The sequence below is a fragment of the Trachypithecus francoisi genome, unplaced genomic scaffold, assembly GCF_009764315.1.
Source record: "Trachypithecus francoisi isolate TF-2019V2 unplaced genomic scaffold, Tfra_2.0 Lachesis_group12, whole genome shotgun sequence".
In the NCBI taxonomy this organism is placed as follows: domain Eukaryota; kingdom Metazoa; phylum Chordata; class Mammalia; order Primates; family Cercopithecidae; genus Trachypithecus; species Trachypithecus francoisi.
In genome coordinates this window covers 115,332,801-115,403,856 of record NW_022681457.1, presented here as the reverse complement: position 1 = coordinate 115,403,856, position 71,056 = coordinate 115,332,801, and the positions used below count along the sequence as shown (strand labels likewise).

General features: G+C 50.0%; 1 protein-coding gene and 1 long non-coding RNA gene across 2 annotated transcripts; both read right to left on the bottom strand.

The window, feature by feature from the left end:
• Positions 1-31,253: 31,253 nt before the first annotated feature.
• On the bottom strand, positions 31,254-56,593 carry LOC117093359. The gene is made up of 3 exons (XR_004441112.1): positions 56,581-56,593; positions 51,959-51,986; positions 31,254-31,544 (listed from the first exon to the last, which is right to left on the bottom strand). It is a non-coding gene; the product is annotated as an uncharacterized LOC117093359 (long non-coding RNA).
• Positions 56,594-61,807: 5,214 nt separating this feature from the next.
• LOC117093358 (nucleolar protein 56-like) lies at positions 61,808-62,521 on the bottom strand. Its single transcript, XM_033228476.1, has one exon. It carries the CDS (start codon positions 62,487-62,489, stop codon positions 61,920-61,922), a length of 570 nt encoding a protein of 189 aa, XP_033084367.1. The 5' UTR covers positions 62,490-62,521; the 3' UTR covers positions 61,808-61,919.
• Positions 62,522-71,056: the final 8,535 nt, after the last annotated feature.

Genomic DNA, 71,056 nt, shown 5'->3' with positions numbered 1-71,056 from the left:
TGGGAGGCGGAGGTTGCAGTAAGTCAAGATCACACCATTGTACTCCAGCCTGGGCGACACCATTGTACTCCAACCTGAGCCGAAACTCCGTCTCAAAAAAATAAATAAATAAAATAAAATAAAAAATAAACATATCTCCAGAAAGCAAAGTCCTCCTCCCTCCCTCTGCAGGGCAGTTCAACTGTTTCCTCAAATCCCCTGTAAACCACGAGTGCTAGTGAAGGGTCCGTCCTGGCGGAAGGAGGACAGTGCTGTGGAGGGCCAGGGTCCCAGGCCTCGAGGGGAAGCTGTGGATGTTTAACACCAGCTCAGAGTCCCCTTGAAGGAATTGTTCTGCTCCTGTGTCACCTCCTCTTGAAACCCTGGCCTGGGCCAGGTGCAGTGGCTCACGCCTCTAATCCCAGCACTTTGGGAGGCCAAGGTGGGCAGATCACCTGAGGTCAGGAGTTCGAGACCAGCCTGGCCAACATGGTGAAACCCCGTCTCTACTAAAAATACAAAAATTAGCCGAGTGTGGTGGCAGCCGCCTGTAATCCCAGCTACTTGGGAGGCGGAGGCAGGAGAATTGCTTGAACCCAGGAAGTGGAGGTTGCAGTGAGCCAAGACTGTGTGCCATTGCATTCCAGCCTGGGCAACAAGAGTGAAACTCCATCTCAAAAAAAAAAAAAAAAAAAGAAAAAGAGATTCTCAATGCAGTGGTAATTTCCGGCAATCCTAGCATCTACTCTTCACCTTTCACTGCCCAGGGAGAACCCTCTTCCCAGTAAGTAGCTAGGCTGCTAGTGGTGTTTGAGCCTTTTTTCCTGTTTTGTTTTGCTTTTTTATCTGCTGTCTCCCAGAGTTGGCTGCTTAAAGCTCCATCCATAAGAACCAGAAAAAGGGAAAAACAGAGTCTTAAATATTAAGAGGTGTGAGATGAATGAGTTTCTCGCTCTGCAAATGGCAAAGGCAATAGGCTTTTGGCTGGTGGCCCCAAAGAGCCAGCAAGACTCTCTGCCATTTACCCAGGGACGCTGCAGGAATTAGCAGACGGACAGCATCAATAGGGTAACTAGCAACCTGCTGCAGTCTTCTCCTGTCTCCTGGGGACACGAGGGTGGTGGCGCCCCACGCCCCCATAGCCAGTGAAAGCTTGTTCCAGTAGCCATGGACCTGTCAGTCATTTTTGAGGCTCAAAACTTCCAAATCCATCTTTTTGGGCCCGTCCCCAAGACAGCCACTTTCTTCTCTGCCATGGCTCCAACCCGGACAGAATCAGCTGCAGATCTGGATGGAGTCTCTGAAGCCCCTTTTAGCCACCAGCTTCTTCCAGGCCAGGCCAGAATTTCTTTTTTTGTTGCCGTTTTTCTTTGAGACAGAGTCTTGCTCTTGTTGCCCAGGCTGGAGAACAGTGGCGTGATCTCAGCTCACTGCAACCTCTGCCTCCCGGGTTCAAGCAATTCTCCTGCCTCAGCCTCCTGAGCAACTGGGATTACAGGCATGCGCCACCACGCCCAGCAAATGTTTTGTATTTTTAGTACAGGCGGGGAACAGATAGAGGAAGGCACAGCCCAGTTCAAGGAAGAGGACAAATGCATTTTCAATGATGTCAAACTGGGCAAAGCTAGTCCTACTTTCAGGTGGGCTGTCCTGGGCTTATTCTCCACTGAAACAGACCTGGGCTCCTTTTCTTCCTGTCCTCAGGCCAGAAATCCCCCAGAAATTTGTCTAAGGGAAACATCACTGGCCAAGATACAGAGGAGGGAAGAGCGCAGGAGGCGCAGTCTTCTTACCAGGACAGGTGATTTCAAAACTTCAGTCAATCTCCAAGTAAAATCCAGCCCCAGGAAGGGACTATAGCATACATTTGACTTCTGGAGGCAGTGCAGCTCTTCACGTGCTTCTCTGAGTAGGAACTGGCAGAGCTTCCCCCATACAGCCAAGTCCTGTTGCGGAGCAGTCCTCTGACCACCCTGTCTCCACCCCAACCCCTCCTTACGGAGGCAAACAGGCTACCTAACTACAGCCTCCCACTTCGTTCCATCGGCAGTCACAGGAAAACCCTCATGGCTTCTGGGCTTTGCCTCCCTGATTTGCCACCCGGCACCCAGGCCATAAGAAACCTGCTTTGAGAATCAAAAACCTGAAAATCAGAAATGCTTTTCTAATGCCGAGGCCAAATTTCCTCCACACAAAACACCACAAATGCCTCTCCAAACAAATTCGCGATTTCCCTCCAATCCCAATGGCCTTTTTCTCGGGTTGTAAATTTCCCTGAAGTTGTCAGTGAATTAAACCAGCAAAAGAAAAAAAAAGAAAGAAAGAAAAGAAAAGAAAAAAAGAAAAGGGTGGGTTACCTGCTCTGTGGGTCAAAGAAGGACCTTGTATTGATCGGATGTCAGCACTGGCCCTGCAGCTTCTCTGGGCTGGCTCCACTTGTCTGACCTGTTCCGCTCGCTGCTGCCTCTGGGCCTGGCACAGCTGCAGGGAGCTGGGCTCACTGCCAGCACCCAGGCCCCTCCATAGGTGTGCACTCACCTGGCGAGAGGTGCCGGCGCACAAGTGCCCTCCCCTCTCTGCTCCTACCATGTGACCTGCCCCCCAGCTGGACAGCCACTGGAGCATCTCTCCTGGGTGTCACTGGAATTTCAAACCTGAAGCTGGCAGAGAGAAAGGAGAAAGGGAAGAAGAGGGGAGGGGGACAGAGGAAAACTCCTGGCCCCTGCAACTAACCAACAGTCCTTCCATGATATCGTGAAGGTCAGGCCAGGTGGGGCCAGCAGCCCCGTCACGGTGATCGTCAGGGTCAAATTCCAAGGCTGCTCTTTCCCTCTGGATGGCTATTTTGGGAAAGCGGTTTTCCTCCAGCCGTCGACAGACTAGCTACCATGGACGCTGGAATCCGGAAGACCCAGAGCTCTGCCAGGGCCCAGCACAGGTAAAGGCACAGAGGACAGCCCTGGGAGCAAAGAAATAGTTCCAGCTGCTACAGGTGCCCCAGAACTCCGCTCTGAGCACACACAGGCCCACGGGTCCCTCCTGTCCCTACCCTTCCATAAGGATCACCCAGCACTTGGGGTCCTATCTGGCTTGGAAGAGGACTTGGGGCTTGAGGTATTACCCAAGGTGTTGAGGGGTACAGCTGGAGGGGCAGGTGGCATCAGGTCTAGTGGCAAGGCCACTATTTTCCTGCCATCCAGGACTGAGAGCCCTTAGCAGCCAGATTTGGCTTCTCTTCCCTTTCACTCCCTGGCCCCTGATGCCTGTCAAGCTCAAGTCAATACTGAACAACTGAGTACACAGCACAGCTTGGGTGTGAGGTCACAGACTCTGTGCCTGGGATAGGGGTGGGCCAGGCATCTGACTCTGGGTTTCAACCACTGCTCAAGTTCAATCATGTGCTTCTAAGCTGCCCAATCAAGCCAAACCTCTTGAGCCACTGAAGAACAGAAACAGCAAGGCCAAGAGGCGGGTTGTGGTGCCCTGTGGTCTTGATAACTTGGGTTTTGAATGCAGGGTGGATGTTAAGATATAAAGCCCTTCCTAGGAAACCAGAACTCATCCTCCTACGGAGGCAACAAAGCAGGGCAAGGAGCCCAGGAGAGGACCCGTGATGGAATTCAGACAGAGCCCAACCTCCTTCCTCCCAGGGTACAGCCTTGCTCACGGAGGGCGGGAGGAGAAGGCTAACTGCTGCTGACTGTGGCCAGGCAGGTCTTCAGCTACTGACCTCAGGGCTGTGTCCACCCCTCGGAGCCACACTGAGCTTGAAAGTGAACCCTCTCTCAAAGCCAGCACTTGCTCTGCTGCCCCAAGAGGGTCCCGCAGACATACAGGCCTTGCCCAAGGGGCCTGATGTGCAGGAGAGGCGCAGGGCCCAGGACAGTGACCCTGAAGGGCTCCATCCTGGGACCTGACTCCTCCTTGCTCATAAACAACCAGGCCTTTGCCTTCCTCCCACACCAGTCCCCGGGTCAAAGGCTTTAAGAAAATCCCCCGTGCACTAGCCAACTCAGACTGCCCTGGCCCTTAGATCATCCGCTAGTCACTGGGCTGAGACCCAAACGAGTCAGAGGGAAATGTCTGGCGATTTTGGGGAACTGAACTGCAAAGGTGTTCACAATCAGACCACCAGCAAGAGTACGGCACACCCCTTAAACACTTGAAGGAAGTATTTACCAAGGCTGCTAAAAATGAAGTTGAGGATTTCTGCCTCCGATTTAGTAGAAAAGAATCTTTGAAATTTACATACAAAGTCCCATGATAAGTCATTTGGGATCCCCCAGAGGAGGAAGGCTGCCTGTGGTTAGACTGGGTGAGTCAACGAAACAAACAAATGGGCCCGATGAGGTCAGCTTTTTGGAAAAGGAACAAAGAAAACTGCACCCAAGTGAGAGGCAGCTTACAATGGTGAAGCAGTGGTCACAGAAAATCCATTTCCAAAGCCTCTAATCCAGCAGTTTGGGGGATGATTTTGTCACCCAGGGGACATTTGGCAATGTCTAAAGACATTTTGGGGGCCGGGCGTGGTGGCTCATGCCTGTGATCCCAGCACTTTGGGAGGCCGAGGCGGGTGGATCACTTGAGGTCTGGAGTTCGAGACCAGCCTGGCCAATATGACAAGACCCCCATCTCTACTAAAAATACAAAAACTAACTGGGCGAGGTGGCACACACCTGTAATCTCAGCTACTTGGGAGCCTGAAGCAGGAGAATCACTTGAGCCTGGGAGGCAGAGGTTGCAGGGAGCCGAGATCGCCTCACTGCACTCCAGCCTGGGTGACAGAGCAAGACCCTGTCTCAACAAAAAAAAAAGAAGAAGAAGAAGAAAAAAACCCAGACATTTTTGATTATCACAGTTGATGGGTAGGGAGTGCTCCTGGCTTCTAGTGGGTAGAAGCCAGGAATGCCACTAAACATCCCACAGTGCACAGGGCAGCCCCCACCACAAAAAATTATCTGGCCCCAAATGTCAGCAGCACTGCCACTGAAAAACTGATCTCATCCACTGAGAAGTCTCTCTCTTCCTTGCAGGTCTTGGGCAAATGGTTGTTTTTAGTCACTGACATGACTCGTAGCCCAGAGAGCCATGATGGTGACAGCTCCTCCCTGGGCGATGCCAGCCTTCACAGGGTCAGCATCTTTGGATGGTCCTGTGGGCATAGACCCTAGTTTGGGCAAGCCATCTGGTTGCCCCTGCATGGGTGACCCTGCCCAGCTGCCCCTGCCTGCAACCGCCCCTTGCCGAGGCTTCTAGACCCTCAGAACCTCCCCTCTGTTGCTCTGGCTCTCAGAGCAGACTGGTAGGTGCTTTGCAGGTGACAATGAGCTTTCACATTCCTTGTCTCAGCTGGATACATAAAAGCCTCATCCACTGTTAAAGCAATCTTTCTGAGTTCTTGACCTGCCAGACCAGTGGAACATGCAGAGGCCCCCTGTCCCTGATGAGAGCCCAGGGGAGAGGGAGCTGTGCTTTCATCTGGGGAGCCCCCAGAGTCCAGAGCTGGGCAGAGGTGACAGCAGCCTGTCTAGGGAGCCTGGGGGAAGCTAAGGTTCTGGCTGCTCCATGGCAGGCCCTGAGGTGGAGGGTCTAGACCCTGACCAGGCACCAGTCCTGCTTAAATGAGGCTCCGGAAATGGATGCACATCACACTCCCTGGAGTATTTTCTGGGCAGACACAAAGTTCAGCAAATAGTCAACAGAAGCCATCTCCAAGAAGTGGGTGAACCGGAAGGGCACCATGCCCAGGGCTGATATGGGACATGTTTGCGGACTTGGGGAAAAAATAGGACAGAAATAGGCCAGCTCATTAACTGCATCTACATATGAATTGCTTGACTTTTTTTTTTTTTTTTTTTGAGACAGGGTCTGGCTCTGTCCCCTGAGCTGGAGCACAGTGGCATGATCACAGTTCACCAAAACCTCACCCCCCGGGCTCCAGCCATCTTCCCACCTCAGCTTCTCTAGTAGTTGGTGTGTACCACCATACCATGCCCAGTTTTTGTTTTTTTTTTTTCTGAGACGGAGTCTCACCCTGTCCCCCAGGCTGGAGTGCCGTGGTATGATCTTGGTTCACTGCAACCTCTGCCTCCCGGATCCAAGTGATTCTCCTGCCTCAGCCTCCTGAGTAGCTGGGATTACAGGTGTGCGCCACCACACCTGGCTAATTCTCTGTATTTTTAGTAGAGATGGAGTTTCACCATGTTGACCAGGCTGGTCTCAAACTCCTAACCTCAGGTGATCCACCCATCTTGGCCTCCCAAAGTGCTGGGATTACAGGCATAAGCCACCACGCCTGGCAACCTGGCTAATTTTTAAAACAATGTTTTTAGAGACGGGGTCTTACTATGTTGTCCAAGCTGGCCTCAAACCTCTGGGCTCAAGTGATTCTCCAGCCTCAGCCTCCCAAAGTGCTGGGATTACAGGTATGAGCCACCGCGTCTCGCCTATTTGAGTTTTTATGAGTATTATTACTTATTTTATAAATCTAAAAGAACACTAGGAAAAAATAAGAATAAGGGCAGAATATCCTGTATCCACACCCCCTTTCTTGGGAAACAGAGCCTTACCCGCTTGGGAAACTCCTGAACTGCAGTCTGGGTTACAACTCCATGCGTCATTCATCCTGGTCACCAGACCCTGGAAAACTGACCCCAAGTGAGACTCTGAATAAGGCGAAGGACAGAGACCATAGGAGGTAGCTCCCGGCACGAAGCAAAGGCCTGTCTCCAGCAAATCTCAGGAAATGAGAGAAACAAGTCCACGCTCGAGCCAGGAGCCCCTGCAGGAAGGAGGCTGCCCATCTGACACCCCTAGACCTCCTGCCTGCACTCCCCCTGAGTAGGTGGCACCCTGCCACTGCTGGTCCCCTCAGACCAAGGCCTTCCTTTGGGAGAGAGGGTGGATGTGGGGAAACACCAGCTCTTCAATGTACCCTGGGAAAACAGAACCTGGAACTCCCTTTTGAAGTCTGAGCAAAGAACAGGAGGATGTGACCCACCAGGCAGGCAGGAGCCGCTGACTCCAAGGCGAAAATATAAACTGCTTCCCTGTAGCTTGGATGCCATTGCAGCTGGCACACATAGAGGCTGCTAGGATCAAGACGAGGTTCTGGATCCAGTGCCTGCCTCTGAGGCTGCTGACAAGGAGGAAAGTCACTGCAAAAATGCTTGGCCCAGGCCGGGCGTGGTGGCTCATGCCTGCAATCCCAGCGCTTTGGGAGGCTGAGGCAGGCGGGATCACCTGAGGTCAGGAGTTCAAGACCAGCCTAGCCAACATGGTGAAACTCATGTCTCCCAAAATACAAAAATTAGCCAGGCATGGTGGCACACGCCTGTAATCTCAGCTACTCGGTAGGCTGAGGCAGGAGAATTGCATGAACTCCGGAGGTGGAAGTTGTAGTGAGCTGAGATCGCACCCCTGCACTTCAGCCTGGGCGACAGAGCGAGACTCCATCTCAAAAAAAAAAAAAGGGGGAAAAAGAAAAAGAAAAAAGAAAGAAAGGCTGGCGCAGTGGCTCACACCTGTAATCCCAGCACTTTGGGAGGCCGAGGCAGGTGGATCACGAGGTTAGGAGTTCGAGACCAGCCTGACCAACATGGTGAAACCACATCGCTACTAAAAATACAAAAATTAGTCCGGTGTGGTGACACGCCTGTAATCCCAGCTATTCAGGAGGCTGAGGCAGGAGAATCACTTGAACCCGGGAGGCAGAGGTTGAACCTGGGAGGCAGAGGTTGCAGTGAGCTGAGATCGCACCACTGCACTCCAGCCTGGGCAACAGAGGGAGACCCGTCTCAAAAAAAAAGCTTGGCCCCACCTGGCAGCTTTAAACTTGGAGCCTCCTGGCCACCTGACCTGCTTTCAATGCACACAAGACACAGTCTCCTGGAACAGCCCCTGCACACCCACTTTATCGCCCACTTCCCAACCCGCAGAACTGCCATCTAATTTTCCATTTACAACTGTTCCTCCACCTCAGGCTTCAGCATTGTTTCTGCGGCTTCAACTCCTTACTCCTCTCGGCCATGAGAGCTCTGTGCTCCCACCTCTGGCTCTGTCACCCACAGCCAGTGTGAATAACTCACAAGGTGTTACCAAGACCTTCCACCTCCCCAGGCTCTCTGTTGTGCAAAAGGGACTCAGACACTTAGAGACAGGGCTGGAGGTGGGTGGCCATGGGGCTGACCTAGAGGGACAGCTGATATGCTCCACCATTCTTAAGGGCATCTACTTCCCAGCTAACATGTAAAGTAAGAAATTCAGACCTGGCGCAGTGGCTCACATCTGTAATCCTAACGCTTTGGGAAGCTGAGGTGGGAGGATCTCTTGAGCCCAGGAGTTTGAGACCAGCCTGGGCAACATAGGGAGAGGCCATCTTTAAAAAAATATTTTAAAATCATCCAGGTGTGCACCTGTAGTCCCAGTTACTCAAGAGGCTGAGGAGGGAGGATCTCTTGAACCCAGAAGTTCGAGGCTGCAGTAGGCTATAATCATACCACTGTACTCCAGCTTGAGCCACAGAGCAAGACCCTGTCTCTAAAAATAAAATAAAATAAATGCAATGTCTGGGCATAACATCATATTTTGAGGACATAGTGTACATTGTAAAATGTCAAGGAAAATGGATAGGTTGATAATATTAAAAATAATCTAAAGTGTGTGTGTGTGTGCATGTGTGTGCGTGTCTTTAGCTTAAGAATATACGGTGCAGGGCTGAGCACAGTGGCTCATACCTGTAATCCCAGAACTTTGGGAGGCGGAGGCCAGCGGATTGCTTGAGCCCAGGAGTTCAAAACCAGCCGGGGCAACATGGTGAAACCCTGTCTCTAAAAAATATTTTTAAAACATTTTTTAAATATATGGTGCAAAGGCAAATAAAACCAATGTTTCCAGTGGGCTAGATGGAGCAGTCTCTTTGCTGCCTCTCTGGGTCACATGGGAGAAGGACAGTTCCCTGTAGCCCCCATCCGGGGTCCTGGTACTCTGTAAAGGCTGCCAGACCTGGGGGTGAACTGGTGATCTGGGATGCAAGGGGGCAGGCAGTGGAAGAGGCACAGGAGCCAAGCAGACACAAATTCACCACACTGAGCCATGCATTCCCGGAGCAAACCTACTTCCTTCCATCCACCAGGAAGGGACTCAACACAGAGTGTTATAAAGAGTGTCACGACCCAATGTCTGAATGTGGTGGGATAGCCCACGGCTGGCCCAAGGAACATGTGTGGACCACCAAGTGCTGTCCTCTCTCTTCCTGTCCCCACATAGAGATGATCTGCTTTCCAACCACATCTACAAGGACTCGGTGTCTTTGGACCTTGCCTGACCCCTGGTTCACGGCACAAGCTGCCCTTGGGTGAATGCCAGATGCCCTGACGTGGAAGGGGTTGGTGCCGTAGGAGACTCATCTTCAGTGGATTCTGCATTTGAGTATGGAATACATTCTCATTCTTTCTTTCTCTTTCCTTCTTTGCTTCTTTCTTTCGACAGAGGCTCGCTCTGTTGTCCAGGCTGTAATGCAATTGTGTCTGGAATCGGTGGGTTCTTGGTCTCACTGATTTCAAGAATGAAGCCGCGGACCCTCGCAGTGAGTGCTACAGTTCTTAAAGATGGTGTGTCCGGAGTTTGTTCCTTCAGACGTTCAGATGTGTCTAGAGCTTCCTCCTGGTGGGTTCGTGGTCTCGCAGTCAGGCGTGAAGCTGCAGACCTTCGTGGTGAGTGTCACAGCTCTTAAAGGCAGCACGTCTGGAGTTCTTCGCTCCTCCCGGTGGGTTCGTGGTCTCGCTGGCTTCAGAAGTGAAGCTGCAGACCTTCATGGTGAGTGTTACAGCTCCTAATGGCAGCGTGGACCCAAAGAGTGAGCAGCAGCAAGATTTACTGCAAAGAGCGAAAGAACAAACCTTCCACACCGTGGCAGAGACCACAAGCAGGTTGCAGCAAGCTGGCTCTGGCAGCCTGCCTTTATTTCCTTATCTGGCCCCACCCACGTTCTGCTGATTGGTCCATTTTACAGAGAGCCGATTGGTCTATTTTACAAAGAGCTGATTGGTCCGTTTTGACAGAGTGCTGATTGGTGTATTTACAAACCCTGAGCTAGACACAGAGCTGGTGCTTGTCCCGGGCACCCTCAGTCCTGTTGTTGGATCACAGTTGACATGATCTCAGCTCACTGCAACCTCTGCCTCCCAGGTTCAAGCGATTCTCCTGCCCCAGCCTCCCAAGTAGCTGGGATTACAGGTGTGCACCACCATGCACGGCTAATTTTTGTATTTTTGCAGAAACAGGGTTTCACCATGTTGACCAGGCTGGTCTAAACTCCTGACCTCAGGTGATCCGCCTGCCTCGGCCTCCCAAAGTACTGGGATTATAGGCGTGAGCCACCATGCCAGGACTGGAATACATTTTCTATCTGGCTTAAGCCAAAAGAATGAAGCTCTAATGGTTGAATTTCAGCCACAAACCAGCTCACTGAAGGAGACTGGGTGGAGGCAGGCAGCAGAAGGGGAGGTGTCCCTGAGCTCACAGACCAGAGCCCTCCTCACTCAGATGCTGGCTCTATGCCCCCCTGGTCTTCTGGGGCCAGCCTCTCTGCCTTGAGGCCCCACCGTTCCAGCTTCACCAAGCAACTCTTACTCATCCTTCAGGCCTTGGTTAAGCACCCTACAACCCCCCTCACTCAGCTATGGGCTCCCAGTGGCCACCCCAAGCATCACACGTCTCCCTGCATCATGGTGGCCAACTCGCTTGTACCTCCCTCTTACCAAACTGAGTGTCAGCTTTCTGTTCCTACTCCCAGCACCTAGCCCAGCAGACAGGACATAGTGAGTGCCAGTAAAGGTCTGTTGAGAAAGCACGGGAGGAGAAGTGGGCAAAAAAAGACAGCACTGTCGGCCAGCCCACGCTCAGTCAGCGGACCACACATTCCAATCCTTTGAGACCTTAACAATCAGGCTGAGCCTCAGGTGTTTAGTCTGTCATCAGCACGGAAAACACAGGTAAGGCAGCAGATGGGAAAGTGCTTAAAAACTGTAACTGGGGCTGAGCGTGGTGACTCACGCCTGTAATCCCAGCACTTTGGGAGGCCAAGGCAGGCGGGTCACAAGGTCAGGATATCGAGACCATCCTGGCTAACACAATGAAACCCTGTCTCCACTAAAAATACAAAAAATTAGCCGGGTGTGATGATGGGCGCCTATAGTCCCAGCTACTCAGGAGGCTGAGGCAGGAGAATGGCATGAACCTGGGAGGTGGAGGTTGCCGTGAGCCAAGATCACGCCACTGCACTCGAGCCTGGGCGACAGAGTGAGACTCCATCTCAAAAAACAAAAACAACTGTAACTGGGCCGGGCATGGTGGCTCACACCTGTAATCCCAGTACTTTGGGAGGCCAAGGAGGGAGGATCATGAGGTCAGGAGTTCCAGACCAGCCTGGCCAACATAGTGAAACCCTCTCTCTGCTAAAAATACAAAAAATTTGCCAGGTGTGGTGGCAGGCGCCTGTAGTCCCAGCTACTCAGGAGGTTGAGGCAGGAGAATCGCTTGTACCCAGGAAGCGGAGGTTGCACTGAGCTGATATTGTGCCATTGCACACCAGCCCAGGTGACGGTGTGAGACTCTGTCTCAAAAAAAAATAAAAATAAAAATAACTAAAACAAAACTGTAACTGCAAGAAGTCACACTTCCATTTCAGACCATCTTTGAGTACACCATTTTTTTTTTTTTTTGGAAACTGAGACTCGCTGTGTCACCCAGGCTGGAGTACAGATGCACGATCTCAGCTTACAGCAATCTTCACCTCCTGGGTTCAAGTGATTCTCCTGCCTCAGCCTCCCGAGTAGTTGGGATTACAGGCACCCACCACCATGCGCGGCTAATTTTTTGTATTTTTAGTAGAGATGAGGTTTCACCATGTTGGTCAGGCTGGTCTCGAACTCCTGACCTCAGGTGATCCACCCACCTCGGCCTACCAAAGTGCTGAGATTACAGCTGCGAGCCACCATGCCCGACCAAGTACAACTAATTCATAAGTTGACAATGATTTGGACTTTTCACAAGATTATTTGGCAAGCTGACTGCTTGCACCTAGGGATGCCATGCCCCAAAGTCACAATACCATAAATGTGGCAGGTTTGTAGGCTCAGCCAGGAGAGTCCACCATACTGTGGGACCTCAGATATCCAGAAACATGGGGCATCATCCCCTTGTGGGTCGGTGCCTCACTTCACGTTATCCCCTTGGCACCTAGCATGATGGAGAGCCAGGGCCGATACCTGGATACCCAGTGAATGAATGAAAGGATGAGAAGTAATCCAAAAACAGCAGCAATAACAATATCAACAGCGGCCCCACTATGCGTCAGGCACTGTTCTTGACCCTTTCGCTGCGTCACTCATTGCAGTGGGCTGAAAAACACCCTGGAGAGAGAGCCACTCCAAATCCCTGCAACCAGAGCGTGTGGGTCTTTGCAGAGCTGATTGAGATTTTGAGATGAGACCATCTTGGATGATCTGCGTGAGCCCTAAGACGGGTGTCCTTAGAAACAGAGGCAGAAGGAAATTTAAGACAGTCAGAAGAGGAGAAGACACACAGAGAAGGCCACTGAAAGACAGAGGCAGAGACTGGATGATGCAGCCACCAGCCCAGGAATGCTGGGGCAGTCACCAAAGCTAAAAAGAGATAAGGGAGGCTTCTTCCCTAGAGCCTCCAGTGGGAGTACGGCCCTGCTGGATTTCAGATTTCTGGCCTCCAAAACTGTGAGAGAATAATTTAAGCCATCCAGCAGCCACAGGAAATTATTATACTCCTGGGGTCATGAATGAGCTCATTCACAACTGCAATGGGGTTGTTACAGAGAGGCAGGGTAGGAAAGCAGCCTCAAGGCCGGCCACAGTAGCTCATGCCTGTAATCCCAGCACGTTGAGAGGCAGAGGTGAGCGGATCGCTTGAGCCCAGGAGTTAAAGACCAGCCTGGGCAACATGGTGAAACCCATCTCTACCAAAAAAAAAAAAAAATTAGCCAGGCATGGTGGCGCATGCCTATAGCTCCAGCTACTTGGGAGGCTGAAGTAGGAGGATGGCTTGAGTCTGGGAAGTCAACGCTACAGTGAGCCGTGATCACCCCACTGTACTCCAGCCTGAGCAACAAAGCAAGACCCTGTCTTAAAAAAAAGAAAGTCTCTGAGCAGCTCAAACTCCTGCACCCAAGTTCCTGTCCCTCCTTAGAACATACTGTCACCCTCAACGTAGTGGTCTGTTAATATCACATATTCTGTTAATCAGTACTCTTCTTGGATAAACACTCTCCCCGCTCCCAACTTCACAGCTGAAATTCAATATCAAGTAAATAGCACAACTAAAGCTAAGCTAAAGGAAAGTGATGAATCACAGCAATACTTTGTTTCCAAATGACCTCTGCCCCCTCATTCTGACATTGGGGTGAGGCCCAGCTTGCCCTTGAACTCCACTGTATTAACTCATTTTTTTTCTTTTTCTTTTCTTTTCTTTTCTTTTTTTTTGAGAGACAGTCTCAATCTGTCGCCCAGGCTGGAGTGCAGTGGCATGATCTTGGCTCATTGCAACCTCTGCCTCCCAGGTTCAAGCAATTCTGCCCCAGCCTCCCGAGTAGCTGGGATTACAGGTGCACACCACCATGCCCTGCTAATTTTTGTATTTTTAATAGAGATGGGGGTTTCACCATGTTGGCCAGGCTGGTCTCAAACTCCTGACCTCAGGTGATCCACCTACCTCGGCCTCCCAAAGTGCTGGGATTACAGGTGTGAGCCACCATGCCCGGCCTGAAGAAACCTCCCTTGTCTCTTTGTAGCTTTGGTGGCTGTCCCAGAATTCCTGGGCTGGTGGCTGCATCACTCCAGTCTCTGCCTCTTTCAGTGGCCTTCTCTGTGTGTCTGTGTCTTCTCCTCTTCTGACTGTCTTAAATTTCCTTCTGTCTCTGTTTCTAAGGTCTCCTGTCTTAGGGCTCACCCAGATCATCCAAGATGGTCTTATTTCAAAATCTTAACCTAAGTAGGAATGAGGGTTCCTGATCCCACAGTAATTTAGAAGCAGCAACTCTGAAGGCAAGGAAAGGTTTGCTGAAATCAGATTCACCGGCAAGAACAAGGAAAGACAAGTGAGAGAAAAAGAACAAGGGAAGAAATGGAAATTATGTAAAACACATTCGTGACACTTAAGAAAGCCCCGCGACCTGAGGCCAGGGTCTCCAGGAGGTTGCTCCACACAGACACAGCAATATATGTTCAAAGTCACCATTAAGCTTAGCAAGAAAAGGTAAAATTGGCTTTATTCTGTTTTAAGAAGAGGGAAGCATGAGTTATATTCTAGAAAGATTTTCAACCCAAAACAATACAATTGAAAAGTTCTGGTATAGGGAGGAACTTTTTTTTTCTTTTTTTTTGAGACGGAGTCTCGCTCTGTGGCCCAGGCTGGAGTGCAGTGGCGCAATCTCGGCTCACTGAAAGCTCTGCCTCCTGGGTTCACGCCATTCTCCTGCCTCAGCCTCCTGAGTAGCTGTGACTATAGCCGCTTGCCACCACGCCCGGCTAATTTTTTGTATTTTTAGCAGAGATGGGGTTTCACCATGTTAGCCAGGATGGTCTCGATCTCCTGACCTCATGATCCACCCCCCTCGGCCTCCCAAAGTGCTGGGATTACAGGCGTGAGCCACCGCACTGGGCCTTTTTTTTTTTGAAGCGGGGTCTCACTCTGTCACCCAGGAGGGAGTGCAGTGGCACGATCATAGCTCATTGCAGCCTCAACCTCCTGGGCTCAAGTGATCCTCTTGCCTCACCTTTTTGATTTTTTTTTGTAGAGACGGTGTTTCACCACGTTGCCCAGGCTAGTCTTGAACTCCTGGGCTCAAGCAATCCTCCCTCCTCAGCCTCCCAAAGTGCTGGGATTACAGGCATGAGGCACTGCACCCAGGCGGGATGAATCTTTAGCTGTCCAAAACACGTGCTGGGTGCAGTGGCTCACGCCTGGAATCCCACCACTTTGGGAGGCTGAGGCAGGTGGATCACTTGAGGTCAAGAGTTCAAGACCAGCCTGGCCAATATGGTGAAACCCCATCTCTACTAAAAATACAAAAATTAGCCAGGCTACTTGGGAGGCTGAGGCTGGAGAATCGCTTGAACCTGGGAAGTGGAAGTTGCAGCGAGCTGAGATCGTGCCATCGTGCTCCAGCCTGGGCGTTGCAGTGAGACTCTGTCTCAAAAAAATAATAAAAGAAAATACAAATAAAACACTGAAGGTTTCCCAGGAATCTGTGTGGTTTTTAGGCTCCTGTCCAGAGGTATCTTGTGCCCCAAGGACAAGCCGCTTCAAGAGGTGGCATTCCACTCCCTCCCATTCTCCTAATGAAGTGGGGAGGTAGGAGGGTGCAGTGGCCACTGCTTCTGGCCCCCTACCTGCCCTGAGGCACGACCAAGCCCCTTGGGGTTGCCCCACACCTGCCCTCTGCACCTCTGCACTCCTACCTGCTCTTCCCTTTGCCTGCTTGTGCCTGCAGTGGACTCCAGGATGGTCCCCACGCCCAAAGGGAATGAAGCCACCCACAATGTCTCAGGCAGAGGTGTCCCACCTGTCCTATCTGTTAACTCTGCCCTGGACACGGTGGGGACACAGCCACATTTGTGTCAACACCAGCACAGTACTGAACACACCATACAGAAGGAAGTCACTGAAGCGTGCCGGACGTATGAACACATGCGCAGACGAATTGAGGAATCAGTAAATAAGTGGATGAATTTTAAAGTTTTTACCAAATGCCTACATTCAACACTGGGCTCTCTCTTCCCTTGCTGCTCTGTCTCAAGATCCCGTGGCTCAGTTCCTCTTCTGTAAACTCCAGGGGACCATTTAACCATAGGAGCGACCCTGACTTTATTAACTCCCCAGAGGGCAGGTCCATGAAATCCAGGAGGGAAGAGAAAACATGTCAGACACGCTGCTGGCATCCTAAATGTTCTTGTAAGTTGTTGACATGACAAGAAACCATCAGGAACACTGTCACTCCCAATGTTCTTTCTATTTCTCCACCGACTTACATACAATTTCTAACAACGTTCATTTGACATATATTTAAGGACAAGCACAAATGAAGTTAGAAATTGTGGGAGACAAATGATAAGGTGGCCCCTTTGGCCACTGCCTCATGGTGTTCATGCCTTTGTGTGACCCCCTCCTTTAGTATGGACAAGACCTGTGACTGGCTTCTAGCCAACAGAATACGGCATGGATGGCAGAGGATTGCACTGCATTATATAGGATTCCCTCTCCTGCTAGCAGGCTCGTGCTGAAGACGCTTTCCCTCACTGGCTTTAAAGAAGCAAGTTACCATGCTATGGGAGAGCCTAGGGAGGGGGCCACACGCCAAAGGCCTGCGGGTGGACTCTAGGAGCTGAGAGCAGTGCCAGTCAACAGCCAGCAAGAAGCCAAGGACCCTGGTCATCCAACTGCAAAGAGATGAATTCCACCAACAACATGAGTGAGCTTGGAAGAGGACCTTTCCCCAGCTGAGTCACCAGATGAGACCCCAGCCCTGGCTCAGACCTTCATGGCAGCCTTACACAAGACCCAGCTAAACTGTGCCCAGACTCCTGACCCACAGAAACTGTGCGATAATAAATGTGTGTTTCCTAAGCTACTTTGTAGTACTCTGTTACACAGCAATAGAAAACGAATCTGATGATGATAATGAAGATGTGGCTCTGACAACAGTCCCGGACAAGTGTGCGGTTTGTGGTTCCCGTGCCTGTCACCCTGCACCTTGACAGAAGCAGAGTGATCACGTCCACAGACTCTGGGTCATACTACACATGTTCAAGCCAGGCTCTACCATGATCACACACGTATACATCAACATAACCCTGTAGGCCTCAGTTTCCTATGGGTAAGCATGGGAACAATAGCAGTCGCCTCACAGGGCTGGTGTAGGGATGAAATAAGGTAATATGTGTAAACTGCTTATTAGCACTTTACAGTAAGGGCTGGGTATACTGCGAGTGTTCAATCAATGTTGGCTATTTGTGCATTAGTTATTTACCTTCGTTGTCCTGACCAAACTGTAAAGACCATCAGGGTGGGAATGAGCTGTCTAGCTATTGTGCCTGGAGGACAGAACTTTGAACATGAGGGGTATCAGGGAGGATTTGGGAATAAGAACCAATCTTGTGTGATCCTCCTAGCGACTCTGGGAGGTAGGCAGGACAGGAATGATTTATTTTAGGATAAGGAAACGGATTGAGCTGAGGCAGGAGGACTGCTTAAGGCCAGGAATTTGAGACCAGCCTGGGTGACAGAGTGAGATGCCACCTGTTAAAAAAAAAAAAAAGAAAAAAAATTGTTTTTTTTTAGATGAAATCTCACTCTGTCGCCCCGGCTGGAGTGCAGTGGTGTGGTCTCGGTTCACTGCAACCTCTGCCTCCTGGGTTCAAGTGATTCTCCTACCTCAGCCTCCTGAATAGCTGGGATCACAGGTGCATGCCACCACGCCTGGTTAATTTTTATATTTTTAATAGAGACACGGTTTCACCATGTTGCCCAGGCTGGTCTGGAACTTCTGACCTGAAGTGATCCACCTGTGTTGGCCTCCCAAAGTTCTGGGATTACAGATGTAAGCCACAGCACCTGGCCTAAAATTATTTTATTTTCTTATTTAAAAAAAAGAAAATGGATTGAGAGGTGTTATATTCTGGTCATGCACCACTGAGATAATGAAGGGGTTAAAATGAGGACCAGCCTGGGCAACATAATGAGACACTGTCCCTACAAAAAATTTAAAAAATTAGTTGGGTGTGGTGCACATGTAAAGTCCCAGCTACTTGGAAGGCTGAGGTGGGAGGATCACTTGAGCCAGGGGAGGTCAAGGCTGCAGTGAGCCGAGATCGTACCACGGCACTCCAGTCTGGGCAACAGAGGGAGACCCTGTCTCAAAAAAAAAAAAAAAACAAGGACCAACTAACTCCCCGACCACGTTCTTTATATTTCTCCACTGCCTTAAAAACAACCTCTAACAAAGTTAATTTGACATACATTTAAGGACAAGCGCAAGTGTGAGCCTCTTGTATGGTAATTGGGCTTAACTGGAAATAATTCACTTAAACGATCATAATGAGTGCCGTGTGTGCCATCAAAGCATGTGTATCTGGCAGCATTTGGAGAAGGTATGATCCTTTACGAAGGGGAGAGAATGAGAGGCAGGGAAGTGTTGGCTGGTTTTTTAAAAATTCAGTGTGGAATGATGTGGCTTATAAGTGGCTCTAGGGGAACGAAAGTTTTGAAGTATTTTAGGGTTCAACAGCATTTGAAGGGAAAGGACAGTCCTTGTTAGGTGTCAAAGTTGAGGGGTTCTGGAGAGTTACCAGGCCCCACAGTGTAGGCTCAGAGCTGTGGGACAGCGGGCAAAGTGTTATGCCTGAGACCAAAAGGGAAGGGGCCAAACGAGAATTATACCTGGTCTGAAATACAGTTGTCTCTCCGTGTCCCAGGAGCATTGGTCCCAGGACCCCTGTGGATACCAAAATCTGAGGATGCTCAAGCCCCTTTTATACAATTGTCTTGATATTTGTATATAACCTACACACATCCTCCTCATACATCTTACTCTGTTACTTCCAGTGGTGCAATCTCAGCTCACTGCAACCTCTACCTACGAGGTTCAGGCGATTCTCCTGCCTCAGCTTCCTGAGTAGCTGGGATTACAGGCAGAGGCCACCATATTTATTTATTTAGAGATGTGGTTTTGCTCTTGTCACCCAGGCTGGAGTGCAATGGTGCGATCTCAGCTCACTGCAACCTCCACCTCCCAGGTTCAAGTGATTCTCCCGCCTAAGCCTCCTGAGTAGCTGGGATTACAGGCACCTGCCACCACACCTGGTTTTTGCATTTTTAGTAGAGATGGGGTTTCACCATGTTGGTCAGGCTGGTCTTGAACTCCTGATCTCAGGTGACCCACCCATCTTGGCCTCTCAAAGTGCTGGGATTACAGGCGTGAGCCACTGCTCTTGGCCTTTCCACATGCTTTAAATCATTTCTAGAGTACTTGTAATATCTAATACCACATAAATGCCATGTAAATAGTTATTACACTGCATGTTTTTTAAATTTGTACTATTATTTTTTTTTTAATAGACAGGGTCTTGCTATGTTGCTCAGACTGGACTCCAACTCCTGAGCTCAAGCAATCCTCCAGTCTTGGCCTCCAAAGTGCTGGGATTAGAGGCATTAGCCACCACAGCTGGCCCATTTATATTATTTTTTATTGTCTTGTTATTATTTATTTTTGCTTTCTCGAACATTTTGGACCCTAGACTGGCTGAATCAGCCGATGTGGAACCCCCAGGTAAGCAGGCTTGATTGTACTACTTTGGGCCTGTCTCACCTTCTCCCTAAAAGGCCACCGCAGCTATCCTCCAACGCCAGCAGGGTCTCCCTACCTCCCACCCAGCACTATGAGGCTGGGTGTCCAGGGCAGGGGGTGGCTGGTGGTGGCCAGGTTGTGACAAATTCAACAATTTTTTTTTCTCAGCAAATTATCAAGAACTATTTCTCTGTCTTTCAGGCTGGAGGTGAGGGATTTCTTTTTGTGTTTTGCTTTCAGACACAGTCTCACTCTGTCACCCAGGCTGGAGTGCAGTGGCATGATCTCTGCTCACTGCAACCTCTGCCTCTGGGTTCAAGCGATTCTTCTGCCTCAGCCTCACAAGTAGCTGGGATTACAGGCGCGTACCATAACGCCCAGCTAATTTTTGTATTTTTACTAGAGACAGGGGTTTCACTATGTTGTCCAGGCTGGTCTCGAACTCCTGGCCTCAAGTGATCCACCCGCCTCAGCACCCCAAAGTGCTGGGATTACAGGTGTGAGTCACCGCACCCAGCCCTGGAGGCGAGGGCTTTCTATTTGCTTTGGGGTTTGGGAAGCCAGTTCACCACCACTCTCCTTGTGGTGATCATGGACAAGGACTGATCAGTGTTGACCATGTGGCCCAGGATTTTAAACTCACTTCACCCCTCACTAGTGGTGGATTGCAGAGTAACAGGGGGTGATAGCGACAGTAGTCTTATCCACTTTCAATTCAAGTCCATTTTAATTAATCTTGTTTTGAGATGAGGTGACAGCCTTGGAGGATGTCTAATGCCAGGATTAGGAATCAATTTGGTTCAACAAGTCAACAGACACCCCCAACCCCCACCACTCTCAAGCCAGTTCTGTCTCCTCTGGTGGACCCTCCCTTGCTGTCCCCACTGTCCTATCGACTGAGTATGGAAAACACTTTCCTCATAAGGAGTTACTGATCTGGCAAGAGGAGGGTGAACTCTGTCCAGAGGAGGCATGGGAATCGGGCAGGAGCTGCTGGGACCGTGCGGGGTGAGTTGGGATGGCTGAGGGCTCCTAATGACAGTACAGAGTAAGAGCCACCGGGCGCCACAGAGGTCAGAGCAGGGCCCTGGGGTGAGCCTGGTGGGTCAAAAGCTCTGTGAGTGGGAGAGGCAGGAGTTTCTGCCAAGCTTTCCCCAGGTGCCACTGCCTGCCCCAGGTGCAGTAACCCACAGCCAGGGACACAGGAGAGGGCGTACTCAAACCGTGTCATGCCTCCGTCAGAATGGATCCCCTTATAGACCCTTATTTTTCCTTTTGGCATCAACTCAAGGCATTTTACTCTATTTAAATATTTGCAATACTAGTTAATGAAAAAAAAATGTAGGCTGGGCATGGTGGCTCACACCTGTAATCCCAGCACTTTGGGAGGCTGGGGTGGGAGGATCACTTGAGCCCAGGAGGTTGAGACCAACCTGGGAAACATGGTAAGACCCCATCTCAACAGAAAATTTAAAAATTAGCTGGGCGTGGTGATACAAGCCCGTAGTGCTAGCTACTCAGGATGCTGAGGCGGGAGGATCGCTTGAGCTCAGGAGTTCCAGGTTCCAGTGCGCTATGGTTGTGCCACTGTACTCCAGCCTGGGTGACAGAGTGAGACCTTGTCTCAAAAAAAAAAAAAAAAAAAAAAAGCAGTGGGTTTTTTAGGGAGGGGAAGAGAGCAATATTTGCAATGCAAAAATCAAACAAGAAACTCCCCAGACCTCACTAGACTACATGAGCATAGAGGAAAGTTCTGATTTAGTGAACATATAAAATATCCATGAAAGCAAAGTGCTTTATCACTGATGGTACCTAATGGTTGCCACAGCACCCTGCTCCCTGGTTTATGCACCTTATCTAATCATTTTATCCCATGCCTCTACCAAGTAGGTCCTAACATAAGGGCAATTTTTATAGATGAGGAACCAAAGCCAGGAAAGGAAGTCCTATTTCCAAATTAGCACAGCTAGTGACAGAGACGGAGCTGGAAGGCGGGTCCTTAACTCAAAACCCATATCCTTACTGGAACACTGGGGCCCTAGTGGGGTCCTGAGGTGCCTTACGAATGGAGAAAAATGATTGGCACCAGGTATATCAGTGACCTGCATGGCACTGCCTCCCAGAGCCTGCACTAAACAGTTCATTCTCACAAATATGTCAGACAGACAGCTGTAGCTGCAGTACTGATTTGTGCTGTCTGGGAAGGAAGGATCTGCCAACCAAGGCAAATTTCAGGGCTAGACAAGAAAACTTCCGTGTTTTCATGTGATATTCATTACTGAGTATCACATGAGTTGATCTTCAGTCTCACCGGCTTTCTTGCAATTTCTCCAATGCACCAAACACAGGGCCTTTGCACTTACTAACCCTTCTGCCTGAAGAGCCATCCCCCTCATCCTTCTGTAGGCTTCTCCTCAATGACTCATTGCATACAGCAAGGACTCTGTAAATATTTGTCGCATGAATGAATGAGTCCTGCCTAGTTATTTTCTTATGCATAGATCTGATCACCTCTAGCCAGAGGCAGTGTGTCCTATAACCAAGGGCAGCATCTTGTTCATCCTTGCGTCCTCCTACACCCCCCAGCCCAGGGACCAGTTACAAGGGCAGGTGTAGGGCTGGAGTGGCAAGTGGGTGACACAATCAATGGGAAGCACTGCATGGATGCTATGATGAGAAAGACCTGGGGGCCTGTCTAGGTTTAGCATTATTGATTTGCGATGCGTGCCAAGGGCAGGGGTGGGGTGTAAAAGTGCCATCCTCATGCCACCATGCCAGCTAGCCAAGGGATCCTGGAGGCCCAAGAGAAAGCTAGATTGGGAGGGGAGAGCAGGGCAGTCCTGGACAGTCTTGGCCAGCTTGGGGAAGCTCAGGAGACAGGCCACTAACCCATGTGGCAGTAGATGCCACTGGGCTCAGGATACCAACTGATGCTGCCTCCAGTTGCTCCCTCTGCTCCTGGATAGTCCTTCAAGGGGAATGTTGGCAAGTGCAGGCACCTCCCCTCTTCCTCAGCTGTGACTGCACAGCATTTGTGGCTTATGCAGGAAGATACAGGGGCTCAGGGGAGTGGCCATTTGTCCCAAAGATATCTCAGAACTGGGCAGAGGCAGAACTGGCTAACATAACTGCAGTGGGCCGTTTTGCCCCCTTAACGTGAGCTGGTATCTGCTAGAGTTTCACATGCACGTAGGCAGAGAGCCCAGCCACCCCTGGGCTCCAGGAGCCTAGTATGGATGCAACAGGAAGGCCCAGGCTCTGGAACCTTCTGCAGAGCCTAGCTCCTGTCTCCCACCTGACACAGAAACAGGCGCTGAAGCATGTGCCCTGTCGGTACTACAGGCCCCATCCACGTAACCTGAGAGAGGGGACCTCAGGAGCACTGGCACCTGCTGCTGCAGGCTAGGAGCAGGGAACTCCAGAGACCACCTCCCCGCAGTCTCCTTCCCCACTGGCGGCTCCCAGGCTGGACAGGGCTCCAGCCAGCAGGGGGCGCGCGCGTTCACCTCGGGGCCAGGTTGGCTGAAAGCCCCTCTCGCGTTCTCCTCTTCTAGAGCAAGTCTTCCAAAGCCTTGACCTCTTAGACAACGCTACTTTAGTGACAGAAGCACTTTTCCTTTCCCTTTCTTGCGAGTTTTTTTACAGCCGTGGGTGGCTAGTATCAATCCTTCCACTTTCCAGGTGAGGAGAGGAACTGGGGAGGTTGAGCATTTGCTGCCATCTCACCGTGGCCAGCAGCGCGGAAGAGCCAGGGTCCCCATTTTCCACCCGTGGACCTGTCGGCCTTCCTTGCACCACGCTGGAGATCGAGGAGGGAAGAAAGAAGTAGCCGAGCAAAACCCCAAAAAAGGAATCCTTTCTCCCCAGAGATTATGAAATCAAAGAACATTTTGTTGCTTCTTGGAAAGTCTTCCCCTTATGGAGGCTACACAATTGAACAGAGTTTTCATTATTATGACTATGATTATTAAAGTTGTTGGTCTAGTTCCCGCCTCCTTCTTTGCAAACTTTCTCACGGACTGAGAAACACAAGCGTTTACCTGGGTGCACGCTGGGACGGGGCGAGCAGGTAGTGCAGGTTTCCAGGCCTCTCCTTCCCCGGAGCTTGGCTGCAGGACTCCCGCAAAATCTCCAAATGCCCCCGATCTGCGCGGTCACCAAAAGCAGCCCGGCTCGGAACAAGCCCAGGCAAGCCCAGGCAGAGCCCGCCGCCGGGTCCTCCTTCCTGCCCGTGCCACCAGGCCCCGGGGCCGCGACGCGTCTCTCCAGCCCGGGATCCGGGGAGCTGGGCTCGTCCCAGACCGACGGGACGGCGGCATCTCCTCCACCTGAAAAGGAAAGGGGACCAGGTAGGGGCCAGGCGGAGCGCATGAGGGCGGCGCCAGCACCGCGCGATCCGAATCACGTCGGTGCGGGGGAGGGGTCCGAGCCTGGGCTCGGCCTAGGGCGCAGATGCGGTGCGCACCGCAGCGGGGCGGCGCGGGGACAGCTGCGTGGCCAGTCCCGCCGGGCACGGGGTCCTGGTCCGCATCCCCTTCACCGCCGCCGCCCGCCTGGGCTGGCGTTTCCCCAGCAAGAGCGCTTAGTTTGCGCAGCGCCCCTCGCCCACGCCGCTGCTGGGTCCCGGGGCGCGCCTACCCGGAGCCGAGGTCCCGGACTCCCCGGCCATCGCAACCCTTCCGGGGACTCCTCGCTCCTTCGCGGTGGGACCAAGGCCCGGGTGGAGCCGGGTCGGGGTGGGGGGGAACGGTAAAAAAGCAAACAAAAACCACGGGGGGCTCGCCGCGACGCCCAGTCCGAGGGCCTCTCCCCTGGAAGAGGGAAGAAACCCACGTCCTGGACGCGGGTGTGGGAAATGTCCCGGCTCTGGACCTGTTGTCTCTGCGACGTTGCCAGTCAGGAGAGCTCGGAGGGCCAATGCAGCCCCGGATTCAACAAGATGCGAAAGGACTTCTAAAGCCAGGAACCGGCACCCAGCCCCGGCCACCGCCCGCCGGCCCGGCGCCCTGCCCCCACTCACCGCGCCCCCAAGTTCCGGCGCCGCGGGCTGCAGGGGTGACTTGGCTCGGCGTGCCTCGGGGCACGGCCCTGCACGGCTCTCGGGTCCCGGGGGGCTGGGGTGGGAAGGGACACGGCCGGCGCGCGGCGCTGGGGAGCCGGGTGCGCCAGGCTGGGGACCTTGCGTAGGGCAGGGCTTGGCTCAGATGAGGGGCCGGAGCTCAGCCCCCAGCACCGGCCTTAAAGGTTCCTGGAGACGCAAAGTCCTGAGCGCGGAGCTGCCGCGGGGAGCATAGGGCAGCCCCCAGGCACGCTCCCTTCATTTCCCACAGTTTCCACGCTGCTCTGAGCGCGCGGTGGGGCGCCCTTGGGGTAGGCAGGGAGGCGCTGGCAGGGGCAGCGCTGAAGACCTCCCGCCGCCATGGAGAAGGGGCTCCCCACCCACCCTCCTGCCCCAACCATTATAGATCCCAGCCAGTGCGCCCCAGGGCCCTTCCAGGACAAACTGCCCCCAGGACAAGCTGCTCCCAGGACCACCGCACCCCGGTATCAAGCGGACAGCAGATCTCTCTGCGCCCTTTGTAGGGGTTTCTGCCCTCAGGGTTGTTACGGGACAGAAATGGTTTCATCAGAAACAAGCCCTCCTTGCACACTCACGGTTTGCAGGACTCCAAACTGGGCCCCCGAGATCTCCACCTGCGCAAAAGGAAAGGGCTGATTCTCCTTGGACTCACGAGGCAACGGCTCCCCGGGTGAGAACGGGAGACTCACTCCTCCTGCACTGGGATAAGGCGATTCTTTAGGAGGATGACAGGGAAGCGAATGCTACCCAGGTGCATAATCACATTTGGGCACTCTTGGGGGCCTGAGAGGAGGCCAGGGGTAACCTTCCCCCATTCTCACAGAGGAGGGGCGGTGAACCCATTCTCACAGGTGTCTGTGATGAGCCCATGTTTTCCAAACTCCTCTGGGATTCTAGGACAGTCCTAGAGAAGCAGTGAGCCAGCCAGCAGGTGAGAACGTCCAGGTGCAGGTGGATGGCTGCAGGTCAGGCCTACTTTTCCTACACCTGTTGCTGCAGGGCAATTCCATGCACACTCTCAGTCCAGGGTGCCTGTCACCACGGGGCAGGTAGGTGAAGGGCTTCTCAGATCCTCAGAGACTCAGAGGGATAAAAGGAGGCAGATGGGTCCTAGAGGCAGCCCATGGCAAGGGAGAGGTCTGTTTTTTTTTTTGTTTTTGTTTTTGTTTTTTTTTTTTGAGACACAGTTTCGCTTTTGCTGCCCAGGCTGGAGTGCAACGGCCCAATCTTGGCTCACTGTAACCTCCATGTCCCAGGTTCAAGTGATTCTCCTGCCTCAGCCTCCCGAAAAGCTGGGATTACAGGCACCCATCACCATGCCCAGCTAATTTTTGTAGAGACGAGGTTTCACCAAATTGGTCAGGCTGTTCTCAAACTCCTGGCCTCAGGTGATCCACCCGCCTTGGTCTCCCAAAGTGCTGGGATTACAGATGTGAACCACCACGCCTGGCCGAGGTCTGCTTTTGTGATCAGACAAAAGTGGGTTCCAACCTTGACTTACTACATGGCCTCGGGCAATGTGCCAGCATCTCCCAACCCCTCCCTGCACCCCCAAGTAATCTCATTCAATCTTCAAAAAGCCCTTTGAGATAAGTCCTAGGACTGCTGCATTTATAGGTGAGGAAATTAGGACCTGAAAGGTAAGACTGGGTTGGCCAATGAACACAGGGAGGAGAGTGGGGTGGACCCATGACCCAAGGTGGCGTCCGTTGGTTCTCCAAGCCCTCACTCCTCATGTACCTGCCACCCTGCCACAACTTTGCAAATTGCTTACCCGTGCTGAGCGTGTGTCCTCATGTACACCGACAGCATCAGGCTCCTAGTATGGATGCAATAAGTATTGTGGAATGAATGAATGAATGAATGAATGAAATGAATGCACACCTTCCTACCCGTAGGGTGATGATAAGGACTGCAAGACAGAGTGGCTGCACACAGTAGGCCCTCTCACGTGTGCAGTCGCTCTTCTAAAACATCTCTATGAAGCCCCTGTTGTGTTCCAGGCATTGAGGGAACACTGGTTCTCATTGGTTCTCTGTTCCTTGCAGACAGACCTGGGAGCATTCCCCTGGAGGTCCCCACCCTTGTGGGCTCTTTTTTTCTTGCTTTCCTTTCAGAGCCACCAAAATGCCTGGACCTGGGCAGCCAACAGTAGGATGAATCTGCTTTAGAGATACCAGACTGCCAGCTAGAGAATTGAAATAACCTGATTCTTACCCACTTTTCCATCCAGAGAGGCCACACCGAGTCTAGGCCTCATTTTTTTTTTTCTTTAAACATTTTTGTGTCGACAAAGAATGTTTTACAAAGGCCTCACTGTCTGCCAAACTCTGTCTCACTTCTCCCCAGCCCTGCCAGGCTGAGGACACCGAACCCACCTATATTTCCTCTAAAATCCACCCAGCACCAAGATAGCCACATCTCTAACCTACACCTTTAACGTACAGGCCACAGCCAAGAGGGCTTTGCAGAAAGGGAACCAAGAGGTAGCACAGACAAGCCTCCACTGTCTATCCCTGGCACAGCACGCCCACAACCCCAGAAACGGTACACAATGGTCCCTCAGGAAGCCTTTCCTTGAGTCCTGCATTTAACCACAGAGGCCCAGAGGCTCAGATGTGTTGGTGACTACCTGCTCGGCCTGCCCCAAGCTTTTTTTTTTTTTTTTTGAGATGGAGTCTCTGTCACTCAGGCTGGAGTGCAGTGGCATGATCTCAGCTCAGTACAAACTCCGCCTCCTGCGTTCAAACAATTCCCCTGCCCCAGCCTCATGAGTAGCTGGAACTACAGGCACCTGCCATCATTCCCAGCTAATTTTTATATTTCTACTAGAGATGGGGTTTCACCATGTTGGCCGGGCTGGTCTCGAACTCCTGACCACAAGTGATCCACCCGCCTCAGCCTCCCGAAGTGCTGAAATTACAGGCGTGAGCCACCATGCCCTGCTGGCCTCCCCCTCTGAGATTACCTTTTCACCTCGGATGAGAAAAATGAACTCAATAAAGTGCTTGGGAAAGAAACACCTTGATCTAAGCCAATGGGAAAGCCCAGCAAGGAACCCAAGGAGCGCAGATCTCCAGGGAGCCCATGGCTCCATCTTGTTCAAAAGTGAGAATTTAAAAAGGAGGATGAGCTTAAGATCAGCCGGGGCAACATAGTGAGACCCTATCTCTACAAAAAATTGTAAAAGTAGCCAGACATGGTGCTGCAATAGTCTCAGCTACTCAGGAGGCTGAGGCAGGAGGATCGCTTCAGCCAGGAGGATCCCTTGAGGCAGGAGTCTGAGGCTGCAATGAGTCAAGATCATACCAGTGCACTTCAGCCTGGACAATAGAGGGAGATCCTGTCTCTAAAAATTAACCAATTAATTTAAAATTTTAAAAATAAATTAATTAAAGGATGAAAATGTTCTGGCTGGGCATGATGACTCAAGCCTGTAATCCCAGCACTTACAGAGGCAGAGGTGGGTGGATCACCTGAAGTCAGGAGTTTGAGACCAGCCTGGCCAACATGTTGAAACCCCATCTCTAATAAATTTACAAAAATTAGCCTGGCATGGTGGCGCATGCCTGTAGTCCTAGCTACTTTGGGGGTTGAGGCAGGAGAATCACTTGAACCTGGAAGGTAGAGGTTGCAGTGAGCCGAGATCGTGCAACTGCACTCCAGTTTTGGTGATAGAGCAAGACTGTCTCAAAAAAAAAAAAAAAAAAAGGGATGAAAATGTTCTGGAATTAGATAGTGGTGATGGTTGTACAACTTTGTGAATATACTAAAACCTACAGAGTTGTATACTTTAAGATGGTGAAATTTATGGTATGTAGTTTTATCTCAGTTAAAAGGAAAAAAAAAAGCCATCATTCCAATTCTTCCTTACTGACTGAAATACATGGTATAAACCCCACTAGTTGCCCGAAAGCCTCAGCACTCTTGATAAACACTAACTCTGCTAACTTCGACGATCTAATTTCGGTAGGGAGTAAACAAGATCAGGCATCCTAGGACTGCAGCGGGTCTCTGCAGGGGACTGTAGTGGCCACAGCGGCCCATCATCAAGAGGCCTGGGCAACCTGTCTCTTACACCCCCTGCAGACAGAACGAGAGGGACACTGGGCCCCAGACCGCACCCTGCAGAAGGAAGGGGTCTCAGTGGAAGGGGCTTTCTTCATTGCACCCTGAGATCAGAGAATTGCTTGGTGGCGTGATGGACAGACCACCTTGTATGGGTGGGTGGGTGTGTGTGTGTGTGTGTGTGTGTGTGTGTGTGTGGCAGGGCAGGGGGTGATGCCACATGGCTGGGGGTGCTCCAAAGAGCCCACCTAGTACTTACAAGGCCCCATCTCTCAATAAGGAAGCCCAATTTGTTGTATTGGCAAAGAAATTGCCACCAGATTAAAAATAGCAAATAAACGCAAGAAGTCAAAATGCTGTATAAAGGGGGAAATTACTTTTAGGTGTTTACTTACTGTTTTGCTGACTGGACATTTTAACCAAATATAGCTTTCAGGTCCTGCTTATTTTCCAGAAGTTTATTTTCCTAAAACCATTCCTTGGCTCATGCATCAAATCAACCTTTTTTCCAAATTAAATTAAGGACAGAGAGAGGTCAATGTATTCTTAGGAGATCGACAGTCAATGGATGGAATGATATTTAATACATAAAGATGTATTATTTAGCTGTCATATCAAGTCTGTATTGTATATGTTATGCACTGTTACGTGTTTTACAGACTTTCTCTTTTGATCCCCTCCACAGCTCTGTAAAATCCCTAGTATTATGCCCATTTAGCAGATGATAAACTGAGCCTCAGACAAGCTTCAGTCCCACGACCCTGTCTAAGGTCCTACAGTGTGTGAGACATGGGATTTGGACCTCTGCTGGACCCCAAAGGCGGGGCAGTGAACACTCCCCTCTGCTCTGCGCCTCTGCAGAACACACAGGGCACCATTTCACAAAGGCAGCAGGCACAGAAAGAAATGCCTGCATTTTCATCATAATGCACGGAAACCCCCGACCTCAAGCCTAGAGAAGTGAGATGCGTCCAGGTCTGTTTGCTGCCTGCATGTTTCATAAATACATCTAACAAGTATGTCCCATTTCTCCAGCTTGAGGTCAAAACAGGCCCAGTTCTCTTACTTTTTCTTTTTTTTTTTTAAATTTCTTTGAGACAGAGCGTCACTTTGTCACCCAGGCTGGAGGGCAGCAGATCACTACAACCTCCACCTTCCGAGTTCAAGCGATTCTCCTGCTTCTGCCTCCTGAGTAGCTGGGCTTACAGGTGCCCATCACCAGACCCAGCTAATTTTTGTGGGGTTTTTTGTTTTTTTGAGACAGAGTCTCACACTGTTGCCTAGGCTGGAGTGCAGTAGTGCGATCTCGGCTCACTGCAACCTCCGCCTCCCAGGTTCAAGGGATTCTGCTGCCTCAGCCTCCCGAGTAGGTGGGATTACAGGCGCCTGCCACCATGCCTGGCTCTTTTTTTTTTTTTTTTAATTTTTAGTAGAGATGAGGTTTCACCATGTTGGCCAGGCTAATCTCGAACTGCTGACCTCAGGTGATCCACATGCCTTGGCCTCCCAAAGTGCTGGGATTACATGCGTGGGCCACTGTGTGCAGCCCCAATTTCCTTTTGATGACCAAACTGACTTTAAGCTCCACTCCTAAGGACTGTGGGAAGGGCGTTTTCCCTCTCCAAGGATCCTTGCACCTAAAGAACTCTGGGAGCACCAGCTTACCCCAAGGCTGCCAGTCAATGTCCAATAGGATAGCCACCAACTACATGTGACTATTTGAATTAATTAAAATTTAAAATTCAGTTCCTCATTGTATTCGCCCACCTGGCTAGTGGCTACTGTACTGGACAACACAGCTCTAAAACCTCTGCTGCATTAAGCCAGAACCTCAGAAAGCTGCAAGCCTGGGCTGCACCCCACAGAGACTCACTGTCACTGGTTACATGGAGGGGCCTCACAAGAAAGCCCCATAACACCACTCTCCACCTGCTGTACTTACTCTAGGGGTCTTGAACGCTGTTGATTCCATAAAGTACAGTAGGTATTGGTAGGGGTCTCCATGACAATTCACATTGGTGGTCTGGGATCCCCAAGCAAATGCAACATAGGATGCAGATTCCTTTGGTCACCAAATCATCCTTTGAACTAGTTGAAGGCTGAAGAAGGTCTTTTAATATAAAGCTGGCCAATGTGCTTTGATTATAATACGGCAGTCTGAATATGAGCACATGGAAGACAGCTGCAGTGCAGTAGTGTGACTGAGTCCTACCAAATCTTCTGAAAGGTTTGATGGATCACTTGTGCTGGACAGCTGGTGCTGAAAACCTGGCAGCTCACGATACCACTAGAACTAGTGGATGGGCGCGGCGGCTCACACCTGTAATCCCGGCACCTTGGGAAGCCGAGGCAGGTGGATTATTTAAGGTCAGGAGTTCGAGGCTAGCCTGGCTAATATAGTGAAACCCTGTCTCTACTAAAAATACAAAAAAACTTAGCAGGGCGGCTGGCGCATGCCTGTAATTCCAGCTACTCAGAAGGCTGAGGCAGGAGAATTGTTTGAACCCGGGAGGCGGAGGTTGCAGTGAGCTAAGATCACACCACTGCACTCCAGCCTGAGTGACAGAGTGAGACTCCACTTTGAAGAAAAAAAAAAAGAAAGAAAGAAAGAAAAAGAAAAAGAAAAAAAAGACTAGAACTAGATTTCGTTGGTCCCAGAGACCAGGGGCCTGGAGGCATCTCTCTGCAAACACTGGAGACAGAGGACAGGTCCCCAGGTCCTGCAGCTGCTGAAACTTATGGTAGAAGGGACAGGCCTCCACTGAGCTGCTGAGGTCTACAGAACCTGAAGGCTGCCCTGCCAGTGCCACCCAGTTTTGCTACCACAAGCCCCAATCTGAGAGATCCTTGCCTTTCTGGGCCCTGGGTCTAGAGAGGCAGCATAAAAGCTTGCTTTTGTTCTACTTATATCTTATCAAGGTCTCAAGCTGACCTCCATGTTGCTAAATCCAATGGTCAGTTTCAATAACTGTTAGATGGGCTCATCAACGTAATTTGACATAACGGGCTCCCTCCAGACCTTTAGAACTCCTTTTCTTACTCCTTTGGATCTTTAGATGCCACTCCTTCTTGGTTCTTACCTACTTCCTTGGCCATTCCTTTTCAGTCTCCTCTGCTGGTTCCTCCTTCAGCCCTTACCCTCCTTGTGTTAGAGGACCCCATGGCTTGGTCCCTGGACCCCCGTCTACCTACACTTCCTTTCCTGGTGATTTCATCGAGCCTCCTAGTTTTGAATAACATCTGTACTCTGATGCCTCCCGAGTTACTATCTGCAGCCACCACTTCTCTGATCTCCAGACTCTGATAGCCAACTGCCAATTCCAAGTCCTGTGGATGTGTGGTAGGAATCTCCAAAACAAAAGTCTTGATTGCATCCTGCCTACCCAGACTGCTCCTCTGAAGTCTTCCCCATCTCCATAAGTACCAACTCTAACCTTCCAGTGCCTGGCCAAAAACCTTGCAGGCCATTACTTGGCTCCTGACTTAGCCCACATCCAATCCATCAGCAAAGCCTGCTGCCTCCATCTGTAAGATACATTCAGCATCCAAACACTTCTCGGTTTTTTTCTCATCACATTCATTGCTTCTACTCTTGTGCAAGCTACTATTGTTCTTTTTTGACACAGGGTCTCACTCTGTTGCCCAGGCTGAAGTGCAGTGGTGCAATCTCAGCTCTGCCTCCAGAACTCAAGCTATCCCAACCTCTGCTTCCAGAGCTTAAGCAATCCTCCCATCTCAGCCTCCTGAGTAGCTAATTGCATGCCACCATGAACAGCTAATTTTTTTTTAGAGATAGGATTTCGCTATGTTTCCCAGGCTGGTCTCAAACTCCTGGATTTAAGTGATCTGCTCACCTTGGCCTCCCAAAGTGCTGGGATTACAGGTGTGAGCCATCATACCCGGCTCACGATCATTCTCTTGCCTGGATGATTGTCCTGGCCTCCTAGCTGGTTTCCTGGGGCCCTTGCTTCCCAAAGTCCATCTTCCACGTGGCATCCAGGAGCCATCTCACTCTGTTCCCACCTCCTTGCTGATATCGGAACACTCCAGGCATGGTCCTATGTCAGGACCCTTTCATTTGCTGTTCCCGGCCAGGACTGCTTCTCTCCTAGATGCCCACGTGACTTGTTCCTCCTTTCCTCCTGTTCCCTGATCAAATACCTGCCGATTGACAAGGCCTTTTCAGATCACCCCCACCTGCTCACTTGCTTTCCTGCCTGTCCACATATTTATCAGAACAGAATTCTGCCTGTCTGTTGATTATCCATCTCCCCCAGCAACCACTAGAATGGAAACTCCATGTGGGCATGGCTTAGTTTTGTCCACTGCTGGATCTCAGCATCTAAAATAGTCTACCGCCTGGTAAGTGTTGCAGAAACACTGATGAACAACAAACCAATACTGGCTACTCCACCTCTGCCTGTGCTCGTCCTATCATCCACCTGAAAGGTTCTCCCCACTCTAACTTCACCCTGCACCCTTCGACCAGTCAACGATCCCCACACCTTGGCCCACTCCAAACCCCTTAAAATCCCTGGACCCAAACTCCTTAGGAGGTAGATTTGAGGTTTCCCCCCCATCTTCTTATGTGGCTGCCCTGATTTAAACTCTTTCTCTGCTGCAGTCCCGGATGTCTCGGTATACTGGCTTGCGGCACATCAGGCAAATGAACCTGTCAGATAACAACGGCAGATCAGATGCCTGAGCATTCAGGAGCAATGGCTGTGGAGTCCCCGTGGGTTCAGACGGCCTAGTTCTTGTCTCCAAAGGCCTGGCTCTCCTCCCTCCTGGGCCCACTGCTTTGGCTTCTTGTTCCTGTGTACAAGGAATTGCAGAGAAGGCAACTCTTCCCCTCCCTGAAGCCAAAGGAATGAAACAGACTAGGGCAGGAGAGGCCGCCATCCACCATCATTAGTTGCAGCCATCAGTAACAGCAACAGGACACGGAACCTAAGGCTGTGTCCATCCTGGGCCCCCAGGGAAGCCTCAGCGGGAGTGGTACTAAGGAAGTGCTCATCTCTAACTGACAAAGGACCATGGAGGGGAATAGTAACCGTCTCCTCCCAATGCAGAAAATGTTAACATAAGCACTTCATTTCTCATGCAGATAACCACATTAGTCTATTAATAAAAAAGAAAGAGAGAGAGAAAGAAGGAAAGAAAAGATAGAGAAAAAGAAAGAGAGAGAAAGAAAGAGAGAGAGAAAGGAAGGAAGGAAGGAAGGAAGGGAGGAGGGAGGGAGGGAGGGAGGGAGGGAGGGAGGAGAACCCATGCCAGCAGGGTGTAGGAATTGGTCTATAGGAGAAAGGGTCACCCACTGAAAGGTGGGCCAAATAGAATTCCTCGCCTGGGCTTTGAGGTCCTGGGATGGAGAAGGCTGTAGAAATACTGCAATAAGTGGACCCCTCAATAAACAGAGTTCTTGTTAAAGAAGCACAGTCATTGGTGGAATGGACTGCCCATCTAAGTTCAATCTACGCTAAAGGACGGCAGAGATCAAGAGAAAGAGAAAGAAAAAGCACCCATGGCCGGGCATGTATGATGGCTCACACCTGTAATCCCAGCACTTAGGGAGGCCGAGGTGGGTGCATCACTTGAGGTCAGGAGTTTGACACCAGCCTGGCCAACATGGTGAAACCCCATCTCTATTAAAAATACAAAAATTAGCCAGGCATAGTGGCAGGCACCTGTAATCCCAGTTACTCGGGAGGCTGAGGTGAGAGAGTTGCTTGACCCGGGAGGCAGAGGTTGCAATGAGCAGAGATTGCACTCCAGCACTCCAGCCTGGGTGCTACAGTGAGACTCCGTCTCAAAAAAAAAAAAAAGAAAAGAAAGGCACCCAGATCCTAGAACATATAAATACTTCCAACGTGAGGACCGCGGGGTAGCACCCACGGGAGGTGCAGGTCATTGTCCTTAGTGGAACCCCTTCTCTACCTGGCCACACCGGCAGTAAGCCCTCGATCCTTCTGACAGACATGGCCATGTTTGTGCACATATTTGCAGTCATCACTCCTTTCACTGTAGTAAGCTGTGCACTCAGCATCACCCATGTCTTTCTATAAATAGGAAGAAAGCTCAGAGCAGCCCTCGGAAAACTGCGTGTTGACAGCACCCGGAGTCCTGGCTGGAAGAGGGAAGGGCACTCAGAGCTGCTTCGCTGGAGCTGTGTCTCTCCCACTGCCTTGAAGGTACCTCTTGGGAAGGCCGCAACTTCTGGCCTCTGGGGACCTAAAGAAGCCAACTGGCAAAGCAGTATGAAAACTAAACCAGTTCTAGGGCCAGATGCACATCAAGGCAGTTTGTGGGCCACCTGGCAGGTCTGCTGAAACACAGTGCCCTCACCAACCCTCTCTCTCTGGCAGAAACCCCCTCCTTTGAGGTAAAAGTGTTGCAGACCCCGGGAAATGCCTGAGAGACCTTGTGCCTTAGCAGAGAGAGGTGTTATGTGCACCAGATCCCCAACATGCTTTGCAAATGTTTAAGGGAGAAGACAGACATGGGTCAGACACAACACAAACAAGGCTCTCGGGCCACCAGGCTGAGTGAAGGTGCTACACAGAGACTTCTTGGCCACCTGGCGCCCCTTTGAGCCTCTGAGGGATCCTGGGAGGGTAGTGGAGTGAGGACAGCAGAGGAGCACCAAAGACAAACTCAGCCCATTTCACAATTTTATCATGAGCCAGCCCTATCTCAGCCCTCTCGTTTTGAAGAAAAGCCAAATTTGTATTTTAAAAGATTCTTATGCCTGATCCATTCCCTATTGTGAAATAAGCACATTTATTATACAGAAAGAAACCTGATGTCTCTGAGATCTTGAGCAGACTATTTACAACATTTGGGCTACAAGCCAAGGTGACCTTCAGACCACGAAGTGGCAATGGCTTGCATATGGCAAAGCAGGGTCTCTCAGAGAACATGAGACACACAGGCCACCACCACATTTTAGGGGACCTGGGATTTTGCAAAGGGAAGAAATAACAAAACAGGTTGGAAAAATACGTGCTTTAAAACATTTAAAATTTAAAAACAGAATGCTTTCACACACACACACACACGGCAACACAATATAATTGTGCCACTTACTAGTAATGATATAAACATATCTGAATGCCCCTTTGAACACAAAGCACAGCGAAATGCCCCACCTCCAGCAGACAGACCCTGAAGCAACACACCCCAAGGAAACAAGTCACAGATATATATGATTGATAGATAGATAGATAGATAGATACTATTTTTTTGAGACAGAGTCTGGCTCTGTCTCAGAAGGGTCAGGTTGCCCAGGCTGGAGTGCAGTGGCACGATCTCGGCTCTCTGCAACCTCCACCTCTTGGACTCAAGCCAGCCTCCCACCTCAGCCTCCCAAGTAGCTGGAACTACAGATGCATGTCAGCATATCCAGCTAATTTTTGTAGAAATGGAGTCTCACTATGTGGCTCAGGCTGCTCACTATGAGCTCAGAAGAGCTCAAGCAATCCACCCACCTCGGCCTCCCAAAGTATTAGGATTACAGGCATGAGTCACTGTGCCCGGCCATAAGTGACAGTATACTGACATAAGGCCTGCAATAGGAAACTGAGTCCCAGGATTGGACAGGTCAGCTAGCAACGCTTCTAAACACAAGTGATCTGGCAAGCTGGCAAAATGTCTGAGTTTCATTCTTTACCTTAGATCAAAGTTTCATTTTTGATTTGGATCAAAGAGGAAGGAGAAAAAGGCACAAACTGAACCATCAACTCGGTCACTGAAAAGTGGTACCCAAGAGATCTTAGTGCTTTGCCACCCTCTTGCTACCCCTATAGTAAAATGCTATTGATTTTTATTCTTTAAAAAAAATTACCATTATTATTATTTTATTTAAATGGGGTCTCACTATGTTGTCTAGGCTGGTCTCGAACTTCTGGCCTCAAGCAATCTTCCCACTCCAGCCTCCCAAAGTGCTGGGATTACAGACATAAGCCACCATGCCCAGCCATGATTTTTAAAGGCAGGCATACTTTATACTTTTTGTACACACTTACAGCTCTGATTCTTTTTTTAAACATATTTATTTATTTTTGTTGAGATGAGGTCTCACTGTGTTGCACAGGCTGGTCTTGAACTCCTGGGCCCAAGTGATCCTCCTGCTTCAGCCTCCCAAGTAGCTGGGATTACGGGTGAGAGCCACCATGCCTAGTTCAGGCTCTGATTCTTATGTCAGTGAATGCCCAATAAATTCTTGTTGGCTTGAACTGAATTATCAGGAAGGTGCTATCAAGAATTCTTTGAGGTGGGCACAGTTGCTGACGCTTGTAATCCCAGCAGTTTGGGGGACTGAGGCGGGCGGATCACTTGAGGCCAGGAGTTCGAGACCAGCCTGGCCAACATGGCGAAACCTGGTCTCTACTAAAAAATACAAAAATTAGCTGGGCATAGAGACGCACACCTGTAGTCTTAGCTACTCAGGAAGCTGAGGCAAGAGAATTTCTTGAACCCAGGAGGCGGAGGTTGCAGTGAGCCATGATCATACCACTGCACTCCTGGGTGACAGAGTGAGACCCTGTTTCAAAAAAAAAAAAAGAAGAAAGGAAAGGAAAGGAAAGGGAAGGGAAAGGAGAAATAGAAAAAAAAGAAAAATAATTCTTTGGCTGAGTATGATGGCTCTCAACTGTAATCCCAGCACTTTGGGAGGCCAAGGCAGACGGATTGCTTGAGCCCAGGAGTTCAAGACCACACTGAGCAGCATGGAAAAACCCCGTCTCTACAAAAAGTACAAAAAATTAGCCTGGGGCAGTGGTGGGCGCCTGTAGTCCCAGTTACTCTGAAGGCTGAGATGGGAGGATTGCTTGAGCCTGGGAGGTTGAGGCTGCAGTGAGCTGAGATCACACCACTACACTCTAGCCTGGGTGACAGAGCAAGACCCTGTCTCAAAAAATAATAACTATTATAATAATAATTATTATTATTTGGGAGATATAATTTTACATCATCAGAGGGTCAAAAAAACAAAAAACCTCTATTTTGCCTATTGGCCCCATTTGAGACCACCCTGGTGAAATTTCTCAGCTAACTTTCTCCACCTCTGTCAAGTTGACCGAGACACCACCTAAATCTCCATGAGGGACCTGGCAGCTTTCCGGCTCTGCAGCATTTTCCCGACGAGTCTGCTGCACATACGCGGATGCTGACAACACAGTCTCATGCTTGCCTGAGCCAGGGCACCGACCTAAGTGTACACCGTGTGATCTCTGTTTTACCAATGCAGAAGAGAGGTCATCTCCTGACACAAGAAAATGGGCTGTCTTCTGGATCACCGCAGCAATTCATCTCTGAGTAGCTGAAGGTCATTAGTATGCATTATACAAGTGGAACCGTTTGAGAGGAAAGAGGGAACTCACTGGACACAAAAGTGCACTGAGACTGTGAACAGCAACCCCCGAACAAGCACACAGAGATACATCCCAAAGGGAAAGGCTGGAGGGGGAAGGATGCGACCCAGCCGTGGTGGCTGATCCGTGGGGACTCCTGGCTGGGTTCGTGCTGCCAATCAGTAGCATTCCCCAGGCAAGACGTGTGCGCCAGGCCTGACTTGAAACCCAAGGATGGCTTCAAGATCTTGCAACTGGATCAGAATGCTGAGTTCATCGTTGCTGGTGGGCTGCCGCCACCTCTCCTTAGCCACCCTGTTGAAGGATGGCCGGCCTCTCCTGGGAAAATTGCTACATTTCCTCACATAACAGATGCACACATGACTAATCAGGCCTACCCTAAGAAATGACAGCCAGCAGCAGAAGCCACAGCGCACACTCTGTATTGCGAAAATGGAATGTGGGATGACCTAGGAGATGACACAGATGCCGAACGGTGAACTTTCTGTTTCTATGAGTCTAATCCTGAAAAACTTTTCTGTCTGAACCCGTGGGATCGAATAAAATGAAAATCCCATTCTGCAAACCACTTCGCCCCACGGGAAGCAGCTCGGTTTCCTTCCCGTGTTGTCGGGAGCCCTCTGATGGAGAAAGCCCAAATTACAGCGCTCATAACCTAACAGGCAGCCACGGGCTCAAGTGCCCCCCAATTTTCCAAAATTGAAAACAAGAGGAACCATTAAAGAAGCCTAATGTTTTCTCCCCCTGGCGCTTTGCCCAGTGAGAGCTGTCAATCAGAGGTGCTGCAGACCCACTCGAAGGTAGCATCCAGTGCCCGGGGCACACTGCCTGCTGCCATTGGTTTCTTCCATGGTTCTTAGGGCGCCAGGTCTCCGTCACCTCCCAGCCCCCAGTTTCCTTACCTTGTCCTTCTGCGTCTGAGTCAGGATGCCTGATGGGTTGAGCGCTGATGATCTCATCCTTGTCCCACATGTCCCAGGGAATCCCAGGTCTGCCCTGAGCTTCCTGTGTCCTTGGGAAAGTCGGTTAATCTCTGGGCCTCACTGTCCTCATCTCTGAGCTTGGAGACTTGTAACAGATGATTTCTAAGTATCTTCCAGCTTTGAATAGAGCATTTGTCTTGGGCAGCCAGGCTTAAAGTTTAAAGGCATAAAAGGAAAATGGGATCTGATCCTTAATCAGAACTGCCGAGAATGAGAAGAGCAGAGCAAACCATCAACTGCATTGGGTGAAAAGTGAAAATGGTCAGTGGGGAGGTGCCACGGTCAGGATCTGAGGCCGACGCGCTAGGATCTTGCCAGTGCCTGGACGCCTTTCTCTGCAGTCTCCGGCCTGCCTCCCTGCTGCCCCCTCTCTTCTGGAGCCTGGGGCTGCCAATTTGCCAGCGTCCCATTGACGGTTCTCGTGGCCCTCAACTTTTCCTTATAGCCTCATCCCTGCAGGAGTCGCAGGACCTCAGCTGGCCAGTTGGCTCTGCTTGGAGGGTGCAGGTCGTGTCCTTGTCAGGGAGACTGGCAGCCGCAGTGCCGTGCCTGTCCCAGGCTGAGCAAGAGGCTCCTGGTGCCGATTCTGGAGCAGCCACAGGCCTGAGCAGGTCCCCGAAAGTGATGACATCAGCACAGTACAGCACAGGCTCTGAGGGCTCCACTGCCGCTGCCATCTCCTCCTCCTCCCCCTCTCCAGTCTCCCTCTCCTCCCAGCGCAGTGCAGCCTCCAAGGGCAGCCTCCAAGGTGGAGATACTCAGGCTAACGCGTGGGGACAGGAAAAAGCAGCTACCAGGTTGGAGGTTCTCCCAGCGGAAGCAGAAGGTCTGGGACAATGAGATGCATCAGTCACTGAACCACCTCACAACTTTGAACAACCCCAGAAGAGCGGGCCGGAGAGTGCAGCGTGACATCACTTCCCCTCTTGCTGGGAGACAGGGCTTTTGCCAAGAATGGGCCCCTGGGAATTCGTCGGGCGACATTTTCGTGCCACTGGCATAAATAAAGACTTGTACCAAAGGCTGCCATTCTGGGCAGCAGGTGCTGTCTGGACCCCCTAGGGCTGCCCTCTCTGGCCCCAGGCCCCTGGCTCCTACCACCTAAGCCCATCACATCATCCAGGAGGGTCGGCAGCTGCTGGCTCCCACCCACATTCGCGGGCTCGGTTTTCCTCTGCAGGGAAGCTGGACTTCCTCCACATCCAAGTTCAACTACATGACATCAGGAACACAGCCTTTCTCTCGACACCTTCGAGCCTCTATTTGTCTCCAGTAGCTGTCCCAGAAATCATGGGTGGGAGCATTCAAAAACGTGGTCCCAGAGGTCCCCTTGCCCTGGCCCAAAAGGCTGCCTGAGCTAGGGATCCCTTCCTTACCCCCCAGTCCAAAAGGCAGCCTGGCCTTCCAAACTTGAGTCCGTGGTTCAGAGTAGGAGATCCACAGTCAGGGCCCGGGACACGGCTCCCCCTGGCTGGTCTCAAAGCCTTCCTAACCCTCCAGGGGTCGGTCCTGGTCTTCCACGAAGTTTCCCAAAAGCGCGCGCCACACTTGGTGGGCGCTCAGCCCTGAAGCGCCTATGAACACCGCCCATCCCAGGACGCAGGAAGCCAGTTGGTACGAGTACCTAGAAGCAGCACTCCCCATTTGTCATCCTTCCCACGGGGAAGGCTGCCTGCTGCTCCCAGCCCTCAACTCCAATGAAGTACAGTCGTCAAGAAAAGGTGGTCTAAATAAAGCCGGAGACTCACTCGCTGCACCAATCAGCACTGCGCGTCCGTCTGGGTCTCGGCGCCGGCTGCGCGCAGCCGCCAGGAGGTGGCCGTCGGGACGCGAGCGCCGCCCGGAGCAGTGGTGCAGGGTCTCCGCATCGCCGGCTGCTGCTGCAGCCCCGCAGCGCTCAGCACTGCTGACTTGGCCCGGGCCAGGCGGGCGGGGAGGGCGGGGGAGGGCCTGCAGCAGCTTGGGTTCTAACTGCCCCTGCGCAAGGAGACCGGGAGAAGCCGGCTGCAAGGGCTGGGCTGGCCAAGGCTGGGGCAGTTGCAAGGGATGGGAGCGCAGCGAGCTGGAGAAATACGCCTGAGTCAGGAGTATTTCCCTGGAGAGCCTGGCCCACGGCATGGTCAGGGTGTCCGAAACGTACGCCCCTCTGTGTCACCCCCTAGTCATGCACCCCCATCTAATTCTGAAACCAGCTCTAGTCTCATTTTTTCCTCTCCACGACGGTGGACTGTAATGCACCCTGCTCTGAGGCCTTGGGGGAATGGAAAGAGAGAATTCTCTTTCAAGCCCAACCTAGGCCCGGGGAGCCCCCTAGATGTTACTGTGGGGTCACAGACAAGGCCATGGGGATTTGACACGTGGGCAGGGACAAGGGCAACCGCAAAGCTAGTGGATCTGACATGGGGGTGACTGGGTGGTGTGGTGGTCATCATTTCATTGACTGCAGTGGATTTGCTGCCTGGGAAATGCAGCCCCCACCGTCCCAGGTCCGCTGTTGTCTTACTAGCTACTTAGCAGCCGACTTCCCTGTTCTGCTGCCTGAGAGATGAAGGTGTCCCAGGCTAAGATCCCTCCATCACCTGCCCATCCCTGAGGGTCTCATGTCACCTTGGCAGCTGCACCTCCTCTTCCCAAACACCCTGTGGTGGCTCTGGCCCAGACAGTGCCTGCCTGAGGGAAGGAGGCCTCCGGCCGTACGAAGACTGTAGAGGCCAGGGCAGCCGTCCCTTGTCATCTCATCCTGTGTAGTTCCTTACACGAGCCCCACTAGAGTCACCTGCTCGTCCCTGGGACCCGTTTGTGAAGTTTCTGTCTCCCTTGACCTCCCCATAGGGGACCAGAGACAGTGGGCAGGGACAGAGTGCTGGGGGCCAACCGTGGCACAGCAGGCCTCTCCCTTGGCTAATTCCAGGCAGGAAGGACACTCATTTGTCATCCAGGCTGGGAAGGGAGGCACCAGAAGAGAAGCATGTGTCGGGGCAGGCCAGGTCTGTTCTTTCCCTCTCCAGGGTGGAGAGGTCACAGACACCTCTATCCCATGGGTGAGGTCAAACAAAAAGTCCAGAGACAAACAGCTGGTCCTCGCAGCTTCCAGGGTTGGGAGTCAGAGGCTGAGGTGGGTTATGGTTTAGCCTGCTGCATGGGTGAGGCTCCATTCTTAGCATCCTACCATGCTGACTTCAGAAGACCCTGGCGCGTGGGACCCCAATGACTCGTTTGGGTGTGCTGGGCTCAAAATCATTCATGGCCAGGGACGTTAGTCTGGAAATTTTAAGTTGCTGCAGATTGATGGACAGAAGTCAAAGATGGTTTTCAATATACAGGGAATGTATTTTCAAATGGAGCAAGAGGCAGGGCTAAAAGGAGGGAACGGGACTTCGAAAGCAGCCAGTAGAAAGCCACTCCTAATTCTGGGGGAGGGGATTGTGTTCAGCCTGCAGAGTGCTTTTCTAGTCGAGGCGATGATTTGGTCTAAGACTTCGTAAAACATTTGTCTATGAGCCCAAATTCCCCCAAATGACTGCAGTGTTTGGTACGTGCACCTTGCATGCCCCAAGGAGTTTCAATGCCAGCAGCTTCCTGCCACGGTACAGGCAGGTTCTCTAAGCACGAGCCTTCAGTTCACGCTCCTGTCTATAGTGATAACCAGAGCACAGTGCAGGGACCCACAGGGCTCATGTGGCTCCGGCAGCCTCAGCTGTTCCCAAGAACCCAGTTGCTGTTTCAGGGGCTTGCCTGGATAATTTATATCTGAGAGGTTTGCTGCACATCCTTTGAGTGATTTATGGTGAGATCTAAGATTGTTTTGTAAAAAGATATCCTTTTGCTTTGGGAGGGATCACAAGGAGCTCAGCCCTCTAGTGCCCAGGACCACCTGGGCAGATGCCGCTGTTGGCGCTATATAACATCAACCCCCCATGCAGACTGATCTGAACTCTGCGTGTCAGGGAATGCCACTCCAGCAGTGCCAGCCTGGAAGCTCCTCCAGCCGGCACCTACTGAGGCAGCAAATGGCTTTGCGGAGACCCTTTGGCTGGGTGCATAGGAGTCTGGGTCCCAGAGACCATAACTCACGTGTCTCAGGCTGCTTATGTATTTCTCCAGAAAGAGCTACTGCTCCAAGTGTGCTTCCTGCTGCTTTCGTGCAGTCCCATCTAGATAAGCCCCTTATGGAGCCCCCTCCCCTTCTGCCTGGCACCCAATGCCCCCATCATTTAACACCTGCTGCCAACACAGAAGAGGTCCATCCCCTTCTTAAATGCTATAGCCTCTGCCCTGGCGGCCACTAATCATTCTATTTCGAGTTTCCCTCCAAAGCTCATCTCAGTAAATCCGGAAGAAGAAAACCTCCATCCCCAGTGAACAAGACCATGAAGGCTGCATCAGTGTTCCCAGGTTTCAAGCCAAGCTGGAGAAAGATCACAACAGAGACCAGAACCTCATTCTCCGGCCCAATTCCACATGGCTGAAAGAGCCAGTTAACCAGACGCAAACACACGCAGCAGGATGGCACACGACCGAGGCAAGGACTAAACCTCAACTCATCAGTAAGTCCACGGGGTCTCCGCCCCCGGCATGTGGGAGAGGGAAACTAGCCCAAAGTCAACATCCTGATTGTGCTTTGGATTTGCTCAGGGCTGAGCACTCCCTGGTCCGAGGTACCCAACAAGCTGACCCGAGAGTGGGCAGCATCCCCTTCCCTCCCTCCTTCCCTCCACCTCTCCTTCCTCCTCCTCCCCCTCCTCCTCCTCCTCATCCTCCTCCAGCTGACTCCTCCTGCTGCTGCCTCTGCCGCTGCTGCCTCTGCTGCTGCTGCCGCTGCTGCGGTCTGCAGTCACTTGAAGGAGAAAGATTTCGCAGTACGGCATTCTTAAAGCTGCAGTGTCCAAATTCTCCTTCAAACCCCAACTGTCACCGACATCAGCCAACTTACCGGGGTCCTTTGCAGAGGGTAGGTGGGCAAGGAGATGGGGATGGGGGGCTTGGAGAAGTCAGGCAGGTGGGACCCAGATGCTCAGACTCTGGCAAGGGTAAAGAGGAGAAGCAGGCTGTACCGTGAAAGCCTCTGCAGTTAAACCAGGTTTCTGGGACTGCAGCGGGACTGCAATGGAGTAGATTTTTTTTTTTAAATCGTAAAACCTTCACCAAAATCTCCTCCACAAACTTATACCCTTTGTAGCTTAATTAAAATACAAGGTGCAAACATAAAACCAACATGAGAAAGAAACCCAATCTTAAAAAAAAAAAAAAAAAGAATTCAGACAGCAATTTAAAAATATTGCTAAAAATTTACTCCTGTGAGCGACTGACTCAGCTCTCCCCACAGTGCTCTGCTGGTAAGCCATCGGGGAAGGACCTGGATGGAGTTCCTAGTGCCCAGAGTTTCTGCAAAGTGCAGGCAGAGGACTCCAGCTTCTTAGGGGAGAAAGCTTTTTAAAACCCAGAGGAAAGGGGATCTTTCTGCTGGCTATCCAAGGAGCGTGTCAATGAGCTGATCTAGCATCCAGAAACCAACACCCTGAAAGTTACCTCTGTCCTCTGCTCAGCCGCTGCCGTCCTGCCTGGACGCTGGCAAGTTGCAGACTGCTTCGGGAGAGGCAGGACCCGAAATAAGAAGTGTCAGCTGGGTCCCTGCACCCAAATGGTGCCGGGAGTCAACGCTGCAGGCGGCGGGGATGGTCTCCCCCACCACGCACCCGCCCCCCGCCGGTTGAATTTAAACCCCTGACACTGCAAGATGCTCACTCCTATAGAGACACCTCTCCGCGAGCCTCCTCCCTCCCCACGCTCTCGCACAACTAGGTCCAAGGCTTTGCCCCACCTCCCAGATTTGTTCACCTGAAGATGCTTTTCTTGCAAAAAACCAAACCAAAACAAAAACAAAAACAGAAGATTGAGACTCTGCAGAGTCTTTAATCCTTAATTCTGGAGAGAGTGGGACTTGTTCAGAAGTTTGAGAATTGCAGCCTGACGCCCAGGAAGTAGCAGAGGTAACGAGCCGACAGTCTGCTTTGCACCAGACAAGTCAACACCGTTGTTTTATCAAGAAGGGCAGAGGTAGACCCGGCATGAAGAGAAGAGGAAAATTCCTCTCCATCCACTGGCAAATTCTCAACAGTTTGGGACATCTCTATTTCTGTTTTCCTTCAAGAAAACCACATTTGAAATTTTTTCATGCATGTGAAATGTACAAGATTGCCACTAAGTGTCAATTTTGTCCTGACACGTCTGTGATTCTTAAAATTCCTGTTCCTGCTTCTGTGAAAGTTAATATTCTTTAAGATTAAGGTAGGAATTTAATTGAGAAAATTCCAAGAGAGAGAAGCACTTTAAATGCAGATATGGTTAAGATAGCATATTCTAATATAACCCACAAGGGGTTAGGAAGAAGAGATACACTGAGAGGTAGAAGGCGGTCAGGGATGTAGGTATTTCCAGGTTTTGAATTTATCACAAACTCAGAGCCCAAGAAAGGAAAATAAAGGAGGAAGAGTGTGTGTGTGTGTGTGTGTGTGTGTGTGTGTGTGTGTGTGTGTCTTTGAGGAGACTAAAACTCCCCTTCTAAATAAACTGTTTGGAAAGACCAATTGCATCAATTCCGCGTACATTTCATTACTGAAGTAAGACCAGGAGTGTGTGACTTGTTTCTAAACAGTGAGAGGGGAGGCTCTGCTGCCCGCATCCTGCTTGGGACACAGCCACACTGCTGCAGTGCACCACGACCAACGTGGGCAGTGTCTTGCGGCTGCCCTCACCCGCCCTCCCTCGAGGGCTTTGGCACACAGGGGAGGCTGTGCAGCCTGCGCTATGCTGGCGGCCAGAGACGAGGGCCAGCCGTGATCAGGCTGTCTTCCTTCTCCTCCTCCTGGCTACACTCAGGCTGAGGTAGGGGAAGACCACAGACTCATGGAGGGTCAGAGCATGTAACCCAGTCCTTCCATTTCACGGATGGAAGAATAGAAAGGTGAGAAACGACTGGGCCTTAGTCACGCAAGGTCACCTAGCCTGTGACATGCAGCGCCTGGATTAGAATTTGGGCCTTCAGATTCTTTGTCCTGTGATTTTCTCACTGTACCTGTCATTGCACCCTCTTGGGCAAGTGGTCTGCCTCTACCGCTTCCTCACACGACCTTGACAATTATGTCTCTGCTCTGTGACTCAGTGTCCCCTCCATAGATGATGTGATAGACGATATGCAGACCGAAGCCAAAAAATTTCAACTCTGAAACCAACCTTGACAATTACGTCTCTGCTCTGTGACTCAGTTTCCCCTCCATAGATGATGTGATAGACGATATGCAGACCGAAGCCAAAAAATTTCAACTCTGAAACCAGGAAAAATAGCAAGTCATTTTCCTGTAGCCAGAAGCAGAGAACGGGCACAGGGTTGAAGTCCAAAGCAAGCGTTTCTTTAGTCTTCTCCAATTTTGAAATCCAGAATGTCATCTGCATTCGTTTCCCTGGCTGCCCTAACAACTGACCACAAGCTTGGTGACTTAAAACAACAGAAATGTATTCTCTCATAGTTCCGGAGGTCAAAAGTCCACACTCAAGGTATGGGCAGGGTTGGTTCCTTCTGGAGGCTCCGAGGGAGAATCTGTCCCCGGCCTCTCTCCAGTTTCTGGGAGTGGCCGGCAATCCTTGGCGTTCTTGGTTTGCAGACACTTCACTCCAGTCCTGGTGTTCATCTTCCTGTGATGTCTTCTCCTCTGCGTGTCTTCTTCCCATAAAGACACTTGTCATTGGATTTAGGGCCCACCCTACTACAGGATGATCTCATCTCCAGGTCCTTAATGACATCTACAAAGACCCTTTTTCCAAATAAGGTCACATTCACAGGGTCTAGCTGGACATTTCTTTTTGGGGCCATCTTTCAATCCACGACATCAACCAGTGAAAATTTTCATATGAGAACTGTCTCATGTGGAAACAGCAGTGAAGTGTGATGGCCACCAACCCCATCTCATTTTTTTTTTTTTTTTTTGAGGCGGAGTCTCGCTCTGTCGCCCGGACTGGAGTGCAGTGGCCGGATCTCAGCTCACCGCAAGCTCCGCCTCCCGGGTTTACGCCATTCTCCTGCCTCAGCCTCCCAAGTAGCTGGGACTACAGGCGCCCGCCGCCTCGCCCGGCTAGTTTTTTTTTGTATTTTTAGTAGAGACGGGGTTTCACCGTGTTCGCCAGGATGGTCTCGATCTCCTGACCTCGTGATCCGCCCGTCTCAGCCTCCCAAAGTGCTGGGATTACAGGCTTGAGCCACCGCGCCCGGCCTTTTTTTTTTTTTTTTTTAAGACAGTCTTGCTCCATTGCCCAGGCTGGAGTGCAGTGGCACGATCTCGGCTCACTGCAAGCTCTGCCTCCCAGGTTCACGCCATTCTCCTGCCTCAGCCTCCCGAGTAGCTGGGACTACAGGTGCCCGCCACAGGCTAATTTTTTTGTATTTTTAGTACAGTCGGGGTTTCACCATGTTAGGCAGGATGGTCTCGATCTCCTGACCTAGTGATCTGCCCGCCTTGGCCTCCCAAAGTGCTGGGATTAAAGGCGTGAGCCACCGTGCCCGGCCCCTCCCTATCTTAATTTTTAGAAGGGTTATAATATGGACCCCTTTGGTTATAAGAAGTTAATAGCTACATCTGTAGAATGATTGGTCTTTTATAATTTTTTAATTTGTGTTGACATTTGATTATCGTACAACCCTCTCAAGGCTGGTGCTATCGGGATGACCCCCATTTTACAGTTGAGAAAACTGAGGCACAACGAGGTTTGGGTCACATAGCTAGTAGGTGGCAGGATTTAGGCCATCTGGCTCCAGAATGTGTGCCCTTATCCATGCTTCTGCTTAATCATGCTAGGGCTGCAGATTCTTCTCCGTCTCCACTTTATGCCATTGATTTTCTATCCAACCCAGGTCTCTGATTTGTGCCTCTTGCTGATATTTATTGGACATTTTGGATGAGTGCTCTGTGCTGATCTAACTTTGGGCATCCTCTTTTGCTGTCCTTACCAGAGATGGTCTCTACTGCCTTTGCATACACAGGGGAAACTCAGCAAACTTACTCATGTGGATCAGCACAGGAATGGAGAATGGTGGGCATGGTGGCTCATGCCTGCAATTCCATCACTTTGGGAGGCTGAGGTGGGAGGATCCCTTGAGGCCAGGAGTTAGAGACCAGCCTGGCCAACATTGCGAGACCCCCGTCTCCAAAAAAAAGAAAAAGAATGGAGGAAGCTTGTTGTTGTACCTCTAACTTGACCAGAGTGACTAATAAAATGTCTCTTGGGGCAATAATTAATGGAAATGAACATTCATTTTCAAATCAAAAAGAAAAAAGAAACTGAAGGACACTGGCAGGCTTTTGGACACTGTCAAGGTTGTAAGTCTTTGCTTTTCACCTCCCCTTTCCCAGCCATGTTTTGTCAAACCTGATGATCCTTTCCCTTTCTTCAAGAGCAAATTCTAACCTATGTTTGATTTCTTCTTAGCCCCTAAATCCTCACAGCTTTGGCATGCAAATATTCCTGTCAACTTAGGTCTTGATTTTTTAAAATGTATGCAGTCTAATTCCTGTCTGCACCTCCAATTGTGGCGATGAGAAGTTTGCACACATGGGGTAGAAGGTAGATATACAGCTACATTATTTTCCTTGGCTCCCTTTTGTGGGGTTAATATGCAACAATCCCACTGTCTCTTTTATTTTCAGTAACAGCAGGAGAAAACTAGGTTAAACCTAGGGAAAGTGTTCTGTCTGGAAGTTGTTCTAAAATATTACCTCTAGAGTTAATTGCACAGTCTTTCCCTATTTTTTTTTTTTTTTTTTGAGACGGAGTTTTGCTCTTGCTGCCCAGGCTGGAGTGCAATAGTGCGATCTCAGCTCACTGCAACCTCCTGCTCCCAGATTCAAGCGATTCTCCTGCCTCAGCCTCCTGAGTAGCTGAGATTACAGGCATGCACCACCATGCCCGGCTAGTTTTATATTTTTAGTAGAGACGGGGTTTCTCCATGTTGGTCAGGCTGGTCTCAAACTCCCGACCTCAGGTGATCCGCCTGCCTCAACCTCCCAAAGTGCTGGGATTCCAGGCATGAGCCACTGCACGGCCGTCTTTCCCTTTTAAGGATGAGGCAGAACCCCTGAATGGCCGGATATGGTGCTGCCTGGAGAAGAGGGCTGGCCGAGATAAACTCAAGACTGCCATTCTATTCAGGAGAGTCCCCGTGTCTTAAATCATAAAAAGTCCCCTGACCTCTGGATGGTAAAACATCTGGACTGGAGAAAGTTGCATGCATCATAGTGACTCTTCTTTCCGGATGAGTAAAGCCTTCTCTGATGACCTTCTCTGATGCCTGGTCCCTTCTCCACCAACACAAAACCACAGTTCACAGGGAGGGGAACAAGATGGCGGCTTTCATTACCAATAGAAGATGAAGGCTTTCCCTGCCTTGAATGTCTTGTATAGCTCATGTTGATAACTGCACTGTGTGGAGTTCGTTCTGCTCCAAGCAATGCCATGTGAGGCTACGAAGATCACAAAGTCAAACGTAGTTCATGATTCATAAAATCCTTTCCACCCAAAGCAGTCACGTTCTTTCTTCCTCTTGCTTCTGCATCCTCAGCCATGGGATGGCAACCTCCCATCCACCGAATCTGGCTCTTGGGATATTTAGTAAACCCATAAATGTTCAAATATCAGATGGGCCAGCTTATATCTGCCCTTTGGGTTTTCTCACTTGTTCATTTCCTACGTGTTTGTTGAGTGCCTACTATGTGCAGAGCAGGGGAGAGATTCAAATTCAGACCATGCTGACTGAAGTCTTTGCTGGCTTCTCCTTTTCTCTGAACCAAACTAAAGTTTTGCTTGCACTGCATAGATTGTTCCTGTGTCTTTGCTAAGATGCTGGGGGATAACTGACTTCTATGGAGATTCTTCTCAAGGGAGTCTTGTTTAACAGAAGAATGAAGACGCTAACTATAAAGGAATGAAGGGTGAATTTTCAGATCCTGGCAGCCAAATGAAAAATATTTCCATTGCATGGAAGGCTTCCTAGGATCCCCGACATGCATAGGGTGTCATGTCATGACATGAGCTATGAGGATCTCTGCACATGGAGTCTACATCCCTTGGCCTAGCTCCAAACATCCCCTTACCAGAGTCCTTCCTTCAAGACAGCACCCCAGCTCCTTCTCACCCCTATCCCTTGCTCAGCCTTTTTTCTCTTCTAAGCATGTGTGTCAGCAACTGACATTGTACTTATTTGTTTATTCTTCTTTTTTTTGAGACAGAGTCTCGCTCTGTCGTCCAGGCTGGAATGAGGCGGCATGATCTCAGCTCACTGCAATCTCCACCTTCCGGGTTCAAGCGATTTCCTGCCTCAGCCTCCAGAGTAGCTGGGATTACAGGCGTGTGCCACCATGCTTGGCTAAATTTTTGTATTTTTAGTAAAGACAGGGTTTCACCATGTTGGCCAGGCTGGTCTCGAACTCCTGACCTCAAATGATTCAACCCCTTCAGACTCCAAAAGTGCTGGGATTACAGGCATGAGCCACCACGCCCAGCCTGTTTATTCTTTATTGCTTATTATTTTTAAAATAACAGTAATTATTGCCCAGCGCAGTGGCTCATGCCTGTAATCTCAGCACCTTGGGAGGCCGAGGGGGCCGGATCACCTGAGCTTGGGAGTTTGAGACCAGCCTAACCAACATGGAGAAACTCCGTCTCTACTAAAAATTCAAAATTAGCTGGGCGTGGTGGGGCATGCCTGTAATCCCAGCTACTCAGGAGACTGAGGCAGGAGAATTGCTTGAACCCGAAGGTGGAAGTTGCAGTGAGCTGAGATTGTGCCATTGCACTCCAGCCTGGGCAACAAGAGCAAAACTCCATCTCAAACAAAACAAAACAAAAAAAAGTAATTATTTTATTATTTAGTTATTATTGTTTAAATATTTAGTTATGATTATTTAAGGAATTTATTATTATTTGCCTCCCTGCATGAGAACACAATGGTCCCTCAGGCAGAGAAGTCGGCTCTCTCTTCCCTGTGTTGTCCCAGCACTAGGACTGTGCCCAGAGTGCAGTCGGGCTCCATAAAGATTTGTAAATGAAAGAAGGCAGGCATGCGTTCCCTTTCTTCTCCTTCTGGGCCTGATGTAATTGTTCACCAATTCCAGGCAACCCTATGGTCTGCACCACTGGGGGACTTCCTTTTTTTTTTTTTTGAAACAGAGCCTCGCTCTGTGGCCCAGGCTAGAGGGCGGGGGCGCAATCTCGGCTCACTGCAACCTCTGCCTCCTGGGCTCAAGTGATACATGCGCCTCGGCCTCCCGAGTAGCTGGAATTACAGGCACCCGCCACCACACCCGGCTAATTTTTGTATTTTCGATAGAGAAAGGATTTTGCCATGTTGGCCAGGCTGGTCTCAAACGCCTGGCCTCAAGTGATCTGCCTGTTTTGGCCTCCCAAAGTGCTGGGATTACCAGTGTGAGCCACTGTGTCTGGCTTACTGGGGGACTTCAAATTCCCCCCTTAAGTGACAGTTGGCCTCCCACAGCCTGCATGACAGCTCCCCCAACAATGGCCCACAGAAGTTGCCCCTGCCATTTCCGACATGCAGGCTGGGTGGATGGGCTGACTGGGGCAGCCCACCCCTCTGCAATTCTACCCCCTTCAGAGCTGCCCCTTATCTTAGAATAAAGTGCAGACCGCCTCCCAAGGCCATGGGGCTAAGAGCTGCTGCCTGCTGTCCTCTGCCCACAGCCTCCTCTGGGCCCCCTTTCTCCTTCACTTGCTCAGCTCCAGCAAGTCCATCTTCCTTTGGGTCCTTCACAAGGTCCACCTGGCCCCTTGTCCCCTCCAGGTGTCAGCCCAGCACTCCTTCCTCAGACAGGATCATCTGATGGCTTCTCTAGAAGCCATCTCTGCTCCCCACCCCAGTTCCCAGCCAGTCCCTGTCCGTAGCATCTGCTGTGTGTATGTCTCTGGCTTCTCTAACAATGCACGTGTGCCTCTGTCAGCCACAACTCTGCAGGCCGGGCGCGGCGGCTCATGCCAGTAATCCCAGCACTTTGGAAGGCTGAGCTGGGAGGGTTGCTTGAGCTCAGGAGTTCAAAACCAGCCTGGGCAACATAGTGAGACTCCATCTCTATAAAAAATAAAATAAAATAAATTTAAAAGGCCAGGCGCAGTGGCTCATGCCTGTAATCCCTGCACTTTGGGAGGCCGAGGCAGGCAGATCACCTGAGGTCTGAAGTTCGAGACCAGCCTGACCAACATGGAGAAACCCTGTCTCTACTAAAATACAAAAAAATTAGCCAGGTGTGGTGGCACACACCTGTAATCCCAGCTACTCGGGAGGCTGAGGCAGGAGAATCGCTTGAACTGGGGTGGCAGAGGTTGTCGTGAGTCAAGATCACGCCATTGCACTCCAGCCTGGGCGACAAGAGGGAAACTCAGTCTCAAAAAAAAGAAAGAAAAAAATTAAAAAATCATCCGGGCATGGTGGTGTGTGCCTATGGTCCCAGCTACTTGGGAGCCTGAGGTGGGAGAATTGCTTGAGCCCAGGAGGTGGAGACTGCAGTGAGCCATGATTGTGCCACTACACTCCAGCCTGGGTGACAGAGCAAGAAGACCCTGTCTCAAAAAAAAAAAAAAGAAAAGAAAAAGAAAAAAACAAAAATAAAAACAGCACTTTGAGGGCAGGGCTTCTCGGCTTCCCTCATCAATAAACAACCTGTGCCCAAGAGAGCACCTGGCATCAATAAAAACAGTAATATCTGCTGGATACGGGGATGAATGACTGCTCCAGGCACTTGGCCTGTGGTTGTCTTTCCACCTCCTTCTGTGTGCATCTATCCAGGACCACTGTAACAAAGTTCCACAGACTTGGGAGCTGAAACACCAGAAACTCATCTCCTCACAGCTCTGGAGCTGGAAAGCCAAGATAAGGTGTGGGCAGGGCTGGTTTCTCCTGAGGCTTCTCCGTAGCTTGTAGATACCACCTTCTCCCTATGTCCTCACAGGGCCGTCCCTCTGCATGTGTCTGTGTCCCAGTTGCCTCTTCTTATGAGGACAGCAGTCCAACTGGATTAAGGCTTATCCTGACGACCTTATTTTCATTCAGTGACCTCTTTAAAGACCCTATCTCCAAGTAGAGTCATTTGGAGGTACTGGGGGTTAGGGCTTCAATATTGAATTATGGCCTCAATATATGAATTTTGGGGTGACACACTATATGAATTTGGGGCTTCAATATATGAATTTGGGGGGACACAATTCAGCCCCTAACAAGCCCCGTGCAATCCCTTAGGCAGGAAGGAAGGAAGCCCCTACTGCCTCTCCATCTTGGGCTGGCTGGGCCTGTACTCTTCCGCTGGCCTCGGATTTCAGGGCCCAGCTCTCAGCCTCCCTCCCACCCCTTCCTCCCAGGGACCTCAAACTCCCTGTTGCTCATGTTGTACTCATCGAGACCTCTCCTTAGATCCTGTTTATGCAGCCTGGTATCCGGTTGCTAAGCCCACCACAGGTCAATTGCTCCCATTGGTTCAGCGCTTACTAAGGGCCAAGCGCTGCCTGGCCATATTCTCAGCATTAAACATCTGTAACCCTCACGTAACCCACGAGGCAGCTCTGATTCTCTCTCCTGTTACATGGGAGGGAATCCAAGCTCAGACAGGTCAAATGACTCACCCGAGGTCATAGAGCGGAAAGCAGGGGACCTAGAGTCCACCCGGGGTTCAGTTCCAGTCACGAGCTCTGAGCACTGCTCACCCAGATTTCCAGGGCATGTCACAAATGGGGAAGGGACAACAGGCAGGCTGGCATGCTTTGAGTCTCAGCACATGAGGCAATTGGTAAACTAATGACCAAGGAAGAGACAGGAACATAACAAAGAGCAGAATACAAATATAAGAATGAAGAACATGGCAATCTGGGTCCTTTTCATATAAGGACTAAGCATTGTATGTGCCTTAATAGGCTCCATATGCATCACAGCCACAGGACTGTAGGACACTGCAGAAAGAGTCTGTTCAGTTAGGGCTGGCCGATTTAGTGAATATTATTACAGAACTCCCAATTAAATTCAAATTTCATAAACACTGATTTTTTTATTTTTAGTACAAGTATGAAATATTTGGGACATGCTTTTACTAAGAATTTATTTGTGGTTTATCTAAAATTCAATTTAGGCCGGGCACAGCCGCTCACGCCTGTAATCCTAGCACTTTGGGAGGCCGAGGCGGGTGTATCACTTGAAGTCAGGGGTTCAAGACCAACCTGGCCAATATGGTGAAACCCCATCTCAACTAAAAATATAAAAATTAGCTGGGCATGATGGTGTGTGCCTGTAATCCCAGCTACTTGGGAGGCTGAGGCAAGAGAATCGCTTGAACCTGGGAGGCAGTGGTTGCAGTGAGCCGAGATTGCACCACTGCACTCCAGCCTGGGTGACAGAACGAGACGGGCGGATCACGAGGTCAGGAGATCGAGACCATCCTGGCTAACACGGTGAAACCCCGTCTCTACTAAAAAATATAAAAAATTAGCCGGGCGAGGTGGCGGGCGCCTGTAGTCCCAGCTACTCGGGAGGCTGAGGCAGGAGAATGGCGTGAACCCGGGAGGCGGAGCTTGCAGAGCGAGACTCCGTCTCAAAAAAAAACAAAACAAAACAAAAACAAAAACAAACAAAAAAATTAACTGGGTATCTTGTATGTTAAAGGATTATTTAGGCATGGCACATTTTATTTTAGCCATTTTGGAAGGATGTCTCTCTAAAATGCATGCCATGCTCTCTTGCTTCCTTAAACCCAATGCTCACTTTACGCCTGGTTTAAGGGACCAAGAGAGCATGCCATGCATTTTAGAGAGACATCCTTCCAAAACGGGTAAAATAAAATGGGTCATGCCTAAATGATCCTTTATAACAGATGTAACCAATCAAAACTGTAAATTACAGATGCCACAAACAAAGTCTTAAACAAAATTGAAGTTTATTTCTCTTTCACATAAAAATATTCCAGAAGGTCAGAGGTCCCTGGCTGCTATGGTGGCTCTGCAGCGTCATCAGAGACCCTGACTCCTCCTACCTTTCTCTTCTACTATCCTTAACCTTAACAGTTGCCTCATGAGCCAATGCAATTGCTGGTGCTCCAACTGTCACATCAGCATCCCAAGCAAAAAGCAAGTGGTAGGGGGAAGAAGACTATAAAAAAAAAAAGCATGTGTCAGCCATCTGTCCCCTTTTTGGTAAATTCTATCTTACAACTTCTGCTTATATTTACTGGCCAGAACTTAGTCACATGGCCCCACTCAGCTGCAAGAGAAGCTTGGAAATGTAGGATTATAACTATGTACATTGCCACTTTGAATAAAATCAAGGGTCTGTTACTAATGAAGAACAGGAGAATGGATATTGGCTAGGCAAGTAGCCTCAATAAAACGCAATGTCCTCTTACCTTATAGATTAGAAAACCTGGCTCTTTCTTTTCTTTTTTCTTTTCTTTTCTTTTCTAAGACAGAGTCTCACTCTGTTACGTAGGCTACAGTGCAGTGGCCTGATCACAGCTCACTGCAACCTCCACCTCCCTTGCTTGAGTGATCCTCCCGTCTCAGCCCCAGGAGTAGCTAGGACTACAGGTATGCACCACCACACCCAGCTAATTTTTCTATTTTTGGTAGAGAAGGAGTTTCACCATGTTACTGAGGCTGGTCTTGAACTCCTGGGCTCAAGCAATCAGCCTACCTTAGCCTCTCAGAGGTTACAAGTGTGAGCTACCACACCCGGCCTGAAGCCTGGCCCTTTCTAGTGGAGAATGTTAGGGGCCCACTCTTTAAAAAACATAGGCAATTTTAATGTGCTTGCTATTTTGTTTTATTGACTTCACTCATTATAGTTCTAAGCCACCAAGGGCACAATCTAATATAACAGAAGAGTAATAAAATAAAGCAGCAGATTGATTTTTTTTATATCTAAAATCTAATTAAGAAGAATGTTTTTAAGGAGAAGAGTAAAGTCTTTGAAGAATAAATTCCTGGTCTCTGAGGATCTCCCCATTTCATCCTTAGGTTGTAATTCAAGTCGGGCTTTGTCTAGATCCTACCATGGGCCAGGCATCATGCTAGGGCATGAGGATGAAGTGATGGGTGAGGGGTACCTGTCATGCTTGCTTGCCGAGGTAATGAATATGTGCTGAGATGCTCTGAGAAGGTGTCCAGGTCCTTCGTAATTAGTTTAGGCGAGGAAAGAGACCCCCCCCGTACTGCAGTGCCTGGAAGCAGGGGCACCTCTGAGATGGTGAATATTGCTGACAAAACTCATCCAACAGAGGAGAATTCCAGTTTGTCGATTCACCATGGGGCCATAAAGACCTTTATTCACTGCTGGAGTCTTAACAATGACTCGTGTTTTTTGAGCAATTTTCTGGGCCTCCTGAAGTTGCTTAGTGACTCATCTGGTTCCCTTGAGTTCTGCTGAGAATATTTCACCTTTTAGATTTAGTATTAGGCCAAACTGTGAAAATATGAAAAAAGAAATCCTTGCTTTGCAACTCAATCCCTGGGTCATGAAAAGCGTGTGTGATGGGGCGTTAACAGGGGTCTTGGGCTTCATTTCAGTTGAGGGCCCAGACTTTAGACACCAACTATTCCCAGCAGTATCAGAGTGAGGTGTGGTCAACCAGGCAAATGTGCAAAGGAAGGGTCAATGGATAGTTTTGTATCCATTAGCTCAACAACTACTTTAAAGAAAAAAGATCCAGATGGCTGGGTGTGGTAACTCAAGCCTGTAATCCTAGCACTTTGGGAGGCTGAGGCAAGAGGATTGCTTGAGCTCAGGAGTTCAAGACCAGCCCGGGCAACATGGCAAAACCCTGTCTCTACAAGAAAATTCAAAAATTAGCTGGGTGCGGTGGCGTGCGCCTGTGGTCCCCAGCTACTTAAGAGGCTGAGGTGGGAGGATTGATCGAGCCTGGGAGGTCAAGGCTATGATGAGCCATGATTGCACCACTGCACTCCAGCCTGGGCGACAGAGTGAGACCCTGTCTCAGAAAAAAGAAGAAAGAAAAAAGAAAAAAAGATGCCAGGCACGGTGGCTCATGCTTGTAATCCCAGCACTTTGGGAGGCCGAGATGGGCAGATCACAAGGTCAGGGGTTCAGGACCAGCCCAGCCAACATAGTGAAATCCTGTCTCTACTACAAGTACAAAAACTAGCCAGGCATGGTGGTGCACACCTGTAATCCCAGCTACTCAGGAGACTGAGGCAGGAGAATCGCTTTAACCTGGGAGCCAGAAATTGTGGTGAGCCGAGATCGTGCCATTGCACTCCAGCCTGGGTGACAGTGAGACTCTGTCTCAAAAAAAAGAAAAGATAAAGAAAAAAGATCCAGAAAGTCTGTGACTAGGGAAAGTGGTTTTAGAGAAAGTGGTTAGTGTCTTGCAAGTATGCCTCCCCCAACCTTGGAGGAGCAGAGCGGGGTAGGGATGCGTTGCTTCCTCTTTATGCTTAGCTGACTGAGGGCCCCCATGCAGAGAAGACACACATCCTGGGGCCCAGAACAAAATGGCCGGCGTGCATCTCCCACCTGAAGGTGAAGAGGAGGCGCCTCGCTAAAGACCTGAAGGTGAAGAGGAGGCGCCTGGCTAAAGACCTGAAAGTGAAGAGGGGGCGCCTGGCTAAAGACCTGAAGGTGAAGAGGAGGCACCTGGCTAAAGCAGCCGGGTGGTCACATTCCTTCCCCGACAGCCCGTCCAAGGTGGGAGATTTTGTGGACCAGATGGGAGTCTGAGATCCTCCCAACCAGACCACCTGGAGTGAAAGTAGAATTTAGATGAAGAGTTCTGTACTCTAACACCTCGTCTCCAGGAGCTGGAGGTGGAATTACGAATAAAAGACCAGCCCCAGGAGGTGTTTTCACTGGAATCAAAAGAACAGCAGTTGTGAGATCCTTGTGTTAAAGGAGTCTTGAAAGCCCCTGAGGGCCGGGCGCGGTGGCTCACGCCTGTAATCCCAATACTTCGGGATTGGGATACTGCCCGAAGTGGGCAGATCACTTGAGGCCAGGAGTTCCAGACCAGCCTGGCCAAAGTGGTGAAACCCTGTCTCTACTAAAAATACCAAAATTAGCCAGGCATAGTAGTGCGTGCCTGTAGTCCCAGCTACTTCGGAGACTGAGGCAGGAGAATTGCTTGAACCTGGGAGGTGGAGGTTGCAGTGATCACGTCACTGCACTGCAGCCTGGGTGACAGCATGAAACTCTATCTCAATAAAAAAAATAGAAAGAAGCTGGGCACGGTGGCTCATGCCTGTAATCCTAGTACTTTGGGAGACCAAGGCAGGTGGATCACCTGAGGTCAGGAGTTTGAGACCAGCCTGGCCAACATGGTAAAACCCTGTCTTTACTAAAAATACAAAATTAGCCGGGCGTGGTGGTGGCGCGCATCGGTAATCCCAGCTACTAGCGGGGGCTAAGGCAGGAGAATTACTTGAACCCGGGAGGTGAAGGTCGCACCACTGCACTCCAGGCTGGGCAACAGAGCAAAACTTCATCTAAAATAAAACAAAACAAAACAAAAACAAAACACAAAAACCCTGAAAGAGCTCCCATGTGATAAGTTTAAACTCCTATCAAACCCAGGGAATAGTGAGGCCAGCCTGTGACCTACCCATCAAGTTACACCGCGCCTGTTCTCTCCCTGTGTCTTCTTCCTTCTCCACTGTAAGCCTAGGAAACCGCCAGAAAGTGCAGCTAGCAAGCAACGGGATGCCCCACAGGGAAAACGGTATCCCACACCCAGCCGCCTCCCCACCAGGAGCTGGGGGTGGGGAGAAGCTGTCATTTGGGGGGTTTGACACTTACATGGCACTGCACATGTTATTTTATTTTATTTATGTATTTATTTGAGATGGAGTCTTGCTCTGTCACCCAGGTTGAAGTACAATGGCATGATCTCGGCTCACTGCAACCTCCGCCTCCGGGTTCAAGCGATTCTCGTGCCTCAGCCTCCCAGGTAGCTGGGATTACAGGTGCCTACCACCATGCCTGGCTAATTTTTGTATTTTTAGTAGAGACAAGGTTTCACCATGTTTGCCAGGCTGGTCTTCAACTCCTGACCTCAGGTGATCCGCTCACCTCGGCCTCCCAAAGCGCTGGGATTGCAGACGTGAGCTACTGTGCCTCGCCTAGGACTGCACATTGTAGATCCTGATTAGAAGGAGGGACCAGCAGAGTCAAGGGCCTGCCTTAGATCTCATGCAAGGCATGAATAAGAGCATTTGAACAGGTTTGAGCCAGGCAGTGGGGGGAAGATGAAGTGTTTTTCTTCTGCACCCAATGAGTCCTACTTGTTCAATGTACCAGTTACACAAAAAAGCTTTAAAAATATGCCAGGGTTAATCTCTCAATTTCAGGGAAGCACAATTAGCACATCCATTAATTAGGGCTTCATTTACACTTCCTGTCTCACTTCTAAATACCTGCGTGTGTGCAGCCAGTTCTAACTGTAGCAGCACTCATTAATGTTCTATTTGTGATGTGGGTTTCAGGTGCCTGGGAACCTCACACTGACATTACCCAGTGTCCTGGAACTTAGTACAGATGTGCCCATTTGGGGCCTCATCCATGGGGTGCTTAATTCTAGAAGAGTTAGGGGAACATCACTGGCATGCTACCCAATTGCGTGGGCTCTGGAAACAGACCTTGGCATACATTTGAATTTTTTCATACGCCTTTTTTATTTTTATTTTTATTTTTATTTTCTTTAGACGGAGTCTCGCTCAGTCGCCCAGGCTGGAGTGCAGTGGCACAATCTTGGCTCACTGCAAGCTCCACCTCCCGGGTTCACGACATTCTCCTGCCTCAGCCTCCCGAGTAGCTGGGACTACAGGCGCTCGCCACCACGCCTGGCTAATTTTTTTTTGTATTTTTAGTAGAGACAGGTTTTCACCATGTTAGCCATGATGGTCTCGATCTCCTGACCTCGTGATCCACCTGCCTCGGCCTCCCGCCTTTTATTTTTAATATTATTATTATTTTTTTGACTCTGTCGCTTGGGCTGGAGTGCAATGGCACCATCTGGGCTCACTGCAACCTCCACCTCCCAGGTTCAAGTGATTCTCCTGCCTCAGACTTCCGAGGCGTGTGCCACCACACCTAACTAATTTTTGTATTTTTGGTAGAGACGGGATTTCACCATGTTGGCCAGGCTGGTCTCAAACTCCTGACCTCATGTGATCTGCCTGCCTCGGCCTCCCAAAGTGCTGGGATTACAGGCATGAGCCACTGCGCCCGGCCGTATGCCTTTTATTTTAAGTGTTTGGTTTTGTTTGTTTGTTTTTGAGACAGGGTCTTGCTCTATGCAGTGGCACAATCTCAGCTCACTGTAGCCACGACTTCCTAGTCTCAATGATCCTCTCACTCAGCCTCTTGAGAAGCTGGGACTACAGGCATGCGCCACCACACCTGGCTAATTTTTGCATTTTTTGTAGGGTTTCACCATGTTGCCCAGGCTGGTCTTGAACTCCTGGGCTTAAGCGATCCACCTGCCTCAGCCTCCCAAAGTGCTGGGATTACAGGCATGAGCCACAGATGTGTCCGGCCTAAATGTTCTTAACCTTCTCCCATATTGGACTTGTGATGAAGGCCAAGTGTCTGACTTAAGCTGACACATAATTACCCTTTACAATAAATTGCAGATGGGACAGGCGTTGTTGAGCCGTTGATACAGAAATGGAGACGAGACCTGGGCCCTTGAAGAGGCTCCTGTTTTCACCGTGTAGACTTGGCTGCCATCCCAGCTCTGATAGGTGTCAGCCTCGGTGATTAAAACCTCCATGTGTCTAACCCTTCCCATACAAATGCAGAAGGATGGCTGGCTGGTGGCTGGGCTCCTCCTACTCCCAGGAGGCGGGAGAGCCAGACAGGATCCTGGGTTAAATGACACTGCACCAGCCAAGCAGCACGTAGCTTCTCATTGATGGGATGTGGCCCCAACTGTGACTCGTCTTTCCTTTTTAGTAATTTTTCTATTATGGTAAAACATGCAAACATAAAATTTACGATTTTGATCATTTTTAAGTGTACAATTCAGTGGCACTGTTTTATTTTTATTTTTATTTTATCTTATTTACGTATTTATTTTATTTTCAGACAGGATCTCCCTCTGTTGCCCAGGCTGGAGTCCAGTGGTGCTGTCACGGCTCACTGTAGCCTCGACTTCCTGGGCTCTAGCAATCCTCCCCGTTAGCCTCCAGAGTAGCTGGGACCACAGGCATGTGCCACCACAATTTCATATTTTCATATTGAAATTGCCACCACAATTTTCATATTTTGGAGAGAGACATGGTTTCACCTTGTTGCCCAGGCTGGTCTCCAACTCCTGAGCTCAAGTGATCCACCCACCACAACCTCCCAAAGTGCTGGGATTACAGGTGGGAGCCACCACGCCCGGCCAGTGGTGGTTTTTTTTACAATGGTAAATGACCATCACCACCATCCATCTCCAGAACTTTTCATGTTCCTAAAGAGAAATTTTGTCCCCATTAAACACTAACTCCCATTTCCTGTCCCCTAGTCCCCTGGCAGCCACCCTTCTGTCTGTCTCTATGAATTTGCCCATTTTAGGTATCTCACATATTTGTATCTCACATATCTCACATAATATCAAATATTGTTAGGTGTCTCACAATATTTGTCTTTTTTGTGACTGGCCTCTTTCACCTAACATCATGTTTTCAAGTTTCATCCATGTTGTAACACGTGTCAGAATTTCGTTCCTTTTCATGGCTAAGTAATATTCCATTGTATGGCTAGATTATATTTTGTTTATCCTCATCCATTTACAGACATTTGGGCTGTTCTTTTGTGAATATTGCTGCTATGAACATTAATGTACAAGTATCTGAGTCCATGCTTTCAATTCTTCCTAGGGTTGGAATTGCCGGATCACACAACAATTCTATATTTAACTTTTTTTTTTTTTTTTTGTGAATTTGTTTTTATTGGGGAACAGGGCACAGGGTGGAAGATGTCACTTTGGGCTATGGTATGTCCCACCTCCCAGAGAATGTCCGTTTGCATTCTAATCTTCCTGGGATGCTTTATGGAACTTTTTCTTCTTCTTGGAGCTGCTCTTGCCAGCTGCCTCTTCAGGCCCATTGCTGACTGGCTCCTCTTTGGAGAATTTCCTCTTTTTCTTGGAGCCACTTCTGTGGCATGCCTCTTCGGGGTCATTAACTGTTTCCTCCTTGGGTGAAGACTTCTTCCTCTTGGGAAGACTGGTGCTGCCAGCGGTCTCTTCAAGATCACTACTCATCAACTCCTCCTTGGAAAAAGATTTCTTTTTCTTGGGTTTGGAGAAAGAGATAGATGGGTCTTCCATTCCATTCTCCTGAGGAACCTCCTGAGGCTTTTGCTTTTTCTTCTTTTTGGGTTTTTCACTCGTCTCCTCACACTCCTCTGGAGTACTACTGCTGTTTTCTGAAGATGCGAGGGCAAGTGCAGCCAGCCGTTTCTTTTCCTTCTTCAAGCGTTTCTTCTCCTGTTTCTCCAGCTTCCTAGTAATCTCAGCAGCCACTTCCTCTGCCTGGTCAACGAAAAGTGCTAAAAGGGCCTGAAGACCTCTGGTGCTCTGAGGACTCCTTTCTGGCATTACTGGATCAGGCTCATTAAATCAGTTTTTTTTTTGCCTTTTTTTTTTTTTTTAGATGGAGTCTTGCTCTGTCGCCCAGGCTGGAGTGCAGTGGTGCGATCTCCGCCTCCTGGGTTCAAGCAATTCTCCTGCCTCAGCCTCCCAAGTAGCTGGGATTATAGGCGCACACCACCATGCTTAGCTAATTTTTGTATTTTTAGTAGAGGTGGGGTTTCACCATATTGGCCAGGCTGGTCTCAAACTCCTGACCTCAGGTAATTTACCCACCTTGGCCTCCCAAAGTGCTGGGATTACAGGTGTGACCCACCACGTCCAGCCAAGGCATCATCTTTGATGATTCCGCTTCCCTGGTCACTTACATCTAATCCATCAGCAAATCCCATCCATTTCCTCTCCCTAACCTCTCTCTCCATAGAACACAGATGTCCTCTGTGTGTTAACCCTGTGTTTCTGATGCTTTGATCTCTGGGGCCTTGCTGTCCCTGAGGGACTGCCCCTCCCAGGGCTGGCCAATTTCTAGAGATAGTAAAGGTCTTGCCTGGGAGCCTCCCTTTCATGCCAACCCACTCAGAGCCCACACCCCATCACCTCTTCAATCAGGGTCTCCCTGAAGGGCCCCCATCCACCTGCCCCAGTCACCCCACGCCAAGGGACCGGATGGCTGGGGACAGCCCTCTGACCAGAGCCCGCCAGAATCATCCACGCTATCCAATCCTAGGCCAGCCTGCCTTGCCTCACCCACTTTTCCACAGAAACCACAGTCAGAGCTCTGCCTCATTTGCCCCTTGCTTTCTCTACCCCCACGACCCACGCTGGTGCTTTTCCGCATGGACATGGACCCCCTAGGTGTGGCGTGCTCCTTCTTCTTTTTTTTTTGAGACAGAGTCTTGCTCTGTCACCAGGCTGGAGTGCAGTGGCGTCATCTCGGCTCACTGCAACCTCTGCCTCCCGGGTTCAAGCGATTCTCCTGCCTCAGCCTCCTGAGTAGCTGGGACTACAGGTGCGTGCCACCGCGCCAGGCTAATGTTTTGTATTTTCAGTAGAGATGGGTTTTCACCGTGTTAGCCAGGATGGTCTCGATCTCCTGACCTTGTGATATGCCCGCCTCAGCCTCCCAAAGTGCTGGGATTACAGACGTGGGCCACCATGCCCAGCCAAGCGTGCTCCCTCTTCTTGGAGTCTGTGAGTCTCAACAATTATCCTTCAATGGTATTTGTATCCTGATCTGTTGGGCTTTGCCAAACCTAAATAATAATAAAACCTTCATTTATTTATTTATTTATTTTGAGACAGAGTTTCACTCTGTCACCTAGGCTGGAATGCAGTGGTGCAGTCTCGGCTCACTGCAACCTCCGCCTCCTAAGTTCAAGCGATTTTCTTGCCTCAGCCTCCCGAGTAGCTGGGATTACAGGTGTGCACTACCATGTTCAGCTATTTTTTGTATTTTTAGTAGAGACGGGGTTTCACCATGTTGATCAAGCTGGTCTCGAACTCCTGGCCTCAAGTGATCTACCCACCTCAGCTTCCCAAGGTGCTGGGATTACAGGCGTGAGCCACCACGTCTGGCCTATAAAGCCATCACTTTAAAATACCGCAGCACTATGCAACAAGCCCATCGAACCCTCCCAGACACTCCTCCACACCTGACCAGCATGCTTCTCCTCTAGGCCTATGACCCAGGAGCCCGAAGGACTTTCCTAAAACGAAAACTGATCACGTCACTCTCTCATTTAAAAATCCCTAGAACCTTCTGTTACAAATTAGAGTGAATCCCATAGTTCCCACTGTGGTCTACGAGGCCCTGCAGGTCTCAGCCCTGCAATCTGCTCCTGGGCGCTAAGCTCAGTGCTTCGCTTGCTGGCCTCCTTCCCGTTCTCCAGCGACGCCAAGCCCCTTCCCGCCTCAGGGCCTTTGTACCTGCTGTTCTGTCCACCCAGAATGCTCTTCCTGCAGCTCTTGCACGACTGGCCTCTTTCCCTCTAGTGTCAATCAATGTCAATCAAATATCACCTTTTGGAGAGGCCACCCTTAAGGACCCAGTCAGACATTTTCTTCCATCACTCGGTTTTATGTGCTTTGTGGCATCTGCCACTCTCTGTCATGATTCACTTGTTTATTATCTGTCCCCCGACCATGCCTGCCTACTTGGAGTAGAATCTGAGCTCCCTGAGAGCAGAGGCCTGGTTCGCTGCTGTGCCCCCTGAGCCTGGCACATGCCTGGTGCATGTTTGTTGGTTGCATGAATGAGGGGTGCCTTACCTCATTCAGGACTGGACAGCGGAGAGATGCCAGGGCTGGACCAATGCAGGGTTGTCTCCTGCTGTGACCCTGCAGCCACTTGGGAACTGCCGCCTCACCAGAGGCTTCCAAACTTCTGGCCCCAGACCAGGCCACTGCAGTGTCAGGGCTGGGGAAAGGCAGACAGCGCCTGCTTCCTGGAGAAGCCAACGGGAAGCCAGCGGCTGTCTGGTGAGGTCCTGCTGACTGGCACATTTCCCCTCCGAGGGTGCCCTGTCCTTCCCCCAGACCCCAGGCTCATCCATCGCCTGGCTGTCCCCAGGTTGCGTCTTTATTTGGCCCAAAGGATACGATGCAGCTTTTGCTGGTGCAGAGATGTCTGGGGTGGCTGCCAGCACTTTCATCTTCTCATTTTATCTGCCAGCCAAGAGCTTCTCCCTGCCTTTGCCTCTTGAAGTTTAAGGCAAGAAACATCGACCTTGAGTACAGGAGCTTCCCTCTTCATTACTCAAGGTCCCCTGTCCTGGTTCATATCCAGGCTGGCTGCTCCCCAATCTCCTCTCTTCTCTTCCCTCGATTCTCCTTCCCCCAGGCAGCCTCAATACAAAATGTGGGGCTTTTCTTCTCCTGAGATCCTGCTCGGGCAGTAGTAGCACTGATGGTCTGTCCCTTTTCCCCAGGGGCACCAACAGACTGCGGCCAAACTGAAGTCCCTCAGAGCCTCTGTGGAGCGAACGAGACTCCAGCACCTGGATGCGGTGGCTCTGGCTCCCCAGCTTACCCCACGTTCATTTGACAAACAGTTTTTGAGGGCCTGTTATTTGCCAGGCATTGGTCTTCCAGGGTCTGCCTTCTGGACCAGGGATGCACTTTGGGCATACCGTGTTGCATGTCTATGCAAGCAAAGGCTCTTGGAGCATGCCACGGAACAGCCTGCATCGTTGGGTTGTCCCCATGGACAATGGGATATCCATGTGCAAAAGAAGGGAGTTGGACCCCCTACCTCACATCATTGACAAAAACTAACTAAAGATGATCAGAAACCTAAATGCAAGTGCCAAAACCACTGAACTCTTAGAAGAAGAAAATGCAAGCATAAATCTCCATGAGTTGGACCGGGCAAAGCCTTTACTAGCTATGACACTAAAAGCACAAGCAACAAAAATCAATAGATGGCTGGGCACAGTGGCTCGCTCCTGCAATCCCAGCACTTTGGGAGGTTGAGGCAGGTGGACCACTTGAGGTCAGGAGTTCCAGACCAGCCTGACTAACATGGTGAGATCCCATCTCTACTAAAAATACAAAAGTTATCTGGGCGTGGTGGCACATGCCTGTGATCCCAGCTACTTGGGAGGCTGAGGCAGGAGAATCACTTGAACCCAGGAGGTGGATGTTGCAGGGAGCCAAGATCACGCCATTACATTCCAGCCTGGGCAACAAGAGTGAAACTCCATCTCAAAAAAATAACAATAAACAAATACACTGAACATCATCAGGATTAAACAAAAATCAGTAGATACACTGAACATCATGGGGGTTAAACACTTTTAAGCTTTAAAGGACACCATCAAGAAAGTGAAAAGACAATCCACAGAATGGGAGAACATTTTTGCAAATCATCCATTTGGTAAGTGATTTGTATCTAGAATGTGTAAAGAACTCTTAACAACTCAATTAAAAAGGACAAAAAAAAAAAAAAAAATCCTGAAAAAGGGGGCAGGTGCAGTGGCTCACGCCTGTAATCCCAGCACTTTGGGAAGTCGATGTGGGTGGATCACTTGAGCTCAGGTTTTCCAGACCAGCCTGGGCAACATGGCAAAATCCCATCTCTACAAAAAATACAAAAATCAGCCAGGTGTGGTGGCGTGCACCTGAAGTCCCAGCTACCATGGAGGCTGAGGTGGGAGGATGGCTTGAGCTCCCTGGGTGGCTGCTGTTGCAGTGAGCGGAGAGTCCACCACTGCACTCGAGCCTGGGTGACAGAGCCAGACCCTGTCTCAAAAACAAAGAAAAAAAAGAAGACTCCTTCTCTTAAGAAATAAAGAAAACCGGGCAAAGAATTTGACTAGATATTTCTCCAAGAAGACACTCAATGGCCAATAAACACATGAAAAGATGATCAACACCACAGGCCATCAGGGACATGAAAGCAAAATGACAATTAACTCCCACTTCATACCCACTAGGATAGCTATAATAAAAAAGTCGGGGCCAGGCATGATGGCTCACCCTGTAATCCTAGCAATTTGGGAGGCCAAGGTGGGCAGATCACTTGAGGTCAGGAGTTCAAAACCAGCCTGATCAACATGGTGAAACCCCATCTGTACTAAAAATACAAAAAAATTAGCCGGGCGTGGTGGCACACACCTTTAATTCCAGCTACTTGGGAGGCTGTGGCAGGAGAATCGCCTGAACCTGGGAGGCAGAGGTTACAGTGAGCCAAGATCATGCCACTGCACTCCTGCCTGGGTAATGGAGCAAAACTCTGTCTAAAAAAAAAAAAAAGTCAGGCAATAGTAAGTGTTGGTGAGGATGGGGGGAAATTGGAACCCCTGTGCACTGCTGTTGAGAACAGAGAATGGTGCTGTAACTTTGGAAGACAGTCTGGCAGTTCCTGAAAAGGCTAAACATAGAATTACCAGCTGAAGGGCCAGGCGCAGTGGCTCAGACCTGTAATCCCAGTACTTTGGGGGACTGAGGCGGGTGGATAACCTGAGGTCAGGAGTTTGAGAGTGGCCTGGCCAATGTGGTAAAACCTTGCCTCTACTAAAAAAAAAAAAAAAAAAATTAGCTAGGCATAGTGGCAGGTGCCTGTAATCCCAGCGACTTGGGAGGCTGACGCAGGAGAATTGCTTGAACACGGGAGGCAGAGGTTGCAGTGAGCCGAGATCTCACCATTGCACTCCAGCCTGGGTGACAGAGCAAGACTGTCTCAAAAAAAAAAAAAAAAAAAGAATTACCAGCTGACCCAGTTCTTCCACTCACGGGTACACACCCAAGAAAAATGAAAACATCTATAGAAAAACATATACACACATATTCATAACTACATTATTCATAACAGTAAAAAGCAGAAACCACCCAAATGTTCATCAATCAATGAATGGATCAACAAAATGTGGTGTATATCCATATAATTAAATATGATTTAGCAATGAAAACCAACAAAGCAGCCGGGTGTAGTGGCTCACGCCTATAATCCCAGCACTTTGGGAGGCTGAGGCGGGCAGATCACTTGATGCCAGGAGTTCAAGACCAGCCTGGCAAGCATGACAAGACCCCGTCTCTACTAAAAATACAAAAATTAACTGGGCATGGTGCATATGCCTGTAATCCCAGTTACTGAGGAGGCTGACAGCTGAGAATCACTTGGACCCAGGAGGCGGAGGTTGCAGTGAGGGGAGATCAGGCCACTGCACTCCAGCCTGAGCGAGAGCGAGACTGTCTCAAAAAAAACAGGAACGAAGCAGTGATACACGATACAACGTGAACCCTGAAAATGTTATATAGACACACATATATGCCTGAGTCTATATATAACATATTTAGCCACAAACGGCCATATATTGTATGATTCATTTAGATGAAATGTCGGCAATAGGCAAATCCATAGAGACAGAAAATAGATTAGTGATTGCCTAGGGCCTGGAGGGTGGGAGGGGAATGGGGAGTGACTGCTAATGGGTATAGGGTTTCTTGTCAGGGTGACAAAAATATTGTAAACTTGATTGTGGTGATGGTTGCAAAACTCTGTGAATACATTAAAAACCATTGAATTGCACACTTTCAATGAGTAGGTTGCATAGTAGGTGAGTTTTCTCTCAATACAGCTATTATGAAAAATTGTGGGCCCAACGCAGTGGCTCATGCCTATAATCTCAGCACTTTGGGAGGCCAAGGCGGGCAATCACCTGAGGTCAGGAGTTCGAGACCACCCTGGCCAACATGGTGAAACTCCGTCTCTGCTAAAATGTACAAAAATGAGGCGGGCGTGGTGGAGGGCACCTATAATCTCAGCTATTTGGGAGGCTGAGGCAGGAAAATCACTTGAACCCAGAAGGCGGAGGTTGCAGTGAGCCGAGCCTGTACCACTACACTCCAGCCTGGGAGACAGAGCGAGACTCCGCCTCAAAAAAAAAAAAAGAAAAGAAAAAGAAAAATAAAGAAAGAAAGCAGAGAGACTTCCCCAGCTGGGTCAGAGAGATGACCCTGAAAAAGGCACAGGGGAGAGAGAAATCACTGGACCTCCTATTGCTGGCTTTGAAGGTGGAAGAAAGGGGACACAAGGAGTGTGGTACCCTCTAGAAGCTGAGAATGGCCTTCAGCTGAAGTCAGCAAAGAAACGGGGATTTCCATCCTAAAACCACAAGATACTGAATTATGCCTTGACCAGAAATGGCTCCTCCAGATAGGAATTTAGGCTGACCCATTATTTTAGACTGGTAGGACTCAAGTTCTGACCTCCAGAATTGTAAGATAATAAATTTGTGTTGTTTAAGCCACTAAATGGTGGTATATTGTTATGGCAACAATGGAAACCATTGCATAACTACTTCATGTGGACTTTAGGAAGCTAATCTTAAAAATAAAAAAGTCCTGTCACTATGGCTCGTGCCTGTAATCTTTGCACTTTGGGAGGTCGAGGTGGGAGGATACCTTGAGCCTAGGAGTTAGAGGCCAGTCTGGGCAGCACAGTGAGAGCCTATCTCTACAAAAACAACAATAAGAAAGAAAGAAAAAAAATTAGCCAGGGATGGTGGCGTACACCTGTAGTCTCAGGTACTCAGGAGGCTAAGGTGAGGGGATCACTTGAGCCAGGAGGTTGAAGCTGCAGTGAGCTATGATTGTGCCACTACACTCCAGCCTGGGTGACACAGTGAGATTCTGTCTTAAAAAATAAAATAAAAAAATTTAAAAAGAGGCTCCTCATGTCTGAGGATGAAAAGATCTACCAGTGGCTGAAAAATCTCTACCTGTTCCCCTCCCTCTCCACCTCCTGCGAGAAGCAAGAGGAAGCCAGCAGAGCTGCCTTAGGGAGTGACACCTGAAAATAGAAGCTGTAACGGGATTTTATTTCTAACTCCACAGGCATCTCTGTGAGTCATTCATCTCTCTGGGTCTCACTTTCCACGTCTGTAAAGCAGGCTGAATTCACCCCGACTTCTGCCTACCCCACAGTTAAAGGGCTACGAAGAAAAATCCCCCAAAATCTGCTTCATAAATAGAGCCCCAGGGTGCTCCTTATAAAGCAAGAGATAAACCACAGACAGAATTCTGGCCACAGGACACCCCCAGCCCCACCCATGTGGTATCATTCCTTTCTCCCTGCTTCCTTCATTCTCTTGGCTTCCTTCACGGGGTTTTGGGCACACCTTGTCCCTTGTAGCTGCTGTTAGCACAGAAATGAGAAAAGCTTCAGACAGGCAAAGGTGCGGAAACCAATGCCAGGGCCCACAGGGACAAGGTTTTAAATTTTTGTGTTTTGGGTAGCAGTACTCTCACACCAGGATGATTGGGGCTTAGCACGACTTAATCATCTTCATGATGGAAAGAAAGCAAAGCAATTGATTGCCCAGAGAAAACTGGAAGATACAGAGGCGGGATGAGACTGAGGTAAGGCGAGGAAAGACAGGCAGAGAAATGAAACATCTCAGGGTGGTGTGGGAGTGGACATAGGGTTAGGAGGACATTGTGACACCCTAAGCTAATTCCCTCCTCAGACCTCATCCCAAAGTTACCTAATCAGATGAACGTTTTCTTAGTAAGCAGGTTACAATTGACTTGGTTTGGGGCTTTTTTTTTTTTTTTTTTTTTATGAGACGGAGTTTCACTCTTGTTGCCTAGGCTGGAATGCTCACCACAACCTCCACCTCCTGGATTCAAGCTATTCTCCTGCCTCAGCCTACTGAGTAGCTAGGATTACAGGCATGCGCCACCACACCCAGTTAATTTTGTATTTTTAGTAGAGACGGGGTTTCACCATATTGGTCAGTCTGGTCTCGAACTCCCAACCTCAGGTGATCCACCCCCCTCGGCCTCCCAAAGTGCTGGGATTACAGGCGTGAGCCACCGCGCCTGGCTTTTCTGTTTTTTGACACAGTTTCACCCTGTTGCCCAGGCTGGAGTACAATGGCACGATCTCAGCTCACTGCAACCTCTGCATCCTGGACTCAAGCAATTCTTGTGCCTCAGTCACTCCAGTAGCTAGGACTACAGGCGCGCCACCACACCTGGCTTTTCTTTTTGTAGTAGAGATGGGGTTTCCTCATGTTGGCCAGGCTGGTCTTGAACTACTGACCTCAGGGGATCCACCCGCCTTGGCCTCCCAA

Coding starts and splice junctions, on each gene's coding strand:
- LOC117093358 (XM_033228476.1), bottom strand. CDS start 62,489: ATGCCAGAAAGGAGTCCTCAGAGCACCAGAGGTCTTCAGGCCCTTTTA.